The sequence below is a fragment of the Halichoerus grypus genome, chromosome 2 (genome assembly GCF_964656455.1).
Source record: "Halichoerus grypus chromosome 2, mHalGry1.hap1.1, whole genome shotgun sequence".
Taxonomy (NCBI): domain Eukaryota; kingdom Metazoa; phylum Chordata; class Mammalia; order Carnivora; family Phocidae; genus Halichoerus; species Halichoerus grypus.
Window position 1 is genome coordinate 33,642,041 of NC_135713.1, and position 56,121 is coordinate 33,698,161.

Here is a 56,121-nt window from a genome sequence, read left to right on the forward strand (position 1 = left end):
TTTGTGATGTGAAAGAGGTTACAAGGGTGGTGACCCAATTCTTAAAATGGACTTTGACTTCCCCAGTGTTGCATTCTCCTGATAATTGCTCAACCCAAAAGACTTCAGACTGTGTTTGGACCAGTGTTACCCCCCAGAAGCTCCAGAAAGGGACTGCTTGGGTGAAGGGGAAGTTCCACCCCTTTCTAGATGAGTGACCCTCAGCAGATAATCTCACCTCTCTAGGTCTCCCTTTGTCATCTCTGAAATGGGGAGCAAATCACCTCTCATTACAAGGTAGCATTCATGAATTTAATTTGTTGCATTATTGTGATTTATCATTCTCAATATTCTCATGGATAGAATTATAATCTTAATGAGAACAAATGTTAAATACTGCCTTTTGGGGGAGTTTCCTTTCTCTAAATGAATTATTATTTTTTTCCCTTAGTATATCATTATGGTGTCTTGCATAGTAATACATCTCTCTTCGTCTATGTCAAACAACCTATTGACAAAAGCATCCATGGATACCTTATGAATTTCCTCAGCTAGATATTCATCTAGTTATCCCCAATACTTAGGAAGCACATTTTGATATCCTCCCATGTTCCAGGTGCTTTACCGGCAGCCCACACAACACAGAGATGAAGAAACTGCCTATAGGGGCGCCTGGGTGGCTCAGTCATTGAGCGTCTGCCTTTGGCTCAGGTCATGATCTCGGGGTCCTGGGATCGAGCCCCACATCGGGCTCCCCGCTCTGCAGGAAGCCTGCTTCTCCCTCTCCCACTCCCCCTGCTTGTGTTCCCTCTCTCGCTGTGTCTCTCTCTGTCAAATAGATAAATAAAATCTTAAAAAAAAAAACTGCCTATAGCTTTCAGACCTTACATCCTAGGGAGAGAGGAAAGACACAGTCAAGAGACCATTCAGAACACAGCCAATGTTGTGAGCATTGCCAGAGATGATTTAATGACCAGAAAGAAATATTCTAAACATGATACCTCCCTTCAAAGCCAGATTTTTATTGTTTGCTTAACTGCAGGGGAAAAAATAGACTACAGCAGAAGTAATAAATGAGAAATAACAAAATAGGAAAATTGAACAATAGTAAAGATGGCAGATGATTGAAAGCTCTAGCTAGTTGAAAGGTTCATGGTAGCAATTTCGGATTCTCACAGCTGAGTTGAAGATTGGAATAAGATACGCAAACGGAAGAGCCCTGCCTGGGTTGTTAAAAGGGTGAGGCCACCAGGAGCCGCCAGTTGATTTCTTTAAATCAGGATTCAGAGAAGATCCACACATTGCATATGGTTGATTTGCCTCATAGTTTTTTTATTTGTAGCAATTTACCAAGGCCCTTTTTCTTGCAGTCATTGGATTTGACTGATCGCTTCCTGTGTGCTGTTTGTTTTATTACTCATAGCTTTGTGAACATAAGATCTTGATGTTTGTTAGATTTAGTTTGGATTTTATAGACAAAAATACTTCATAAGTGATGCTGTGTCTCCCTGTCAATTAAAAAGCACATAATATAGTGAGATTAAGAATTGTAACTGGATTTAGGTGATATAGGTTTGATCCCTCTGTTACAGATGCTCCCATTAATGTGTTAATTAATGGCATTAGCATCTGTTAATGATTATTACCTGGATCCATTATATCATGGGGGTTGCAAAATGATGGTTACTTCATCCTACCATTCATCTTCATTTATTATTGGATGTCTACTATAAATATGTACTTTCAGTAATTATTTTCTTAGACTACAGTGCAATTCATATGGCAATGACTGAATAAATGTTTAATTCTTGCCCTTTATCGGTTTGCAGAGAAAAGGTATGCCCTAGCAACATCCAATGCTGATTATTAAAGGTTTTGTTAGTTTTAAGTATCAGTATGAACACTTGGTTTTTTGGTATATTTGGTTTGTTTGGTACTAACTGTTCAGTTCCCCGTTGAATAAAAGGACTTGATGCCCAGCTATGGGGAGCCTAGTTATCAGACAACCTCCAGCTCTCAGCTTCAGCAAAGCCTGACTCAGCTTTTGAGTACACCCAGCTATATTTGGAAGGAAATCATCAGGTCCAGCCCACACTCAACAGAAGGAGATTACAAGAGAGACATGAATACTAGATCACTGGGGGCCGTCTTACAGGCTACCTGCCCACTGGGCAAGGTTCTGGGCCCAAGTGGTATGAAAAGAACATCCATTCATGGAGAACAATAGGGTGTGAAGTCCACTGGGCTGGGAGAGACTGGGAATGCCATGAAGACTGGGCATACTGAGAATCAGGATATGTCTCACAAATAGTGGTGTTTATAGTCTCTGAGACACTGTGGCTTCCATATCGTGCAGCGTTGTTTTTAGGCTCAGTATTGTGTTCCATTGGTCTGTTGGTCATCCCTCTCCATTTACAATACTGAATCTATCCATTTCCATGATAATGGACTCAGGTGTATCTGTGAGAGGCAGAGAGGAATGAAGAGAACAAGGGAGAATATGGGCTCATTTTAAATACACCTGTATTTATGCCACAATCCTTTAAGGCTGCATGAGTCTTGGTTCTAGACTTGGAAAAGATGATGGCACAGAGGCTTAGAGCTATCAGAGCAGGTGAATCCAGGGAGAAAAATAAGGTGAAAGAAAGGAAAGAAGAGAGAGAAGGAAACTGACCAGGGCGCAGGGGTGCAAGAGCACCTGGCTCTGGGGGTCCCAAACAGACCAGGTGTGGCCACTCTCCGCTGACAAAATCCAAGGTAGAGAGACCAGCAGTGGTAAAACAAGAAAGGAATATTATTTCAGTGAGGCCAACACTGGGAAGACTGTGGACATTGATAACATCACAAAGACTGTCCAAAGTGCTGAAAATATTTCTAGGTTTATATAAAGAAAATGTGAGACAAAGGTCGGCAGGCAGTAAAGGTCAGGCCGATCATTGTCTTGGGGTCAATCACCTAGGGTCCTGCTGGCTCAGGGCAGTCCTTATTGCTTGGGGAAGGGGGTAACCTGTTCCCATCACAGGATGCTTTGCCCACAGAGTCTTTTGCCTGAGTTAAGAGATAAGCTGGAAAGAAGAACTTAATCAATTAGAAAGTACAGACTGAGGTCAAAATGGGGGTAGAGGAAATCCTCTTTCTTTTTTTTTTTTTTTAAAGATTTTATTTATTTATTTGACAGAGACACAGCGAGAGAGAACACAAGCAGGGGAAGTGGGAGAGGGAGAAGCAGGCTCCCCATTGAGCAGGGAGTCTGATGCGGGGCTCGATCCCAGGACCCTGGGATCATGACCTGAGCCGAAGGCAGACGCTTAACGACTGAGCCACCCAGGCGCCCCGAGGAAATCCTCTTTCAAAACCTTGGGTTGGGAGGCAAAAAACAGAAAACAAAACACCCAAAACTAAAACAACAAAAACACCTGTAGAATTGAGAGACGAATTAAACTGTGATGGACATGTCACCTTTTGTCCACTAGAGACACCCGTCCCCCCTGCAAACCAAGGGTCACCTAAATTCATTTTAAAAAGGGGGGAGGCACCTGGGTGGCTTAGTCAGTTAAGCGTCTGCTTTCGGCTCAGATCATGATCCCGGAGTCCTGGGATTGAGCCCCGATTGGGGCTCCCTGCTCAGCCGGGAATCTGCTTCTCTCTCTGCCCCTCACCCCGCTTGTGCTCTCCCTCTCTCTCTCAAATGGATAAATAAATTAAAAAAAAAATTAAAAAAAAAAAAAGACAATTTGGCCCTGGGTCGCTGGGGAGTGATCCACTCTGTCCTCTCTTCCCGTCGTGTTCATTGTGCATCCACAAGCAGGGGAATGGCATTGACTAGGAAAGTGCTCAAATCCTGCACCTCAGCTGAGGGACCACATCTCAGCCCGCCCTCCCAGTGCAGGGCCTGACGATTCCTCCTGCCTCCTCCATTATTTCCGGAGGCTTGAAGGGAGGTCGATGGACTGTGTGTGGCTGGTTTCAATAGACCAGCCAATTTCAGCGTTTGATAACCTCCCGCTGGAAGTTTTGGACCCCCTCAGCCTGGGAGAAAAGCTGTGAGGCCTGTGCTTGCTCACTCACCACTAGGGGGCAGCGGCACGCCGGGCTTCCGCAGGACCTTGCGGTTTCATAGGCGAGCCTGGAACTTGAAGGGGCCTAATGGGGCACACCGTCCTGAGGATTGATCAACGTTGCCATTCTAGATACAGCCACTAGGAGGCGATGCTGCCTTCCCCCAAAAAGTGAAATTTGAAAACTCCTTTTGTTCTTGTTTTTTTCCAGCTTTATTGAGCTGTAATTGATACATAACATTGTGTGAGTTTTAGGTGTACAAGGTACTGATTTGATTTATTTATTGCAAAATGATTACTACCATAGCTTTAGTTAACACTCCCATTACCTCATATAATTACCATTTCTTTTTTGTGGTGAGAACTTTTAAGATTTACTCTCTTGGCAACTTTCAGTATACAATACAGTATTGTTAACTATAGTCACCATGCTGTACATTAGATCCCCAGAACTTTTTTGTTTCTAACTGGAAGTTTGTGCCTTTTGACTGACATCTCTGTATTTCTCCCAGGCCCCCCAGCCCCTGGCAAACATCATTCTACTCTGTTTCTATCTTTTTTAGATTCTACATGTATGAGCATACACTATTTATCTTTCTCCACCTGACTTATTTCATCTAATATAATTCCCTCAAGTTCCACCCGTGTTGTTACAAATGTCAGGATTTCCTTCTCTTTCATGACTGAATAGTAGTCATACATAATACACACACCCTATCTTCTTTATCCACTCATCTGTTGATGGACACTTCGGTTATTTCCATATGTTGGCTATTGTGAATAATGCTGCATTGAACATGGGGTGCAGATATCTCTTTGAGGTCCTGATTTCATTTCCTTTGGTTATATACTCAGAAGTGAGATTAATAAAATATGAGTTCTAGTTTTAATTTTTTGAGGAATCTCCATCCCGTTTTCTGTAGTGGCTGTACCAATTTATATTCCCACCAAGAGTGCACATCCAAATCCTCACCAACACTTAACCTCTTGTTGTTTGATGATAGCAATTCTAACAGGTGTGAGGTGATATCTCATTGTGGTTTTGGTTTGCATTTCCCTGATGATTAGCAGTGGAGTATCTTTTCATGCACCTATTGGCCATTTGTATGTCTTCTTTAGAAAAATATCTATTCAGTTCCTCTGACCATTTTTTAAAGGGATTTTTTTTTTTTTTTTTTACTGTGTTGTATGAGTTCTTTATGTATTTGGATATTATCAATCTCACTTCTGGGTATATATACAAAGGAAATGGAAACAACCGAAGTGTCCATCAACAGATGAGTGGATAAAGAAGATATGGTGTGTGTATAAGATGTATAATTTGTGAATATTCTCTTATATTCTGTAGGTTACCTTTCATTTTGTTGTTTCCTTTGCTATGCAGAAGGAAACTATATTTTATATAGTCCTACTTGTTAGTTTTTGCTTTTGTTACTTGTCCTTTTGGTGTCATATCCAAAAAAATCACTGGCAAGACCAATGTTAAGGAGCTTTTCCCCTATATCTTTTCCTATCTTTTCCAGGAATTTTAAGGTTTCAGGTCTTTTGTTTAGTCTTTCATCCACTTTGAGTTAATTTTTGTGAGTGGCTTAAGAGGGAGATCCAATTTCATTCTTCTGAATGTGGTTATCCAGTTTTCCCAACACCATTTATGAAAGAGACTATCCTTTCCCCATTAAGAATTCTTGACAGCTTTGTCAAATATTAGTTGGCTGTATATGCTTGAGTTTATTTCTGGGCTCTCAGTTCTGTTCCACTGGTCCATTTTTGTGCCAGTACCATAATGTTTTGGTTACTTTATCTTTGTAGTATAGTTTGGAACCAGGAAGTGTGATACCTCTTTTTTTTTTTCTTTCTCAGGATTGCTTTGGTTATTTGGGGTCTTTGGTAGTTTCATATCTTTAAAAATAAAATCAGCTCTCAGTCTTACACAATTCACAGCACTCAGCATACACCCTCCCCAGTGTCCATCACCCAGCCCCCCCCACCCCCCACCACTCCAGCAACCCTGTTTGTTTCCTGAGATTAAGAGTCTCTTATGGTTTGTGAATTGTGCAAGACTGATGAATCACAGACCTGTACCTCTGAAACAAATAATACATTATATGTTAAAAAAAAAAAAAAAGTAGGAAGGGAAAAATGAAGGGGGGAAATCGGAGGGGGAGACAAACCACTAGAGACTGTGGACTCTGAGAAACAAACTGAGGGTTTTAAAGGGGAGGGGGGTGGGGGGATGGCTTAGCCCAGTGGCAGGTATTAAGGAGGGCACGTATTGCATGGAGCACTGGGTGTTAAACAATGAATCATGGAACACTACATCAAAAAAAATAATAATAAAATTAAATTAAAATAAAATAAAATCAGCTCTCAATTTCATTGATCCTGTTTGTTATTTTCCTGGTCTCTATTTCATTCCTTCTGCTCTTTGTTATTTCCTTCCTTTGCTAGCGTGAGCCTAGTTTGTTCTTCTTCTAGTTCCTTAAGGTGTGAACGCCTTAACATAGGCATTTTTCACTATAAACTGTTTTTGCTGCACCCTACAAGTTTTGATATGCTGTGTTTCATTTTTGTTTCAAGAATTTTTTTAAATTTCCCTTTGAATTTTAATTTTTTTTAAATTTCCCTTTTAATTTCTTCTTTGATCCATTGGTTGTTCAGTTGTGTAATGTTTAATTTCCACATATTTGTTAATTTTCCAGCTTTCATCCTGTTATTGATTTCTAGTTTCATACCATTGTGGTTGGGAAAGATATTTAGTATGATTTCAATCTTCTTAAATTTGCTAAGATTTGTTTTGTGATGTATCATATGATCTATCCTGAAAAACATGCCACATGTGCTTGAGAAGAATGTGTTGGATAGAATGTTCTATATATATCTATAAGGTTCATTTGGTCTAAAATATAGTTCAAGTCTCATGTTTCCTTAGTCATTTTCTGTCTGGATGATCTGTCCATTGTTGAAAGTGGAGTATTAAAGTCCCCTACTATCACTGAATTGTTGTCTGTTTCTATCTTCAGATCTGTTAGTATTTGATTAATATATTTAGGTGTTTGATGTTTGATATATATATAATTGTTATATCTTCATGATGAATTGATCCCTTTATGATTATATACTGCCCCTCTTTGTCTTGTTACCATTTAGCTTAAAATCTATTTTGTCTGATGTAAGTATAGCTAGTCCTTCTCTCTTTTGATTTCCACTTGCACAGAATATCTTTTTCCATCCTTCACTTTGAGCTTATGTGTGTCTTTAAAGCTGATGTGAGTCTCTGGTAGGCAGCATATAGTTGGGCCTTGTTTTTTTAATCTATCCAACCTCTCTATACCTTTTGATTGGAGAATTTAATTCATTTACATGAGTAATTATTGATAGGTAAGGACTTACTAATGCAATCTTACTGTTTTCTGGCTTTTTTATACTTCCTTTGTTCCCATCTTTCTCTCTTACTGCCTTCCTCTGTGAATTGATGATTTTCTGTAGTGGTATGCTTTGACTCCCTTCTCTTTATCTTTTGCGAATCTACTATAGATTTTTGCTTTCTGGTTACCATGAGGCTTTTGTAAATATCTTTTACCTATGACCACATTTTATGCTGGTAACAAGTCTTATTCACATACAGAAACTCTACCCATTTACTCCCCATTTTATGTTTTTGATGTCACAATTGACCTCCTTTTATACAGTATATTCATTAACAGATTACAGCCATACCTCATTTTGTTGCACTCCACTTTATTGTGCTTCACAGATACTGTGTTTTCTACAAATTGAAGATTTGTGGCAACCCTACCTTGAGCAAGTCTATTGGTGCCATTTTTCCAACAGCCTTTGCCCACTTCACATCTCTGTGTCATATTTTGGTGATCTTCACAGTATCTCAAGCTTTCTCATTATTATTATATTTTTATGGTGATCTATGATCTTGCTAAAAGCTCAGATGATGGTCAGCATTTTTAGCAATATTTTTAAGTTATGTACATTTTTTTTATTTTATTTTTTTATTTTAATTTTCTTTTATTATGTTATGTTAATCACCGTACATCACATCATTAGTTTTTTTTTTAAGATTTTTTTTTTTTTTAATGTGAGAGAGAGAATGAGAGAGAGAGAGCATGAGAGGGGGGAGGGTCAGAGGGAGAAGCAGACTCCCTGCTGAGCAGGGAGCCCGATGCGGGACTTGATTCCGGCACTCCAGGATCATGACCTGAGCCGACGGCAGTCGCTTAACCAACTGAGCCACCCAGGCGCCCTATGTACATTTTTTTTAGATACAATGCTATTGCACACTTAATAGACTACAGTAAAGTATAAACATAATCTTTATATGCACTGGGAAACCAAAAAATTCATTTGACTCACTTTCTTGTAATATTTGCTTTATTGCCTTGGTCTGGACCTGAACCTGCAACATCTCTGAGGCATGCCTGTATTGTAGCTATCGTTATTTTTAATATGTTCAACCTTTATACTAGAGTTAAGAGGTTAGCACACCATCATATTAGTTTTAGAGTATTCTGAATTTGACCATGTATGCGTGTGTGTATTTTCATATGTTTTCATGCTACTCATTAGTGCCCTTTCATTTGAGCTTGAAGAACTCCTTTCAGCATTTCTGGTAAGGCAGGTCAAGTGGCGATGCTCTCTCTCAGCTTTTGTTTATCTGGGAATACCTTTATCTCTCATTTCTGAAGGATAACTTTACCAGATGGAGTATTCTTGATTGGCAGCTTTTTCTTTCAGAACTTTGAACATATCATCCCGCTCTCTCCTAACCTATAATGGTTCTGCTGAGAAATCTACTGATAGTCTATGTGGGTTCTCTTGTAAGTAAGGTTTCTTTTTCTTTTACTGCTTTTAAGATTCTCTCTCTTTGATTTTTGACACCTTTATTCTAATGCATCTTGGAGAACATCTTTTTAGGTTGAATTTGTTTGGGGTCCTATGAGCTTCCTGAACTTGGATTGACAGATCCCTCCACCAGATTTGGGAGTTCTCAGCCATTATTTCTTTAAATAAACTTTCTGGCCCCTCTGGTTCTCCAATAATTTGCAGATTGCTTCTCTTCTATCAAGAGAAAGCTTTCTTCACACTTTTATTCTTCTGCCTTTGTCCTCCTCTGAATTTCTCCTTTCTTTTTTCCTGCTTGATTCATTCTGCTGTTGGTGCTCTCTGTTGCCTTTTTCATTTTATTCACTGCATTCTTTATCTCAAGAATTTCTGTTTGGTCCTGTTTTATGTTTTCTATCTCTTTATTACACTTCTCATTTGGTCACACACTGTTTTTCTGATTTCCTTGAATTATCTTTCTGTGTTTTCTTGTAGCTCACTGAGCTTCCTTAAAATAGCTGTTTTGAATTCTTAATCAGGTAAATCACAGATCTGTCTGTCTATGGGGTTAGTTACTGAAAGATTATTGTGCTCCTTTGGTGGTATCATGTTTTCTTGATTTTTCATGTTCTTTACAGTTTTGCATTGCTATCTTCTCATCTGAAATGAGTCACCTTTCTCCAGTCTTTACTAGCTGCTCTTGGGAGAGAAATGCCTTGTTAGCTCTGCTAGAGATTCTGAAGCTCTCTCAACCTTCTAAGGGTACACCTGCTTCATGCTTCTTGCTCCCTCTTGTGGCAGAAGTCTTAAGTTTGTATGCTTTCTCTGGATCCTGCAGTGAACCTGGCCTAGCCCTGACGGCTTCTCCTTTGTTTTCCCAAAAGGTGGCACTAAAGCTCAAGTTTATGGTTTCTGGCTTGCAGGTTCGAGCTGGCTTTGTGTGTATGCTCAGTAGCCATCTGCCAAAGCTTGTTCTTGCTCCCCAGTAGGGAGAGAGCCTCCTTGTTGGCATCCTGCACAGCTGGGGAGTGCTAACTACGTCACTCTCGCTCCCCATTCCCACTCCAGAGAAATCACATGCCAAGATCTGGGCCCCAAGCTGTGCTCTCCTAGGGGAGGGATGGTGAAGGTAAAGTCAAGCTGTTTTCTTACTCTCTCTAGTGCATCCAAATTTGTTTGTTTTCCTCCAACGTCGTGCTAGAACTTCTTCAGAAACCTGGACTTCCACAAAGGCTCTTTTTGTCTGTTGGGGATTATCTAAGACAGTGTTTTCCAGGGGCTCCAGGACCATAGCTGAGAGGGGTGGAGCTGGCTCATGGACCATTGCAGGGTCCACAGTCAGGACCCAGGAATATATATGCCTATTACCTGACATAAAGGTGAGCAAGACTTCTCCTGGGTCCCTTAGTGTATGGTGCTGCATCTCACAGCTCCCACAAGGCACTTTTGTCTGTGGATGGCTGTTAAATTAACGTCGTTGAGGGGGCAGACAAAAATGAGGGAAAATCTTATTCCACCATGATGCTGATGTCACTTCTCTGAAAATTCATTTTGGACCAGTCTGCCTAACAGTGTCTGCTGGAGAAGGTAAAAGGAAAGAGGAGAGAGCAAATCTTTGTAATGTCGGGGGAAAAAAAAATCAAGAGCCAGAAACAACTTCTGAAGGCATGGCCACTGATGACCATTTCAGCCACAGGTGATCTAAAGGAAAGGATGAATAATATATTAAAATAAGATAAACCCAGGAAGAGGAAGAAATGGAATTTTAATAATTTAATCCTTTTCATATGATTTTTTACATGATAAAGATTCATTCAACAAATATTTATTAAGCACCTACTATACTTAAGACACTGTTCTGGGAACTTCAAATACATAAGTAAACAAAAAAATGTATGTCTCCATGGAGCTCACATTTAATGATAACACATGGTTAGTGTAAAACATTTAGAAAATACTGAACATTGTAAGGAAGAAAAGAAAAATATTCTCTCACTCCACCATCAAAAGACAGCCAGAGTTGATATTTTGTTGCATTTTCTTTTTGCTCACTTTTGTTATCCCTATACTCACACATCTATACAATTTAAAAATTGGAGATTTTATTGTACCCCTGACTTACATAATACTATACAACTTGTGAAAGGATATGAACTGTCAAACTTTCTTTATAAAAATGGCCAAACATCTTTCCAGAAATACTGTTAGTCAGTTGTCTGAAAGTTATTAGACTTTAAAATCAACAGGACTTGGGGGGCACTTGGCTGGCTCAGTCAGTACAGCATATGACTCTTGCTCTTGGGGTTGTAGGTTCGAGCCCCATGTTGGATGTAGAGATTAAAAAGAAAATCTTTAAAAAAAAAATCAACAGGACTTGGTAATATATCAGTTAGATTTTTGTGTGTGAGAGAGAGAAAAGTGGAGGAAAAAGTTTCAGGTTTATGAGTTGTTCTACTAATGGGTAGATGTAGGTATCAATAACCAAGATTATAATTTCAGTGAGGGGAATAAAACCAATGTACAGATGTGGTTTTGAGGTACCCTAGGAGCATCCCAACAGAGACACCAGCCTGGAGCTGAATATCAATGCCTAAGCTGGAGATACAGGTGTGGATTGTGTATTAAGAAAGACCAAGAGTGAGATCACCTACCTCAAGTGTGTGGAATAAGAAGAGGATAGAAGCTGAGTTCCGGGGAATTCCCACTATCCCAAAGACTTGGTCTGGGTCTTCCCAGTCTAGGGGAGCCTGGGATGGCTAAGATGGATCTAGGATGTTCCAGAGTTTTCACCTGCTTTAGCATGCACCTAAGATGGCTCTATAATTCTCTGATTGGGTCATCCCTTGGGTTTATCCCTAATAAAATGGGTTCACAGAGTCAAAAGCTGAGGCATGGATTTCCCGTTTATTTGTTCCCCACTCCCTTCCTCATTATATGCACATTCTTTGAATTCAGCTTAGATTTTTCTGTATGAGAATTTTTAATCATGCTAGGAAAGCCTGAGGGAGAGTCATGCACTGGCAGTTTAGTGAAAGCACTGCAAAGTCTCAAAATTATGTGTAGAATGGAACTTTAAGAGTCATAATAGAAAACTCATATTCTGGTACCTTGACTTTCAGAAGCCAAGTGAATCATTCTCAAAAGAGTTTAGTTTAAAAACAAATGTCAACATACATTTGTTGACTGCTCTGAACCAACCACTGTCCTAGGCTCGAGAATTGGTGCCAGAGGAGGCGGGAGGCCCCTCTGAAGCAAAGCTTCATATACCTGAGAGGTCTCACCCATAGAGCTGCAGTGACAGGAAGGGAAGATGGTAATTCTACAACTTTACATTTTTGTCCCTTCTTGCACTATAAATTAATATCTTCTTTTTTTCTTTTCATTTTTATTTTTTTTGGTTTTTTTTTAAAGATTTTATTTATTTGTCAGAGAGAGAGCACAAGCAGGGGGAAGAGGCAGAGGAAGAAGCAGGCTCCCCCCGTTGAGCAGGGAGCCCGATGCCGGACTCAATCCCAGGACCCTGGGATCATGACCTGAGCCGAAGGCAGACGTTTAACTAACTGAGCCACCCAGGCGTCCCCCTTTTTTTTTTCTTTGAGCGGGAGAGAGGTGGGAAGAGGGGCAGAAGGAGAGGGAGAGAGAGAATCTTAAGCAGGCTCCATGCCCAATGCAGAGCCTAATGCGGGGCTCGATCTCACAACCCTGAGATCATGACCTGAGCCAAAATCAAGAGAGAAACACTTAACCAACTGAGCCACCCAGGTGTCCCTTAATATATTCTTTACAAAAAGTCCTATCATTTATCTTTTGAAAAGCATAACTATTGCATTATATTTTAATTTGTGAAAAAGCAGAAATTTATTAAATATTTTAAATTTTAGAAATTTTAAATTTTTAGAAACTTGTTTTGGGATTTCTTGATTTTTTTTAACATACCAGGAACCTCCAAAAACGTAAGTGGCCATGCCCTGTTGATTTCTGAGAGACCACAGGTAAGACATATTATCAATCCTCAAGAAAATTCCAATCTCAGGGAGAGAGAGACATATTAATAGACCATTTCAGTAGTATGTGAACCCTATGCACAAATAGGGTTCTTTATTTTTTTTTAAGATTTATTTATTTGACAGAGAGTGAGAGAGCACAAGCAGGGGGAGCAGCAGAAGAAGAGGGAGAAGCAGTCTCCATGCTGAACAGGGAGCCGATGCGGGGCTCAATCCCAGGACCCTGGGATCAGGACCTGAGCCAAAGGCAGACGCTTAATCAACTGAGCCACCCAGGTGCCCCAATGGGGTTCTTTCTTAAGCCCTATGTACAAATCTTTCAAGAAAAACCAATGGCAACAACAACAATAATGGTTAGATCAGAAACAGATCTTAAATTGCAGTGCTGAGTTCTGGTCACCAACTTTTTTTTTTTTAAGATTTATTTATGAGGGAGAGAGAAAGAGAGATAGAGGGAGGGAGGGAGGGAGAGCACATGAGTGCATGAGCCAGGGGAGGAGCAGAGGGAGAAGGAGAGAGAGCTCCACTGAGCACGGAGCCCAACACAGGGCTGGATCTTATGACCCAGAGATCAGACCTGAGCCCAAATCAAGAGTCAGACACTCAGTGGACTGAGCCACCCAGGTGCCCCTGGTCACCAACTTCTATTAATCCTGTCGATGCTACTGTGATGTTACTATGTCCAAGATCCATTTCAAATCTTTTCCATTTTGTTCTGTGATAGGCAGCTTCTAAGATTGCTCCCAATGATCATTCCTCCCAGCATGTACCTTCTTCTGGCTGTGGGCTACACCTGGTGACTTGCTTCTAACAAACAAGAGACAGCAACAGTTGTGGAATGTCACTTCTGAGATTAGGTTACAAAATGACTTTGGCTTCTGTCTTGCTCACTTTCTCTTGCTCTCTCTGATGGAATCTGTCAGTAACCTATGGTGAGCCCCACATGGAGGGAGGCCTTGCAAAGAAAACTGAAGTCTTCAGTTTAATAGCCCAGGAGGAACTAATTCTGTCAACAACCATCTGCCCCAAGTGACCTTGGAAGCAGATCTTCCCCCAGCCAACCCCTGAGATCATAGCAGCCCCAGCTGACTTCTTGATTAGAACCTTGTGAGACACCCTGAAAACCCAGCTAAGTAACATCCACACTCTTGACTCACAGAAACCGTGAAATAATAATATTGTTTTAAGCCACAACATTTGGGGGCAATTTGTTACACAGCCTTAAATAACTAATACAGCTTCCAATCTCAAACTTCTCCTCCCCAACACACACACACACACACACACACACACACACTTCTCCTAATTTTGGCTTTTAGTGGATAAACTGGCCACCTATTTCATGGAGAAAATACAGGTTTTCAGTTATGTAGGAATATCAACTTTTGATAGCAAATCTATACTCCTAAGAGCATCTAATCTATTAATCCTTCCACTGATAATAGAAGAGATGTCCTTCCATCTAAGGCTGATTCATTCACATATCTTCTCAACTTCATTTTTTTCTAGTCTCTTCCTCTCTTTTCCTTCTGTATTTTTATCATCTTTCTCTACTGGATCCTTCCCCAACAGCATTTAAATTGCTTAAGTATCTCCCATCCCAAAATACAAAATACAAAATACAAAACTTAAAACTGGCTTGACATATCACCCTCTATAGGTACTCCTTTCTCTCCTCCCTCATTTTTTAATGCAAGTTCTATCATTATTATCTCATTTTATTTTCCTAATTATTCCTTAACCTACTTGGATATAGACTTCTCACCACCACCACTACCTTCCACAGAACTTAACTAAAAACTGTTCTTGCTAAGGTCTTCTACCAAAGACATCCATGATGCCAAATCTAATGGACCAACCATTCCTAATCTTTATTTAGCTTGTCCACTTGGCAGCATATGGCACTGCTGATCATAACCTCTCTTTTAAAACATTGACCTCCTTGATGTCATACTCATCTGGTTTTCCTCCTTTCTCCAGCAGCCATGCTGTCCTTTCAGGTTCTTCCCTTGTACTCAACCCATAAACACTGATACTTCTCAGGGATAAAGTTCTACGCTCTCTTCCATCCTGATGCTGTGCACCAAGAGTCCAAACTCAAATGGTTTAGAAACAAGGCAAGTAAAAATGAATGATGTGATTCAGATCTAAGACATTAGAAAGTGATGAAAACTATGAACTAGATAGCTCAAATTTCATACAGAGAGGGCAGTCTCCCTTTGGCCTAACCCAATTGTTGTTGTATCGGAAAGTAGTCCTATATACTGGAATTTCCAAAAAGCCTATTTCTATGTGCAATTTCTTCATCTTAAAAAACAGTGTGGGAATAATGATGATAATGTTAAAACACCAGTAGTCCAATTCAAACTATAAGCTGTTGTCTATCATCCTTGCAGATTCTCCTTAAACAATCTCATCTGGGGACTTCTAAAGAGGATGGCAGAGTAGGAGGACCTTAAATTCATCTTGTCCCATGGATACAACTAGATAACACTTGCACCAGAGCAAACAACACAGAAAAGGACCCAAAGATTGGCTGAACAAACTCCACAACTAAATGTAGAGAAGAAGCCACATCGAAGAGGTTAGGAAGGGCCAGGACTTTGTGGTAACCTAAACCCTGTGGGTCTGACCACTGGAGGGAGGGAACCTCAGGCATTGAGGCAGGTAAGAAACAGACTAGCATATTGGGAAACCTACAAAGGGAAGAGAAATCTCCATAGCATTTGGCTTTGAAAATTAGAGGGGCCAAATTTCATGAGTGCTTACAACAAGTGGGACTCAAACCCTGGAGCTTTAAAAATCAGTAGGGCTTGGCTCTGAGAGAACCCAGAGGGCAATAGGAAGCTGAGACCCTGCCCTTAAAGAAACAGCACAGCAAACAGCCTGTGGAGAAGCAGCAGTTTGAAAGAGACCTGAGGTTTATGGGAGGAAGAGTTAATTACTAATCTCAGAGTTCGTTTATTTTTTATTATTTTTTTTTAAGTAGGCTCTATGCGCAGCTTGGGGCTTGAACTCATTACCCTGAGATCAAGAGTTGCATGTTCTACTGACTGAGCAGGGACTTCTCTAGGAATAAAGGAATTTCCCTCCCCCACCCCTCATCATAAACAGAGCCACCTGCAGGAACCAGCACGGTGCTGGCACTCACTACCGAACTTGCTTACACTGCACCGTCCGCCTTCCCCCTACCCCCCAAGCCAGACCCGCCTCAGTCCTGGTGCTGTGGAGCCCCTCCCCAGAAGACCCCTGCAAACTGTGTCTCTTGACCACCCGAGGAGGATGTGCCCATGAAAGGAAGTGGCATGATATATTCTAAGTGCTGAAAGGGAAAAATCTACAGCCAATAATACTCCATCCAGCAAGGCTATCATTCAGAATAGGAGAGAGAAAGAGTTTCTCAGACAAACAAAAACTAAAGGAGTCAGATGACCACTAAACCAGCCCTACAAGAAATACGAAAGGGGACTCTGTGAGTGGAAAGGAAAGATGAGTGAGAGTATGAAAAGAAGGAAACACAAAAGCAGTAAAAATACGTATTTCTGTAAAACATCAGTCAAGGATTCACAAAAGGGTGAGAATATGACAAATACCTAAAATGTTGGGGGGAGAGGAGTAAAGAATGTGTCAAACTTAAGTGACCATCAACTTAATATAGACTGCCATATGCAGATGTTATACACAAACCTAATGGTAACCACAAATCGAAAAACTCCTAATAGATATGCAAAGAATAAAGAGAAAGGAATCAACGTTTATCACTAAAGAAAACCAGCAAACCATGAAAGAAAGAGAAGAAAGGATCAGAGAAAAACTACAAAAACAAGTAACAGAATAGCAATAAATATATATCAGTAATTACTTTGAATGTAAATGGACTAAATGTTCCAATCAAAACACACAGGATGACAAAGTGGATAAAAAAACGAGACCCATCTGTATGCTGCCTACAAGAGACTCATTTCAAACCTAAAGACACCTGTAGATTGAGGGGATGGAGAAACATTTATCATGCAAAAGATAGCCAGAGTAGCAATACTTCTATGAGACAAAATAGATTTTAAAACAAAGACTGTAAAAAGAGACAAAGAAGGACACTGTATAATAATAAAGGTGACAATCCAACAAGAAAATATAACAATTGTAAATATTTATTCACCCAAAATGGGAGCACCCAACATAAAACAGTTAATAAGAAACATAAAGGAACTAATTGATAGTAATACAATAATAGTAGGGGATTTTAACACCCCAATTTCATCAATGGACAGATCATCCAAACAGAAAACCAACAAGGAAACAGTGGCTTTGAATGATGCACTGGACCAGATGGATTTAAAAGATATTCGGAGCATTTGATTCTAAAACAGCAAAATACACATTCTGTTCAAGTGCACATGGAACATTCTCCAGAATAGATCACATATTAGGCCACAAAACAAGTCTCAACAGATTGAAAAAGATCAAAGTCATACCATGCATTTTTTTCTGACCACAACACTATGAAACTAAGGATCAACCACAAGAAAAAATCTGGAAAGACCACAAATACATGGAGGTTAAATAACATGCTACTGAACAATGAATGGGTCAACCAGAAATAAAAAAGTACATGGAAACAAATGAAAATGAAAACACAATGGTCCCAAACCTCTGGGATGCAGCGAAAGCGGTTCTAAGAGGGAAGTATATAGCATACAGGCCTACTTCAAGAAGCAAGAAAAATCTCAAATAAACAACCTAACCTTACACCTAAAGGAGCTAGGAAAAGAACAACAAACAAAACCCAAAACCAGCAGAAGGAAGGAAATAATAAAGATTAGAGCAGAAATAAATGATATAGAAACTAAAAAAAACAATAGACCAGATCAAAGAAACCAGGAGCTCGTTCTTTGAAAAGATCAGCAAAACTGATAAACTTCTAGCCAGACTCATTGAGGGGGGGTGGGGGGAGGGCTCAAATAAACAAAATCACAAATAAAAGAGGAGAAATAACAACCAACACCACAGAAATACAAACAAGTGTAAGAGAATATTATGAAAACCTATATGCCAACAAACTGGACAACCTAGAAGAAATGGATCAATTCCTAGAAACTTATAAACTACCAAAACTGAGGCAGGAAGAAATAGAAAATTTGAACATACTGATAACTAGCAAGGAAGATTGGATTAGTAATCAAAACACTCCCAACAAACAAAAGTCCAGGACCAGATGGCTTCACAGGCGAATTCCACCAAACATTTAAAAAAGAGTTAATACCTATTCTCAAACTGTTCCAAAAAACAGAATGAAAACTTCCAAATTCATTTTATGAGGCCAGTATCATCCTGATAACCAAAACCAGATAAAGATACACCAAGAAAACTACAGGCTAATTTCTCTGATGAACATAGATGTAAAAATCCTCACCAAAATACTAGCAAACTGAATCCAACAATACATTTAAAAACATCATTTACCATGATCAAGTGGGATTTATTTCCAGGTTGCAAGCGTGGTTTAAGATTTGCAAACTAATCAACATAATACATCACATCAATAGAAAAAGGATAAAAAACATATGATCATTTTGATACAGAAGAAGCATTCAGCAAAAAACAATACCCATTCATGATAAATGCCTTCAACAAAGTAGGTTTAGAGGGAGAACATACCTCAACATAATAAAGGCCATCTATGAAAAACCCACAGCAAATATCATACTCAAAGGGGGAAAAACTGAGAGCTTTTCCCCTAAGGTCAGGGACAAGATAAGGATGTCCACTTTCACCACTTTTATTCAACATAGTACTGGAAGTCCTAGCCAGAGCAATCAGACAACAAAAAGAGATAAAAGGAATCCAAATCAGTAAGGAAGAAGTAAAACCATCACTATTTGCTGATGACATGATACTCTATATAGAAAAACCAAAAGACTCCACCAAAAAAATACTAGAACTGATAAATGAATTCAGTAAAGTTGCAGGATACAAAATCAATGGGCAGAAATCTGTTGCATTTCTATACACTAATAATGAAGCAGCAGAGAGATTAAGAAAACAATCCCATTTACAATTATACCAAAAATAATAAGATACCTTGGAATAAACCTATTAAAGAGGTAAACAACCTGTATCCTGAAAACTATAAAACACTGATGAAAGAAATTGAAAACAACACAAATAAATGGAAAGACATACCATGCTCAAGTATTAATTGGGAGAACAAATATTGTTTAAATGCCTATACTACCCAAAGCAATCTACAGATTTAATGCAATCCCTGTCAAAATACCAACAGCATTTCTCACAGAACTAGAACAAACAATCCTCAAATTTATGTGGAACCACAAAAGACCCGACAGCCAAGGAATTTTGAAAAGGAAAGTTGGAGGCATCACGATTCCGGACTTCAAGTTATATTACAAAGCTGTAATAATCAAAACAGTATGGTACTGGCACAAAAATAGACATATAGTTCAATAGAACAGAATAGAAAACCCAATCATATGGTCAATTAATCTCGACAAAGCAGGGAAGAATATCCAATGGGAAAAAGACAGTCTTTTCCACAATTGGTGTTGGGAAAACTGGTCAGAAACATGTAAAAGAATAAAACTGGACTACTTTTTCACACCATACACAAAAATAGACTCAAAATGGATGAAAGACCTAACTGTGAGACCTGAAACCATAAAAATCCTAGAAGAGAGCATAGGCAGTACCAGAGACTCACCTCAGCTTTAGAGACACACAGTGGCTATAGCAACATTTATCTAGATATGTCTCCTGCGGCAAGGGAAGAAGAAGCAAAAATAAGCTATTGGGACTACGTCAAAATAAAAGCTTCTGCACAGCGAAGGAAACAACAAAACTAAAAGGAAATTTACTGAATAGAGAAGATATTTGTAAATAACATACTCAATAGAGTTAGTATCCATAGAAAGAACTTCATACAACTCAACACCAAAAAATCCAAATAATCCAATTGAAAAATGGGCAGAAGACATGGACAGTTCTCCAGACATTTCTACATAGATGGCCAACAGACACATGAAAAGATGTTCAATATCAGCCATTATCAGGGAAGTGCAAATTAAAACCACATAGAGATATCACCTAACATCTGTCAGAATGGCTAAAATCAAAAACACAAGGAACAGGTGTTGGCGAGAGTGTGGAGAAAAAGGAACCCTCTTGCACTGTTGGTAGAAATGCAAACTGGTGCAGGCACTCTGAAAAACACTACAGAGGTTCCTCAAAAAGTTAAAAATAGAACTATGCTACAATTCAGGAATCACACCATTGGGTATTTACCCAAAGAATACAAAAACACTAATTCAAAGGGATACATGCACCCCTATGTTTATAGCAGCATTATTTACAATAGCCAAATTATGGAAGTAACCCAAGTGTCCATCAATAGATAAATGGATAAAGAAGTGGTATATGTATATACAATGGCCTATTATTCAGCCATTTAAAAAAATGAAATCTTGTCATTTGCAAGGACATGGATAGAGCTTGAGAGTATAACGCTAAGTGAAATAAGTCTGTCAGAGAAAGACAAATACCATATAATTTCACTCATATGTGGAATTTAATAAGCAAAGGGAAAAAGAGACAAACCAAGAAAAAGATTCTTAACTCTAACTATAGAAAACAAACTGATGGTTACCAGAGGGAAGGTGGGTGGGGGGATGGGTGAAATAGATGATGGGGATTAAGGAGTGTACTTTTCATCATGAGCACTGGCTGATGTATGGAATTACTGAATCACTATATTGTACACCTGAAACTAATAGAACACTGTATGTTAACTATATTGGGATTAAAATCTAAATTAATTAATCAATTAATTAATTTTGCATTAGGATGGATGAAAAAAATATCTGTTTCCGAGGCTTCAATACCCACTTTATGCTAAAACTTTCCAAATCCCTAATACTAGCTCTCTCCCCTAAATGCTATACAGGTCCATATATAAAACGACTTGTTGACATCATCTGCATTTAGTTGTCTCCTTAAAATGATCTCTTCCCTCCCCATTTCCTCCACTTATATTCTCCATTTTGGTAAAATTGTTCCAACAATCCATTCAAGCCAGAAATCTAGGAGCCATTCTTGAGTGTTCTTTTCTCTCACCATGAATACATCCAACATGTATTTAGTACCCATGACATGCTTTCCAGCCAATGTTGATCCTATTTCTGGATTCCATCCAATTCTCTAATCCCATTTGCCACCATGATTTCATCTACATTACTAATAGCCTCCCACTGGTCTCTACTCCTTGCATCTTCTCCCATTTAGTCTATCGTCCATACTGGGGCTAGAATTCTCTCTTTAAAAAAGTAAATCTCAAAATGTCACTATCCTGCTCAACCTTCAAGGTTTCCCTTTGCGATTAAAAGAAAATCTATCATCTTTACAAGGCCCCTGTGGGGCTGTCTCACCAGCATTCTTTTAGTTCTCAAAATGCTATAATCTTGCTGCCTCTGAATGTGCTGTACACTTGGTTAAGAACACTCAGACTTCATATTGCTTCTTACAGGTCACTAGCTTTCCTTGACTCTCCCACCCCCACCCCAGATTACCTTGTTTTTTACATCTCGTAACACTCAGAACTCTGCACCCAGGCAATTAACTATACAAAATATCTATCTACTCTATTAGACTAAGATTAGGAAGGCAGAAACCACATACCCCTTGTTCACCACTTGATTTCTCAGTCCCTTAAACAGTGCCTAGCACAGCGTTGGCTCTAAATAAGTGTCTGTTGAAATAATGATTACACTCACTCCTGCATATAGCCAGCTATTTGAGTCTTCCCCTAATTCCCCACTCTGTTTTCTTCTGAGAAAAAAGGAAATCTCAACCGGTTATCCTCCGAAAGCATTTTTTTTCCCAGATGAATGAGTGAATGACCCATCCAAGTGAGGCTGATTGTAAGTCACCGGCCTCTTTAAGCGCGGGGCTTGGGAGTGGAGAGCTGTAGTAATAGCATCATGTGTAAATAATCGGAGTAGATCCAGGTTCTGAGCCCAGCAAACACGTGCTGCCTGCCGAGCGTGGAGAGGGCGGGCACCCGGGAGGAAGGTCCCAGGCGGCCGGAACGTGCTCGCGCCCGTGGCCGCCGCCCGCGGCGCGGCCGCCCGGGTCCCGGAGCGAGTGCACGTGCGCCGGCCAGACCCAGTGGAGGCAGTGTCCGGGCACTCGCGAGGAAATGGAGGGCGAGGCGCTGTTTAGGGGTAGGAAACAGTGTGGGTTGAGTTTCGCCCCGAGAGGGGAGAGCGAGGAAGGAGAGGCTCTGAGGGCCAGAGAGGAGACAGGGAGCATCACGAGCTAGGTAAGGCTGGCCGACCTAAAGCTTGGGAGGAAAGGGGGCGGGGCTGGAGGAGTCGCCGAATAAAAGCGCACCCGGATCGCGTTGCGCGCTTATTCCGAAGTCCGGGTCGGAAGCACTCACACTTGGATCCCCGCGGTAGGGGGTGGGTGGAGAGGCGGTGATTTAGGATCCCCGCCCCGGGTACGGCCTGGCTCAGAGCTGGCCCAGCTCCCCCTTTGCCGGATTTTCTCCTCCTCGCGGTAGCGGCCGCGGCCTCACCATCGCCCATGTCAAACCCCTCGGTAGACTCCGCCCGCCACTAGTGGGGGCGGGTGGGGTTGTGGCCCGTTTTCTCAGTGGTCGACGCTTGGTCGGCGTCAGCCGGAGCCCAGCGCGGTGACGCGGCACGTCGACGTAAGTGACGCGCAGGCTCGGGCCGCTCCTCCTTCCCTGAGTGAGTGCCGGCCCGGTCGGGGCGGGGGAGAAGAGGGAGGGCGGGGGAGGGAGAGGCGACCCGGGAGTCGTTGTGGGCCGCGGGCCGGACCGGGTCCCGGGGCGGCGGGAGCCAGGGCCTGGCAGAAGGGCTTGGCGGGCCGTTAGAGGGCCGCCACGGCTGTCGGGTCCCTTCCTCTGCCGGACTTGCGCGCCCCGGCGCCCGGAGCCACCGGCGCTCTGCCCACCCCGCTTCAGCTCGCGTCTCCCGACTCCAATTAGGTCAGGCTCGGAGTCCCGCGGCCGCGGCTCCGGCCCCCAACGCGCGGCGGCCACCCGGCTCGCCTTTCTTTCTTCCCTAGCCTTCCTCTCCTCTTGCCTCACCCTCCCCCCTTCTTTTCACGTAGCTGGGGTTTTGTTTTTTGTTGTTTTAAGCTTTAGGGGTTTTGTGCCTCAGCCCGAGCTCATGGGTGTACATTATCATGCTCCTCTTTTGTAGAGCAACCCGACGGCCATGGAGGCCGAAGAGACGATGGAATGCCTTCAGGAGTTCCCGGAACATCATAAAATGATCCTGGACCGATTGAATGAACAGCGGGAGCAGGATCGGTTTACTGACATCACCCTGATTGTCGACGGTGGGTAGGGTGGTGGGTAGAGCAGCGAATTTGTGGCTTCCGTTCTTATCTCCCCTTCCCCCACCCGCCTTTTATACCCACCCTCTATGGCTTGTGCCTTTTGAGTGTGCGCTGGGACCTGGGTGGGGGACTTGTCAGTGTCCACTCACGTAGACCATGTTGCAGAAGGCTAGTTGGCTAGTCACGCTTTCAACATAATCATCGCATCTTAACTTTTTTGCAGCCTTTTTTAAGTTTTCCCATTGCACACTGGAGTGCAAGATGATGGTTTTGGAGATAGGGAGGATATCTCTAAATGTTTGGATAATAGCCTTCTATTCATAAGCTGCTTTGAGGAGCCTTTCACAGCAATCATTTGGGAAGTGTTGATTCTTTCTAGTTTCCCAGATGGTCTTGGAGGGAGAATGTGAGATTCCTTTGCAGCACTGGTACCCTCTTTGGGAAGCCAAATCAAATGGGGTCTTTACCAGTATTAGGAGTTGTCATTATAATGGAGGCAAACGCAGCTTGGGTAACTTTTCTATTTAGTGAAAATAGGCATCTCAAGGCAGGCTATTCTTTATTATAGATTTGCTGCATTGTAGGTCTGCTGCTTCCAAATATTAGGCATGTTAACATGTTTTCCATAGCAGATACATCCAACTTTATGCTTATTCTATGGCGTTTTCTTCTCTCTTTCCAAATGATGTATGTAACATTTTGGGTTGTGTTTATATTTAGCAGTTTTAAATGAATAGGATATACCTTTGACTCTTTAAGTGGTAAGAAGCTCTGTACCTCTTCTAGTTTTGTAAACTGGCTTTTATAAAACTGACTTAATAAGGTCTTTGAGGTAAAGATCTGGCTTTGTGTCTAATTAAGATTGAAATTTGTCAAGATAGCCGCTAAGAACATTCTAACTTTAGTTCAGTAATTTATATAGTCTTATGATTATATTATGGAGAAAGGTCTACTTTATATAATTTCCTACTTTGTTTTTTGGTTTTACTTTTGATTTTTGAATATATGTGATACTCTTTTTTTTTTTTCTTTTTTTTTCTTTTTAATCTAGGACACCATTTTAAGGCCCACAAGGCTGTTTTGGCTGCTTGCAGTAAGTTCTTCTACAAATTCTTTCAGGAGTTTACTCAGGAACCTTTGGTGGAGATAGAAGGTAAATGCTTGTTTTAAATACAATACTTAGCGAACATTTTAATTGATGAAGAAGTGTTAGTTAATTTAGCAAGATACCATGGGAAATAGGCATCAGTGGTTCCTATTAGGTGACTGGATAAATTGTTCTTTTGACACTTGAGAATTCTTACTTTCAGTAAAGTGCTTCGTAAAATGATCTGTCAGGAAAAACTCTTACATTAGATGGTAGCTGTTGGTCTCTTAAAGGAGTCTCTTCCACTTCTAAAACCAGTGGTCACTGTCTTTTGAAAACATGTATTAAAAGTGAATTCCCATCTTTGTTCAGTGGGCTAAAGTTTCAGACTGATGGGTTACAGTGGAAGCTGCAGGTTACAGTAGAAGGTTCTTTACTAGCAGAGGTACATATGACATGCACAAAATGAAGTGGGCTGCCACAATACGGAAAAGGCTAGGAAAGATGAACTGAAGTAGCATTCAGAAGTTCTAGCGGATAGAGTCTGGGATGGAAGGAATCATTCAATAGATGCTGCCTTAAAGTAGAAAGCGATTTTTGTACTTGCTTGACTTTTATAATAATAGCTTCCCAAGTGCCAGCTATAGTGCTATGCAGTTTGTGTGCCTTTTCTGGGATTTACAGCAATCGTTTGAAGTAAGTGGTATTATTTCCAATTTACACATCAGGGAACAGGCTGTAAATGGTTACATGCTCAGTGTTGTCCAGCTAGCAAGGGATTCATTTTGTACTATTAATTACTATGCTTTTGTCTTATACTGCTACATTACCTACACCTCCCTGTCATCCAAAACTATAGGAAATAAATAAGCTTGCCTAAGTAAATACAGAATTTTAGTTCTTTCAGTGTTCTTGAGTTTTGGTTTTGTATCTTTTTCATGGTGTATGTATTCTTTGTTATGAATGAGTTTCCTAGAAACGCTATTCCCTTGGGGAAATTTGGTGCCCTGGGGAGTAAAGAAAATGAAAAAGTTAAGCATGTTCCTTTTTTGGGGGGGGGGGTCATTCTAGTTTATCTAGCATTCTGGCTGATATATCCGTAGATAATCTTTTCATTATCTGTGATGGACAGAGCCACAGGTATAATGGAAATCCACAAAGCTTACTAAAGTGAGAATCTAGCTGTCTATACGGTATTGGTTTCTATTACAGGGCAAGATTTCATCCATTCATTTACCTGAGGTACTGTGTGACACCAGGCAGGTAACTTTACTTCAGTTGCATATTTGCCTCCTCATCTGAAGAGTCCTCATTACTTTATAAGCTTGTAATGATTAATTGAAATAACATATGCAGAGTGCTGAGCATAGTGTTTGGTGCATTGTCAAAGCTTAATAAATTGGGGCTATTTGTCAAATTTTGAATACCTGTTACATGTTGTGTACTATACTAGACCCAGGAAATGAAGAATTGGTGAATAAGACAGCCCTTAAAGAATTTGCAAATTTAATCACAGATTAGCAACAGATATAGAAAGGAGTGCAAAAAGTGTTACAGAGACTTTTATTGTGGAATGGTATAGCTGAGGGGAGAGAATGAGTAGTTTAGTCCACCTTAGAGAGGGAAGATTTCAAAGAGGAGTTGACTTCTGCTTTTTAAGCAGAATCTTAAACAGTCAATAAGTGGCACAGGCTAGAATATGCTTTGCTTTTGGAGCAAGGAGTATACCTGGAGAAGTAGGGTCTTCTAAAGACTAACCACCTTGAGATTGTTTCTTGTGCCTTTTAATACCTCTGACCTACTGTCTCCATTATAGTATAGCACATACAAACCTTTAGTATTTAATATAGACAAATGAGAAAACAGAATGTAAGAACATTTCTGTTTTTGTTATTTGCCAGATTCAGGTTTAAAAAATCAATGTGGTTCAGTGTTTTCTTAAGCCATTAACTTTGGGATCACTGTACAACCTGTCTAGGTCACCTGGCTATTGAGAAAGCCCTGGGCATGTAATTCGAAAACCTGAGTTTTCTTTACTGTTGTCAGTTGTATAAGCTTGAACATGTTGGCTTCCTTTTTTTTTTCTTTTAAATCTGTAAGATACGTCAAGTAATTTTGTATTATGTCATGAGCATTTTGAATATAATGACAGTCTGTGTTAAAGTCCTTTGTTTTGTTGATTTTGGTTTGTTTTGTTTCTAGCAGGCAGTCAACCTGCTTTAGGTTCAGACTGCCTTATGTGGATTGTGGATGCAATTCCAATTTAGTTTTCAAAACTTTTGTTGTGGTGTTCAGGTCCCAGGTGTGCCGAGCTGGGTGGTAGACCGCATCATAGTGCGGTACTCAAACCCTTTGCTGTGCTACCTCAGCTCAGTTCTTCACATGTGTAAGTTGGTGGCTAGAGCAAGACTTCATTCACAGAGGACCTTCTTCTAGTTCCCTCTTCTGACTTCTGCACTTTAGCTCCTAGGAGCAACTTTCCCTGATCGTCTGGCTAGAAAACTGGGGTTTTAGCGTCCCTGTGCTGTCCTATGCTTCCCACAGTGGGATCTGTTTCCTAGACAAAGCGATGAGAGGAAAAAAATAAGATTTCTCTCCATGCTCTTCAGATCATCGTCTATTTCCTAGTTCTCTGTCAGAAAGAAAAACTTTCTCTCAGAATTTAGTGCCTGCTTGGTGGCCACCAGCACAGGTGTGCAGCATCAGAACTGGAACTTGCTTTGAGGCAGGGCTGAGAGGAGTAATAACCAAGGATTTCCCGCCCCACTCATACTCTACATTCCCTTTCCTGGTTCTCTAGCCAGAAAGAGTTTCTTAGGCTTTTTTGTCTGTTCCTCCTACCCAGAAATGGGATTTGGGCTGTCTTCAAGTCTAAGCTGGGATATATTTGAGGAAAAATAAAAACGCAGGAAACTCACTGCTGTTCTTTGAGTTTTGATTTCTCTCCCCAGCATGCTTGCTTCTGTTTATCTTTCAGAATCCTTATATATTTGCTTTATGTATTCTTCCCAGGATTTATGATTGTAAGCGGTGGACAAGATGGAGTATGGAGTGGTAGAGTGTGCTTTCTTCGTCTTAGCCAGAATTGGAAACCCCATCTGTAAAATATGAATAATGACCTCACTCTGTATATCTAGAATGCTGCCCTCTTTTGCTTCTTCCTAAGTGAAAAAAAGAAGATGCAGGTTAAGGTGTTCATATTAACGGTTTCTTTAGATACTCAGAAAAATTGTGTTCTCCTGCACACTTCTGTTATGAAAGGAGCAAGGGATTAATTAGAAAGTGGGCTGAGATTTGAAAGTTACCAGACTAGTCCTCATGGAGAATAATGTTTTTGCAACTGTGTATCATCTGTCACCACATCGCTTACCTGGTTAGGTGGTATCAGTTTGGTTCATGTTAGTTAATTAGGTCAGTGATTTATTCCTAGGACTAGTGCTGGACTGGCGACTTAAGAAGCACCCAAGATGCTTATAAAAAAAAGGTTCCCTATCCCAGTTTTGATTCTGGAGATCAGAGACCCATGCTTTTATTAAGTTTACAATGATTCTAATTAACCAAAATTGGGAACTAAGTCTACAGTTCCTTATTCAAATCCTTGGAGGCCAGATGTTTCTTGAAATTACAAATTTTCTAAGATAATGCAGTCTGTGTATTACATTACTCCCAAAGGGGTCTTAGGGTGACATCCTGTAACCAGATAATATTTTGGAAGAGTAGCATATTAATATTTACTCTAAATGGGATAAATAGTCCCATGTCAGTTCAAACCAAATTTTGCTGCCAAATTTATGGGAAAACTCCTGGTCTTAAGAGATTGGGGGACTTTGGGATTATGAATAAGAGATTGTGGGCCTGCAGTGAATGAAGTCATAGGTATTCAAACTCTTCCAAGCTGGAATGTTTCCTGCCATCATCTTACGTAAAAATCTTTATTTTGGACTTATGAGTTGGGCCATCTAGGGTTGATTCTAGTTTTCATCACTTAAGTAACTTGCCAAAGTCACGGTTATTAATTTTTCTGTGCCTCAGTTTTCCTATCTGTAAAATGGAGATTACAATAAAGTTCTCCATAGGATTGTTATGTTAATACTTGTGAGGTGTTTGGAGTCATGCTTGATATTTGCAGTATTACATGTGTGTGTTTGATTAAAAATCAAAATCTTATTCAAGAAAAATTTACATGTTTTTAGAAAGGACTTTTGTTGCACTTTTAAATATTTGGTTAAAAACTCCTTAAAAAATTTTTTTAGTTACTCTCATATAATAAAGAATAACATGGTCAAAAGATAACCAGGAGAATAAAGATTTAGGGGACTCAAAGTAACCTTCAAAGAATCCAGTTATTTTTAGTTTGCTTATGCAGGTGTATAAAGTGCCTAGGAAGAACATAAAAGCATTTTTGTATTTGCAGTTGTGTATATTGTGTGCAGTTTGGACATGGGCATTTCTTAGTGTAAAAATTCTATGTTAAAAATAGTTTTCTTCTGGGGTGCCTGTCTGCCTCAGTCGGTGCAGCAGGGTTGTGGGTTCAAACCCCAAGTTGGGTGTAGAGAGTACTTAAAAATCTTTTAAAAATAAATAAAGTAGTTTTTCTTTGTTTCAGTAGATTTTTGTAGCCTTGCATTAGCAGATTGAAATAATATATAGCATTGAAGAGCACAAAGAAATAGAGTATCTTTTGGGCCAAAATTTAAACATAAAACTTGTAAAGAAAAGTTGGAATTGTGGAAGCTTAATTTTGAAAGTGACTTTAGCTCTTATTCATTCCTATTTTGTGTGTCTGCATCTTAGGGAGCATTGTGTTAGATACTGTGAGGTGAGTGTACAGAAACAATCATTTCCCTCAAGTAGCTTAGAGTCAAGAGATGCCCATGAGTTGTAATTGTCAGAACAAGTACAGAGTTCAGCCGGGGGGGTGGGGAGGAGCATTAAAGAAAGTCTCATTAAGTATGTGGCATTAGAATTGGGCCTTCAAGGGTGCTGGGATTTGTACAGAGATAAAGTGATTAAGCATTCAGGAAGGAGGGTAAATATTAATAAAGGCAAGGAAGCTTTAGAAGTGAAGGGTTTGAAGATCAGTATATAGTATGGGATTAATAGAGTTCAAAATTTGGAAGGGAAAAATAGTGGTAAATAGAAAAATAATGTGAAGTACCTTGAAATAAAGGCAGAGTGGTATGGAACTTTATTTGCTGAGCTGTGGAAAGCCCTTGAAGATTTGGAGCTGAGTTGATGCAGAGATCCCTGGCAGGAAAGTAGCCTGTCTGACCTGTAACAACCCATTCGTATGTTTGAGTGGTAGGTTTTACTGTCATAAGGGCCTTAGAAATTTTTGGGAAAGATCTTAAAATAGTTTGGTAGTTACTGCTGGAACTTGGTACAGTCTTACTGTACCGTTAATGAGAATTCCACCAGGAAATAATTTTCCAAAATTCAGATACTAATCAGGTTTCAAACACTGAGCTTTTTTTTCTTTACTAATGTTAGAAGATTGGGAATCAACATGCATATTTGCTAATGCACATCTTTTTTTACAGGTGTTAGTAAAATGGCCTTCCGTCATTTAATTGAGTTCACATATACAGCAAAATTAATGATACAAGGAGAAGAAGAAGCCAATGATGTATGGAAAGCAGCAGAGTTTCTACAAATGCTAGAAGCTATCAAAGCCCTTGAAGTCAGGTAATTACTTGCCCAGCGACACACAGATAGTTATATTCAGTCACGTACACCTTGTTAGTCAAGATTTTATTATATGTGTTATGCCATAAAGAACTGACATTTTAAAATTAAGAATATTTAAGGATCTATAAAATTCTGGATACTGATTGCTCTTTCTCCCACACTTGATTTCTTTTCTTCTTTTTTTTTTTTTTTAAGATTTTATTTATGTATTTGACAGAGACACAGCGAGAGAGGGAACACAAGCAGGGGGAGTGGGAGAGGGAGAAGCAGGCTTCCCGCCGAGGAGGGTGCCCAATGTGGGGCTCGATCCCAGGACCCTGGGATTATGACCTGAGCCGAAGGCAGACGCTTAACAACTGAGCCACCCAGGCACCCCACCCACACTTGATTTCTTGTTCTTATGTTAAAAACTGCTAAGGATAACTAAAGTAGTATGTTTTGTACCTGGTAAAATAAGGAGGACTAGGCAGCATTTAAAGGAGTTGTTTGTGTCCCCGTAAACTGTTTTGTTGGATTTGAGTTGTTAATTGCACCAAGCCATACTCTAAAAAGGGTTTGGCTTACCAAGATTAACCTAGTACTGTTTAAAAGTAAGTGAGGAAATGGATGAAGATTAATAGACCAGATGGGGGCGATGATCAGTGAAGTTAGAAATATGGTAGCCAGTATGCATGCCATTTAAGTCTGTATACTTGCTAGATGAGCTAAATCTAGCTCTGAACTCTGAAGCACCTAGTGCAAAGAAAAAGGAAAGAAAAATCCTAAGTTACATTATTCATGGTTATGAGAACAAACCCGTTGCTTAGGAGCCGTTCTTGGTATTAAGACACAAAATTTCTCATAGAAAGTATTAAGAAAACATTAAATGATATAACAAATAAAGACTTCCAACATCTTGCGTAAAGAATAGTGGTACTGTAATATAGTGACTGAGAACAAGAGCTCTGGAGTCTGTTTGCCTGGATAATATCCTAGCTCTACCACTGTGTGGCCTTTATGAAGTTACTCGACCTGTCAGCAGCTTGGCTTCCTCATCCGTCAAATGGGGATAATGGTACTTTCTACATAGGATTGCTTGTGAGGGTTGAATGAATTAATGCATCTAAAGTATTTAGCATGGTGTCTGGCATATAGTACTCTAAATGTGAACTGGTCTTATAATTATCTCCTGGCTCTGTTTCTTTCTTTTTTTTTTCTTTAAAGATTTTATTTATTTGACAGAGAGACACAGCGAGAGAGGGAACACAGCAGGGGGAGTGGGAGAGGGAGAAGCAGGCTTCCTGCTGAGCGGGGAGCCCGATGCGGGGCTTGATCCCAGGACCCTGGGATCATGACCTGAGCCGAAGGCAGACGCTTAACGACTGAGCCACCCAGGTGCCCCAACCTGGCTCTGTTTCCTATCATGGCCTTAGTATAGGTCATTGCTGTAACACTAAAGTGCAGTTTGGTAAAATCAGTTGCAAATGGAGCAACATAATTTAGTCCAACTCATGGTGTGGTTCAGTCAGAAGATATAATTTAGAATAATTCTAAGAAATAATTGAACTATAATCATCCAAAAGTACCATTTCTCCATTTTAATTAGTTTGATGACAGAATTCGGGATTAAACCAAGAGCTTGATGTGTACGTATTCTCTAATGCCTAGTGCCTGGCACATAGTAAGTGTGTGGTACACATTTGTGAATGGATGGATGGGTGCATGCTGATGAAAACCAGGTCAGTACTCTCCTGTAGAGAGAGCTGAGACATGGGCAACAAAATCGAGGTGTGTTGAGGTTATATTATTATCTGATGATGTCATACCTTTTCAAAATGGAGGTAAAGAAAATACAGTATGGATGGGGCAACATCAGATTTGTGGTTAAATCCTGGATGAGAACCTTCTGGAAAAATGTTCTATCTGTGTGGTCCCCTTGCTGCTCGTAGTAGTGAGTAGTATATCACTATGGGGAGAGTCCTTGGCAGCAGAACAGTGGAACTTCTTCTGACAATACCCTAGGTTGGATTTGGGAGGGTTAGGAATTGAGTTCATGTGTATAGTCATTGGGAGATGAAGGTAAGAACAACTGGGCACAGCTGTTTTCCCAAGCCTATTTATTTAGAACCTTTTAGAAGATTTATTATTATAACACAGTAATTACAACCATAAGTGAGTGCTTTTTAGAGTAATGTGTTGAATTGTTTCTTGAACCAGTTAGGCATGCACTATACTCTGAAGAGTTCTTTACAAACAGGAAGACAGCAACATTATGTATTGGCTGTTTATAATGCAATTTAGGAATAAAAATTAATTTAGTTGTGGTTAAATTGGTTAAGGCAATTCTGTATTGAGATTATTATATAATATTTTGCAGATACAAAAGGTGAATTAGGTGCTCTTCTCACATTCGCAGTATGCAAGTATTTTTGGAATATAGTGTCAACTTTTTGAATGACACTGAGGAAAGTATGAGGACTTTATTTTGCTTTGCTGGAGTTCCATTATTGTTTATTCGAAACTGTAGGAGAGGGTTCTTGATATTTGATCGGAAGCAACAGTTGCCTTATAGATCTTTCCTCTCCAACCTGTTGAGGTGTAATTTACATGTAAAACAATTCACCAGATTAATACTGAGTTTGAATTTTGGCAGTTGTATACAGTGGTGTAATCACCACCATAATCAAGATAAGGGAACATTTCCATCATCCTGAGTTTTCTCATGACTCTAGTCAACCCTGATCCCCAGCCTCAGTTATCCATTGATTTGATCTTTATCACTATAGTTGTATTTTATTTAGGATGTCATATAAATGCACTCCTACAGTGTAGTCTTTGTGTTTGACGTTTTGCATTTAGCATTTTGTTTTAGAGATTTGTCAGTGTTGTTGTGGGTATTACTATTTCGTTCCCTTTTATTACCAAGTAGTATTTCATTGTATGGCTGTACCACCTGTTGATGGTGTTTCCACCTATTACGAATAAAGTGGCTGTTCTTTCATTTCTCAGTAAATACCTAGGAGTGGAATAGCTGGGTTGTATAGTAGGTGTGTTTAATTTTTTTTAAGAAACTGCTAAACTGTTTTCCAAATTGTGCCATTTTACGTTCCAACTTGCAGTGTATGAGAGTTCCCATTGCTCCACAGCCTTGCTAATTCTTGGTATGATCAGGCCTTTTTATTTTAGCTGTGCTAGTAGGTATATAGTGGTTTTAATTTGCATTTCCCTTACAGCTAATGGTGAGTATTATTTCATGTGCTTTTTTGCCATGTGTTTATCTTCTTTGGCAAGGTGTCTAGATTTTTTGCCCATTTTTAAATTGGGTTATTGTCAAGAACTGTGAAGGGTCTGAGATTTTATCCTATTTGCAAGCTGTAAGTTGGCCTGCCAGTTTTTTTGGATGCTGGCAGAAGACAGGAGGAGACTCCTGAGTCAGAGAGAAGGGACTTCATTTCTTTCACAGCATAAGGAGCAGCATGAGCTCCATGTTCATATCAATTTTTCTTTCCCTCCTCAGCCCCCACCCAAATCCCTCAGGGGTGACAACAGTGGCCTAGGTGTGTGCTGTACTCACAGTGGTTTGCATCACATTTGAGGAAACAAGTTTTTTTATAATGAGCTGCAAGCAAACCTGGCCGGAGGGGCCATTATCTTTATTATACTGGGTAATAAATGAACCTATCCTCCACTTGAGAAGACAAGCATTCTCTTCTAAGGCTATTTGCTATGCAGACAACCTTGAAAAGATCCAGAACAAAGGTATCTTTGTTTATAAGACCTATAGAAACATGAGGGATCCGTGGAGAGTTATCTTCCAACAGTATCCTTGTTTCTACATTATTTTAGCTTCTGGTAAATTTTTCCACGAGTATACTACTCTATGACCACTCTCATTAATCTGATCAATAGGGACTGGGTCCTAATCCATTCAGTTTTTTTTCACACTGGATTTAATTAAGGCAACTATAAACAGAACTTGAAGCAGGAGGATGTGGCCACCCTGCAGTGCTGAGTTTAACCATCCACTCACTCCCCTAAGGTCCTGGACTCAACCAACTGAATAAATTCCTAGAAAGCCAGGTAGTTTTTATCTTTAGTCTCTGTGTTGACTTTTCCACTTAGCTTTAAGCATTAATCCAAGTATAGCAAGATCTTTTAGCACTTGCACAGTCTCTGCATTGGCCCACTGGGAGGAAGTCTAGGGCAAGTCTATCATCCATAATAACCCTAACCAGTGATTTGAGGCTGACATGAATGACTTCCAGGACCCAAGTGGTATCATTGATCACATAGGCTTAAGTGAGGCACAAATTTTGTATCACCTTTTTAATTTGGATGATTCCCATTGTAGGGAAAACTACCCATGGAGCACACATAAATAACAAGTCAGTTATTTTTCTAGGAAACTCCCCCAAGTACCCAAAAGTTGCCTTGTTTTGGAGAGAGCATCACTCCAGTCATCTGAGAACTAAACTGATCTATTTGTGGTGTTTCCTTAAAAACTAGATGATCTCTTCTACCCACCCATGAAGTGCAAGTCATCATACTTTTAGGGAGGGAAGTTAGTACCTGGCTCTCATACGAGAAGTATGGTCCCTGGGGCATATAGGTGGGTCGGAAAGAAAGTGTTGTTCACAATTGTGTGTACCCTAGAGTAGGACCTTCATCATTCAGGGGCACAAGCCTCAAATGTGGCTTCCCCCTTTCCCTGATTGAAGCTGGTCCTTGTTTTTTGGAGGGATTGTCTGAGGGCAGTCAGCTCAAACTATTCTGTTTGTCATGCGCACCTGAATGCCAGTTGAGTGGTAAATATCCACCTCATGAACTGAGCCTCAGCTTTGGGAACAGTAGTGGGGCAGATATGGAACATGTAGGAGCTTGGCCATCCCCTGCTGTTTCCAAAAGACTTCTTGGTATAGTTAAGGGAAATGATCATCAAATCATGGTCAGAGTCATTGGGCAGGGGAGGACAGATCCAGCAGTTGATTTAAAGTTGCTTGTAACAGTTTGGGAGAGCTGCATCAGAGCATTTTCCTACAGAGGAAGGCTATAGGGGCAGTTCTAAAGGACAAAGACCATTAATCCCTTCCTCCCCCATACCTCCTGGAGTCTTAAGATTTTTTTTCTTTTCAGGTGTCAGGGTTGTTGCTCTCCCTTCACCTCCATAGAATCAAAGGCATTTTCATGAAACTTAGAGACCCATTGTATCTCCCACTTTGACTCACAAGGGCCACTTTTTTTTTTTTTTTTTTTAAGATTTTTATTTATTTATTTAGAGAAAGCCAAGCAAGCATGAGCTGGGAGAGGTGCTGAGGGGGAGGGAGAGGGATAAGCAGACTCTGCGCTGGATCTCAGGACCCTGAGATCATGACCTGAGCCAAAACCAAGAGCCAGACACTAAACCGAATGAGCCACCCAGGCGCCCCACAAGGGCCACTCTTAAGTGTACCTGGCAAGCAGTATATTCAACCAAGTGGTCATTATTTTTAGGATCTAAGATGATGTCAGTTCAATAAGAAAGTCCAGATGACTGAACTGGAATTAAGTTTGAATCTGCTAAGCCCACTTGAGACTGGGCTGTCACCTGGAAGAGACACCAGCCAGGCTGTGCCAGGGTTGCCATTGCAAGGGAAGGAAAAGGATTGTGTCTGAGAATGGTTAGGGCAGAATTCAAACTTTCCAATTTGGTTTCTATAACTTCCCACCCATTTTGTCTTGATCATTATCCAGGAAGCAGAGAAGAGATGGTTCTTTTCTGGGGACAGCTGAATTCGATGACCAAACTGCCTTACTCAGATTTTTGGACAAAGAGGAGATAAGAGAAGTAGAGTCAGAAATCTTCCTAAGTCAGTATTGAAGGAGGCTTTTGCAGTGCTCTACATTATCTATATCTGTGCATGGTAGGGAGCTTGCAGGGTTCGTCAATACCTTGGCTGTCAGCCAATTATCGAGTAGCTTTAGGCACAGAAAGATCAGACTGCAGATGATTCAGACAGCTAAACATATGACACAGATTAGTCTCAAGGGCACAGTGGTGTGGCCAGAACCAGCAGATCAGTCTGAAACAGCGGCACTGCATCCTTAAAAAGTGTCAGCAGTGGTGAGACAGTATGGATAGCCCTGGGATGGCGTCAAAGGTCCAGTGTAGTCAGTCTTTAGGAACAGTCAGAGACAATGCGCAGTGTAGCCTCCTTCACCACGAGACAAATAGGCCAGCTTTTTTTTTTTTTTTTTTTTTAAAGATTTTATTTATTTATTCATTAGAGACAGAGAGAGAGAAGCAGAGGGAGAAGCAGGCTCCCAAGGAGCAGGGAGCCCGATGTGGGACTCGATCCCAGGACCCTGAGATCATGACCTGAGCCGAAGGCAGACGCTTAACCATCTGAGCCACCCAGGCGCCCCAAATAGGCCAGCTTTTGGCAGGTGTCACATGTCTAGCATCCAGTGGCAATTTGTATATCAGAAGCATAAGGTCCTTTACTTTATGCTGTCTGTGATGGTGGATATGTCAGCATGTTCAGAATAACACTGGATCTAGGGGTCAGTGATGGAAGTCTAGGCAATGCAGGCTTGATCAGCAGCTTCATTCTGGTTAGTATCATTAGAGAACAGGCCCTAACCATGGGCATCTGAATCAGTGATCCAAATAGTTTGATCAGCAACTGCTATTTGTTTCCACAGTTGTGGTCCTGAGAATAGATGTCTTTAATCTGCCAAGATTTCCAGCTCTTCCAAACAGCTGGGTCATTGGCAGCAGCCCAGGAGTCAATAAAATATAATATGGTTCATTGTGTAGAATGTCATCCAGGGCTATGAAGAAAACTTCTGAGTTCTGCCCTCTGAGCACAGGGACCACATCCACTTCTGGTTTTGTGTAGTTGGTGCTAAAGCTGAGCATTTGCAGCAGCCCAGGGAACAACATCAGTCTTGAGTTTAGCCAAACCATCGGTGAATCAAAGACCTCATTGATCTAGTGGCTTTCTTTGGGCAACAGAGTTGGGGGAGCTACCATTTTTTTCATGGTAAAGCCAAGAGGTCAACTGCTTTCTTGAGTGTCTTTTTTTTTTTTTTAAGATTTATTTTAGAGCAAGCGAGGGAGTGGGGGGAAGGGGCAGAGGGAGGAGGAGAGAGAATCTTAAGGAGACTCCCTGCTGAGTACGGAGCCCGACTCGGGGCTCCATCCCACGACCGTGAGATCATGACCTGTGCTGAAACCAAGAGTCAGACTTTCAACTGACTGAGCCACCCATGTATGTGCTCCTTGAGTGTTTTATTTCTATTTGAGAAGTGAGACTTGGTGGGCATGTTTTACCTTGCTAGTTGTGAAGTCTTAGTTGATGCACTCCCAAATGGCAATATCAGGCTACAGAGCCTCAAAACCTCAATGGATCAGGCATCAGTTTTAACAAGAGCCCAACAGCAAGCTAATCCTTTCTTCTCAAAGGGAGTGTACCTTGTAGATGTGTCAAGGGAATTGACAGGTACAAAACCCAAGGTGTACCTTGTGGGTGGAGCCTGACTCCTTTTGCCACAAGCTTTAATCTGCAAAAGCATCAGTCTCAAAGACTTCTAGTTCAAAGGGGCCATTAAGAGTTGTAGGGCCCCCAAAATAGAGAATGTGCCACAACTTGATGGGCAACTTCCAGTGCAACTTTTTGGTTGGAGCCGCACTTAAAAGATCTGGATTTTCAGATTAGCTGATATAAAGAAGAAAATAGAATGCCCAAGTAGGTACATGCTGTTTCCAGTACCCAAAAAGGTTCAATAAGATGCCGACCTCATCTTCATTAGGGAGAGGGAGGAGGTAAAGCAACATAGTTTTTCTTTTACTGCTGGAGGGACTGAGTGTTGTGAATCCACCGTACTTAGTCCCAAGAAACTTCACTTGATGAGCAGGCCTCTGAATTTTGTTGAGGGTTCATCAACACCTGCTCATGGAGATGTGCTAACATTGAGGTCAGGGCCTTTGAGACAGACTTCTAGCTTGCCATTCAGCAGGACATCAATATAGTGTAAACTTTAGACATCACAAGATAGAGACACTCGTGCTAAACCCTGACCAGCTGCTGGTGGCATCTGTCAGGGGGTTTCTTCCAGTAGCTCTTCTCTACCTGTGGCTCTTTCCATTTGGGACAGTCCATATCTGATATTTACAGAAGAGGGCAGTGTAAATGCCATACCAGTTCCTGCTGTACATTCAGATGTCAAAGCAACAATAGTATGTAGAATCAGCTGCACCCACAGGGTTAAGACAGCCTCCCTTTCCTGCTGTGAACCTTGCCCAAACCCCATTAGTTGAATGTGCCTCCTCTGCCCATGGTAGGGTGGTGAGTTGGACACCTGAATCTAACAGAGCCATGAAAGTTTGAGTTGCTCCCATTCCTGAGTTTCCCTCCGCATCCTTGGATGGGTATATGGTGTCTTCACTATACCCCTGGGGACTGGGAGGCCTTGGCTCCACCCCTAGTTATCTTCCTCCAAGCAGGTATGGGGGGAAGGAAGGTAGAAGGGGAAAAGATATGGAGGGAGAAAGTGACTCCATGCCGCTGAGCAAGGCATATTTACTTTTGGTTTCAAGCAGATGAAAGCTGCGTGTGGCTTGACTAAACATATCTCAGGTGTTTTCGGCCCATCAAAAGCCCTCTATCAGCCAGCAAGGTCATCATTACTGACACCATTTATTTCCGTTTTGGGGACCCCTTGATTCAGCTGCCTTGTCCACATTGCTTTTCAATTGGGGCTGTAAGATTTTTTTAAAGATTTATTTATTTATTTATTTATTTATTATTTATTTATTATTTAAGAGAAGGAGGGCAAGCACACAAGCAAGGGGAGGGGCAGAGGGAGAGGGAGAGAATCTTGAGCAGAGTCCCTGCTGAGCGCAGAGCCCAACATGGGGCTCAATCTCAGGACCCTGAGATGATAACCTGAGTGGAAATCCAAGAGTTGGATGCTTAACCCGCTAGGCCTCCCAGGGACCCCAGGGCCATAAGATTTATATGCCTTTTGGCTGACTCAGATGACTTGCACATTGGTGGCTTTGTAAAAAAGGGTGTACATTAATCCTGGACATTTGCTGCCCTGTTGTCATGATAACAACTCTTATGTTTTTACCTGATTTAACATAAAAGTTAGGGGGATTTTCAGGAGGCCTGACGATAAGAGTTTATATTGTTTTGGATTCTTTTCTCATTCTCCAGTGACTCATCTTCATCAGCATTATAAACCCAATTGGTGGGAAGATTTACTAGTCAGCCCCAAGAGCACCATAGCATCCTTATGGCAGCCAGGACATACTGCAGAAAAAAAACCCTGAGACCTTTTACAGTCCTCTCCACATGGATCTAAGGTGGACAAGGCAACACTGCAGGAGAGGCTGAGCCCTGTGATGGCCCAGGTGTTACCATTCTTCTTGATGAGCATCATGTTGCCCCCCTCATCTTTCTTTTCTTTTTTTTTAAAGATTTTATTTGACAGCACAAGCAGGCAGAGCGGCAGGGAGAGGGAGAAACAGGCTCCCCGCTGAGCAGGGAGCCTGATGCGGGGCTCGATCCCAGAACCCTGGGATCATGATCTGAGCCGAAGGCAGATGCTTAACAGACTGAGCCACCCTCATCTTTCACATGGACTAGCCAAAGTTCTAATGACTCCTTTCTGTTAGTAGCAGTTGCACATTATCCTCCTGTCACCCTTGGTTTAGGTAACTTGTCTGTAATGGGGCAAGACCATCTGTCTCTACCCCTGTCCCCACCATGAATCTTCGTTGTTTTGATGGGTTAAACTTAAGGCTGACCACGAGGTTGGCAGGGAAGTCCTCCCCCAACCCTGGGAGAGTTTGCAACACAAGGAAACCTTTAGCAGCTGTCCTTGAACTTACTGCCCAGTACTCATCCTACAACTTCCCAGTTTTTCCTCATTATAGGTGTTTCAGTTTTCTGAGGCTGCCATAACAAAGTACCACAAACTAGGTCCAACAGAAATTTATTGTCTCACAGTTCTGGAAGCTGGAAATCCTAAATCACAGTGTTGGCTGGGCCTTGCTCCCTCAGAAGGCTCTAGGGGAGGATCCTTCCCTTGCCTCTTCTAGCTTCTGCCAGCCCCAGGGGTTCCTTGGCTTGTGGCAGCATGACTCCAATTTTTGCCTCCCTCTTCATTCGTGTTGCTGTCTTCTGTCTCGTGTGTGCACGTGTCCAAATGTACCTCTCCTTATAAAGACAGTTATATTAGAGTAGGGTCCACTCTAATGACCTCATCTTAACTTGGTTACATCTTTGAAGACTGATTTCCAAATAAGGTTACATTCACAGGTATCAGGGGTCAGGCCTTCAACATATCTTTGAGGGACACAATTTAACTCATACAGTAGGCAATTAAATGGAAGACCATGCATTGCCCAGGTCAGCATTTTTGCTGCCAGCTCCAGTGGACTTCCTCACATCCCATTATTTGCTCCTTGGGGCCTCATTCTTTGTGTTCCAGAAAACCCTGTCTTTTTTTGGCATCCTTTCCTTGTTGCCAAAACCTGGCAAGAAGTGTGATGGAACTGAGATTTTACCCTATTTGCAAGCCAGCAAGTTATCCTACATAGTTTCATGGATGCTGATAGAAGATATGAGACTGTTAAGTCAGAAAGAGTTTACTTTTTGCACAGCAAGCAGCATGGGTTTTATATTTGTGCCAGTTTTCCCTTCTCCTCCAGAGGGGTGACATAGAGTGGCCCAGGTGAATGCTGTGCATCTAGTTGGTTTACATCACAGCTGAAGCATCTCCAGCTTATTAGGAAGCCCACATCTTAGGTAATGGGCTGGAAGCAAACCTGCCCAACCATCGCTCCAGAGGGAGCCATACTCTGTCTTTCCAGATTGCTGGCTGTACTGCAGATAGCCTTGAAGAGAGTCCAGAAGAAAAGCTGTCAGGACAGGAGACGTGCAGAAACATGAGACTCCCAACTATTGGGATAATTGTCTCCCAATAGTTGTCTTCTCTTATTGAGGGTATTGGATTGTGAGAAAACGTTTTATACTGTCTATATGGACCTTTGGCAGATATATTTGTGCACATGTTTTGTCCTGGTCTGTGGCGTGCCTTTTTGTTCTCTTTTATTTTGTTTGTGGCTTGCCTTTTTGTTAACTATTTCAAAGGGCAAAAGTTTTTTATTTTGATGAAATCTATCAATTTTTGCTATTGAGTTTTCTTCTTTTTGCATGCTATTTAAGAAATCTTTTAGTAACCCAATTTTACAAAGATTTTCTCCTACCTTTTTCTTGAAGTTAAATAGTTTTAGTTCTTATGTTAAAGTTTGTGGTCCATTTTGAAATAATTTTTGAGTGTATGATTGAAGAGTGGTGGTTGAGGTTTATTTTCTCCATATAAAGACCAGTTGTTCCATCACCACTCTTAAAAGTTCTTTCCTCCATTAAATTATCTTGGAACCTTTTTTTCAAAAATCAATTAAAAAAGTGGGTCTGTTTCTGGACTTTACTCTGTTCCATTAATCTTCATGTCTGTCACCAATACAGCTTTACAGTAAGTCTTCTGATCTTGGTTTTTGCTTTCCCATATAAATTTTACTATGAACTTATCAATTTCTTCCCAAAAGGATTTCCATTGGCTTTATAGATTTTTAAATCCATACGTTATGTATTTCAGGAACAAAGAAAACTCAGCTCCACTAGAGGAAAATACCACAGGAAAAAGTGAGGCAAAAAAAAGAAAGATTGCAGAAACTTCAAATGTTATCACTGAGTCATTGCCCTCTGCAGAATCAGAACCTGTTGAAATTGAGGTGGAGATTGCCGAAGGCACAATTGAAGTGGAAGATGAAGGCATCGAAACGTTGGAGGAAGTGGCTTCTGCCAAGCAGTCCATAAAGTACATTCAAAGCACAGGTTCCTCTGATGAATCCGCCCTGGCACTGTTGGCAGATATTACCAGCAAGTACCGTCAAGGTGATAGAAAAGGGCAGATAAAAGAAGAAGATGGTTGTGCATCTGACCCCACAAGCAAACAGGTAGAAGGTATTGAAATTGTGGAACTTCAGCTGTCACATGTGAAGGACTTGTTCCATTGTGAGAAATGTAACCGTTCATTTAAATTGTTTTACCATTTTAAGGAACACATGAAATCACACTCCACTGAGAGTTTCAAGTGTGAAATATGCAATAAAAGGTATCTTCGGGAGAGCGCATGGAAACAGCACCTCAACTGTTACCACCTCGAAGAAGGTGGAGTCAGTAAGAAGCAAAGAACTGGGAAAAAAATTCACATATGTCAATACTGTGAGAAACAGTTTGACCACTTTGGACATTTTAAAGAGCATCTTCGAAAACATACAGGTAATTAGCAAATCTTTTATGTTAAAAGTATATTTTTCCACATTCACTGCAAATCTGAGTGTCTAATCCTTTCTTTAAATGAGTTACCACAGAAGCCATCCCCCTGTATTTTCTAATATGCAGGCTGAGCTCACATTGTTCTCATGATACTAGTTTATTGAAATATTGATGCTTTAAAAGCAAAATCATATCAGTTTTGAAAGTAGTTGTTACTCTTACACCTTGCCAATTTTTGTGTTTTTAAAAGACATACACAAAACACAGTTTGTGATTATTTACTAAGGATCATAAATTATGAAATCCTAATTATAGAGAAACTTCACTGTTACTATTTTTATATTTCCTGTCTCTCGTTTATACATTACATAGATGTGTACATTTATGAACAATCACTGGCGTGTTTATACCTTTGCATACATTTGGTCACCTGTTTTAATCTGGTAGCTAGGTAGGCATATATGTTCATCTTCCCACACCTCTTCAAGAGCACACAGTGTCAGGACTGATGGACAGCCAGGAGATGAGAAAGCTAAAGCCTTTTACTGCCCTCCTCCTGGGAGCCCCTCTCAGGCATTCAGGAGACGTCCCAGGGAGTCTCACTTTGGGCCTCTGGTCCTTAGAGGCCTGCATCCATCCCCTATGCCTGTTTTTCCCCTGTCAGATTCTCTGTTTTTCCACTTCCCAAGCATTCTTTGCTAAGTCTCCTGTGTCACACACACGAGTTACCAGCTGTGACTTGAATCTTGTGTGTGGGGAGAGCAGTGGATACGGTGTGCTAAGTGTCAGACTCTGGACACTTGTTCCCAAGTTCTTCTGTGTGGTGGCTAAAGCTGTTTAAACTGTTTAATACAGTGAATACAACATAGATATTCCATACTATTTGGAGTCTTTGTCTTTGCTGGAGTTTGGAGAATTTCTAAGAAATTTTTTCATAGATCCTTTGCTGTCCTGAGCTGCTTGCTGCATACTGCTTGAAATTGAGGAAATGGGTAGATTCAGATAAATGGGGTATCCCTCACTTTTAAATGTTTGGTATCAATACTCAGGGACTGAATAAATGCTTGGTATCAATATTTAGTGGTTACATGAAAGAGAATCTCATACTTAAGTCTCCGTATGGATTTGAAAAGCTTTAGGGTACTAGTTTGGGTAACTAATAGGCGTTTATGAAATCTTTTGGGAAAATGCTTTCTGATTTTCAAACATATAGGAATATACCTATTGTATATTTAGAAACTGCGTATAGTAATAGTTTTTGGTCCTTAAATATTCATCTGTTTTAATGTAGATTAGTTTCGCAAAACACTTGCTATATCAGCAGCACATTAAATTAGTAAATAAATATTACTTGGTAACTAGTGTGCTTTGATAAGGGTTTCCAGTATCCTGACAGATAATCAGTCACTTCTATCTTCTAGTAATGTAAAAGTAGAAGCAATTGTCTTCCTTTTTTTTTTTTTTTTTTTTTACATTACCTGGTGACTTACCTGTTGAAAAACAGGCAACACAGACTATTTTAGAAGTTTTAAAATGTGCTTTCCACATCCTATCTTTTGTATTTTGGATTAAACAGCAGAATATAGAGCTAAAGTGTATTGTTGTATGTCTTTATAATTACGTGAGATAATTAAGCAGTTGCTACAAATTATAGAACTAGATGTCCATTGGAAAAACAGTTTAACACATAAAGCAAGCTGAACTTTTGTTGGCATTTAACCTCAATTAACCATACTAGTAATTAGTAACAAGATAGTTGCAGATGTGATAAGTGACTTGGTGAATTCAAGAGGAGCATAAGTAAGTAGTTTTAAATTGTGCTTATGTTAATAAAGAATGGATCATTTCTTGCTTATAACAAACTCAGGGTAAACATAAGGAAACAATCCCATTCCTGTTTCCTATTCTCAAAATTTTGCATACTTTTATTAGTTTAGCGGTTTGGTTTCTTCAGTGTTCTTAAAACATGCACTATAGTCTATGGCTTGATTTGCAAAATTTTGGTTGTTGTCCTCTGAATTATTTTGTTTCCATTTGGAAAATAGTAATGCCAACCTGCTGGGTCATGGAGATAAATGTTAAGAGTCCCTGCCTTCATGGAGCTTACCCTTGTGTTGGGGGAGACAAGCAGGCACAGTCACATGTGATGGGCTAAGGGCTGGTAGATGTCAGCACACAGTCTTATGGGAATGCCTGCCTGGGCTGTTTATTTATGATAGAAGAGACAGGGATGGTTTCCTGGAGCATTCACCCTATAATGACTCCCAAAGGAAAAGGAGTTAGCCAGGACATGGGCATTCCAGGTACAAGAAATGAAGCATGCACAGGCATAGAGGAAAGAGAGACAGACATGTTTGGAGCACTGCTGGTTACTATGGCTGGAGGATTGGGTCCAAGTAGAGGAATGACAGGAGATGTAGCTGGAAGAGTTAGGAAGGCTACCAAGTGGCACGCACTTAGGCATCATGGACAAGGGCAAGGGAGAGAAAGTGCTGGAAGATGAAGCCAAGATCACGTAGTTATTTTCATAAATGTTGTACATGAATTTGGATTTTATCTTGAAAGACTGAGTCATTTAAAGATGTTTAAACCAGGATCAGATTTATGTTTTAGAGGGATGACTGGCAGGATAGATTGGAGTGGGGTGAAACCTCTGAAGTCTAATTAGGAAGCTGTTGGAACAGTCTAAGCAAGAATGAAGAGTTGAGTAAAGGCAGTGATAGTGGAAGAGGGTTAGAGATGTGAATAAAGTAGGTAGAATCATCAGGATTTGGTGACCAGTGAAATATGGGAGTAAGTCTCAGCATTCTGGCTTGGGTGCCTACAGGATTGGAAGTTTATTAACTTATAGAAGGGTAAGCACTTTAGGGGTGGGAGGAGATATCAGACATATTGACAGATTTACCTATGGGACACCTAGTATGAGAGAGAACCTAAAGGTGATCTTTAACCATAACCATGTCTTCAAATGTTACCTGTTTCCCAGAGAGGAGGTATGGAATTAGAAAGAATGTGGGTCTGGAAATCAGAATTAGATTCCAGCTCCAGTTCTGTCATTTGCCAGTATGATGAACTTGACTGGTCACTTTATCTTCAGGCCTCTTTCCTCATCTGTGTAAAAATGGGTAATGATAACCTACTGTATAGGGTTGTGACAAATAAGAGAAAACAGTAAAATGAAGACTGTGCTGTCTACACATCTAAAGTAGAATTAACCTGTTGCTATTTCTAGATTTTATTGGACTTAACTAAGCTAATTTTTTAAATAGCAAAAGCTCAAATGACATAAAAGCTGAAATGACATACAATGATCAGTAGAGAGATTCAGTAGATCTCTCCAGAAGCAACTACTGCCATCATTTTCTTTATTTATCCTTCCCTATCTGTTCTTTGCATTTTTGAGTCACCACAGATGGACACACAGTTTTTTTGGGGAAAAAAACAATGGAGGCATGCAGTACAATGTCATGCCATTTCTCTTAAACTCTTTAAATATGTGAAAATTCAGGAATCTATACTTCCCTCCCCCTCCCCCCCACTGTGGCTGCATGGTGTTTCGGTGTATGGGTATGCCATAATTTACATATATATATATGTGTATATATATATATATATTTTATATATATATATATATTTTTTTTTTTTTTTTTAAGATTTTATTTATTCATTTGAGACAGAGAGAGAAAGAGCGTGCATGAGCAGGGGGAGAGGCAGAGGCAGAGGCAGAGGGAGAAGCAGGCTCCCCGCCGAGCCAGGAGCCTGATGTGGGGCTTGATCCCAGGACCCTGGGATCATGACCTGAGCCGAAGGCAGACGCTTAACCATCTGAGCCACCCAGGTGCCCCCATAATTTACCTATATTGATACACATTTAGGTTGTTGCTAGTCTTTTGCTATTACAGACTATGCTGTAATAAGCATACTTGTGCATATATCTTTGTGTATGTGTTCAAGAGCAGAATTGCCAAGTCAAACAATATGTACATTTTAAATCTTGGTATATATCATGAAATTACCATTTAAAGAAGCTATACCAATTTATAGTGAAAAAAATATGCACTACTAAAACCACAAAACTTTTTTATTTAGCAGTATCTCCCAATATTTGAGTTGAAAAGGAGTTTCTGTACCAACAGTAATTCTAGATCATAAGGTCTAATTTTTTCATCTCATGAACATTATACAAAAAATAAATTATTTTTTTTGTCAGGGAAAAAACACAGGGACACCTGGGTGGCTCAGTCGGTTGAACGTCTGCCTTTGGCTCAGTTCATGATCCCAGGGTCCTGGGATCGAGTCCCACATCGTGCTCCTTGCTCAGTGGGGAGCCTGCTTCTCCCTGTGCCTGCCGCTCCCTCTGCTTGTGCATGTACTCTCTCTCTGACAAATAAATAAAATCTTAAAAAAAGAAAAAACACAACTCAAAGTTAATTAACTAGTATGGGGGGTCACAACTAGGACCTCATCACTGGGGCCTGTTCTCTGCAAGCATCATGCTCTCCCTTGAATCCTCTCTCTCCTTCCTTTACTCTGACTCTACGTCAGTTAGCCTGCTAGTACTTCCATCCCTCTCCACCTAGCTTATTGCCCCATTTCTGACTTCTCTATCTTATCTTGTCCTCCTTGTATACAGCTTGAATCACTTTTTTTTGCATGCTAAGCATATTCCCTTGGCTTTTGAGCCCACTTGCTCTAAAAAAACCCTTTAAAAAATCCTGGAATTATTGTAGTCATTTGCCTCTCTGTACTCCCTACTGAGGACTTTTGAGGAAAAAATCATATCAGACCTTAAATTAGGCCTTTTGGTGTCTGATTTATATCTCTTTGCCAAAATTGCTATTCTAGACTACTTCAGTCCAATACTCAAGACCCTGCCCACACCCCACCCCAGCAGATGGTATATGTATCATCTGTCAAAACCCTCCATCCTCTTTACTTCCATGCCTTTTTGGAAGAATTTCTGTACTGTTTTCATTGACTTGCCTCTCATCCCCCATAGTCTGGCTTCTAACCCCACCACCATATCACTCACACTGTTCTCACTAGAATTAGTACAGTCTCCTGTTGTTGTCCTACCTGACATCTCTGTTCAGTTTGGCACTGTTTACTGCCCTCATCTTCCTGAAGTTTCTTGATTTCCCTCTCTTCTGCTTCTGGCTGTTTTGATTCTGTTGTCTTTGCTGCCTCGTTTACCTGGTGTTTTAACTTGCTGTTTCATTGAGTTCTGTCCTTGATTCTGTTATCACATAACATATTTAGAGTTTTAACCACATCAGAGGTTTTTATTACCACCTAAAGTAACTCCTAATCTGTGTATCAGTCCACCCTCTATTTGGCTTCAGATTAGTCCATATAGCTGTTTACCAGACTTTTCCACTTTGAGTACCTTCGAATCAACAGGTACATAACTAAATTTATAATCTTTCCTAACACACTTTCCGCTCCAAACCTACTTGGATTTCTGTGTTATTTATTCCGGTTGATATTCTAAGTCAGAGATCTGGGAGTCATTACTGATACCTTCCCTCCTTACTCCTCACCCACCATGTTGTTTTATACTTCTGTGCCTCTGCCTAGAATAAACTTCCCTCTTTCCTTCTCTTACTCCATTCCAGGCAGAATACTCTCCTCCTCCCGTGCTGCTGGAGTACATTTTCCATTGCCCTTTATTCTGAAACAGGCCTTCTACGGTACATTGCAGGTGCTCATTTCTATGTATTTCACCTTTGTAAAATACTCTGGCCTGTGGAGTTTTTTAAAAAGGACAGTTTATTCATCATCATCACCTAGCACATGGTCTGGCACGTAGTAAGTGCTCAAAAAATGCTTCTGGATGCATTTCCCCAAAATAGAGATTGATCTTGATTTTTACCTAAGGGAAAATAAACAGCTTTTTAAGAATAGCGAAAACATGAAACAGAACGCAGATCCAAATTTTATTTCTTCCTCAAAGCACAAATACAATTATAATAATTACTGAAAACTTATTATTTCCACCTTTAGGAGAGTCTTTTGGATGTGGTGGAAACGTCTGAATTATAAATTCAGATCTTCCTTTCAAGAAGGTGCTATTAGAATTAACCAAAAAGAAAAAACCTTACTTGCTTTTTCTGTTTTTCTTGATTTGTCAATATAATTTTTTTCTATTGTAATAGGTGAAAAACCTTTTGAATGTCCAAATTGTCATGAACGATTTGCTAGAAATAGCACCCTCAAATGTCACCTGACTGCGTGCCAAACTGGAATAGGGGCAAAAAAGGGAAGAAAGAAGCTTTATGAATGTCAGGTATGTGTGGGTGTATTCTGTCTTTAGCAAAGGAGTGGTCTGTGTTGGAAATCATTAAAAGTGAAGGGTAGCAGAGTATAGAGTAAAAGTATAGAGCTGATAGTTTGGAAATGAGAGTAAAGAACATCACGGTCTTGATTTTAGAAGGAAGATTAGAATAGGGTGTTTTTTTACTCAACCCTAGATGACACCAATTTCAATAAAATTATGTCCTAAATAATAGATAATATGAAACTGTGGTTATTCTTAACCACTGAGCAATTACTAGAATTCAGGAGTGAGGCAGTGGGGGGCTGGCTGACTAGCTGTGATCAGCTCTTCTTCCATGATTAGTGTGTATATAACCCAAATAATGTAATTGTTCTAAATGGTAATGATACTATGGGAGAAATTATAATATTGGTACTTTATATTTTTTGAATTTATGTGACATTTAAACAATGAAGCCAGTGTTAAAATGTTTCCCAGGATGTATTTGTTAGCTACATCAGCTAAAAGATCAAATAAAAGAATTATGAAATCTTAGACCATATTATAAATATCATACATTTTTCAGAAAACTTCAAATTTTTCCTTAAAGAGAATAAATGTATTCATATTTTCTTCAGTTTAAATATTAGTATTGTTAAAACCATATGTTTGGTTATTTCAGGTCTGTAACAGTGTGTTTAACAGCTGGGACCAGTTCAAAGATCATTTGGTAATACACACTGGAGATAAACCCAACCATTGTACTTTATGTGACTTGTGGTTTATGCAAGGAAATGAATTAAGGAGGCATCTCAGTGATACTCACAATATTTCAGAGCGTCTAGTAACCGAAGAAGTTCTTTCGGTAGAAACACGTGTGCAGACTGAACCTGTGACGTCAATGACTATTATAGAACAAGTTGGGAAGGTGCATGTGTTACCATTGCTTCAGGTTCAGGTGGATTCAGCACAAGTGACTGTGGAACAGGTCCATCCAGATCTGCTCCAGGACAGCCAAGTGCATGATTCACACATGAGTGAGCTTCCAGAGCAGGTCCAGGTGAGTTATCTAGAAGTGGGTCGAATTCAGACTGAAGAAGGTACTGAAGTACACGTGGAGGAGCTGCATGTCGAACGGGTAAATCAGATGCCAGTGGAAGTACAGACTGAACTTCTAGAAGCCGACTTGGAACAAGTGACCCCTGAAATCATGAACCAGGAGGAGAGAGAGCCCCCCCAAGCAGATGCTGCTGAGGCTGCCAGGGAAGATCACCAAGATGCTGATGGTTTAGAGACCAAATCAACAGTGGATTCCCAAGCAGGGAATGAGAACAGAACACCTATGCCTGTTTTAGATTGAAATAACAGATGAATATATTTTTAAATTTATGTGTTGGATTTTTGAACTGATGATGGGCAGTGTGACTGTCCTTAGGCTAACAGACAAGTGGACCAAAGTTAAAGTCTTTACTGTTGTGAACTGTTTCTGTTGAAACAAACTGATTTCCCCCCACTTAATGCCACAGAGGAGGGATCTTTCCCATAAGTGAATGGGAAGCTTTGAGAAGTATTATTTCTGGAAACTTAAATGGATTATATTCTTATTATATAGTTGGGTACGAATGTATCTATTTTCATTGTGATAAGGGTTCTCCCTTCTCTCTTTCCCAGGTCATGTCCTTTCTCAGATTTTTTCCATGTTGTAAAATCAAACATAAAATCATTAGAATACAAACTTAATGTATTCTAATGCATGTTAGAAAATTGAATATATAGGAAACACAAGGCTGCATGAAGAAAAGTACATTGTTAAATGTGCAGTTAAATTTTGGCTTCTGGCTTTCTTTAGTTTGAACAACCTTCTTGTCTATACTGATAGTCACAGATGTCATCTCTGCAACAGAAACAGAGTGGTGGTGGCAAAATTTCTAGAATGTAAAAAAAAAAAAAACCCACACCCATGTGCCTTTTCAAAACCAACTAAACTTCTTTAAAGTGTCTCTGGTTCTTTCAAAGTTTGTGTTGTAAGGAGCAATGTAGGTGATGCTATAGTATTTTATGTTTTTGCTTATAATGGCAACTACCAATTCTTTTTCTTGGTAAGTTAGGTTGAGAAATTTCATTTAATGGCAACTGAAGGGCCATTTCCAATTGGGAAAATTCATTTATATCTGTGGTAAACTTTTTTTTTTAATGAAAAGTTGCACTAGTATTTTACCACCAGATGAAAAAAAGGTGAGCATCATTTAAAAATTAATGTATTTAAAATAAAGTACAGAGAAAAACATGTATATAATATATCAGGCTTTGTTTTGAATGAATCTTTTCCCCCCGATCCTTAATGTAAAGATCTTGTGCTATAACTTTTAAAGCCATACAAATAAGAGTGCTAAACTGTGGACTTAAAAGTAGGTGTGTAAATATTTTTAATCAGTATTACTTGGAAAATAAAATATAACAACCACATAAAATAAACCAATATGCTATTTTCTTTACCTGTTAAATATTGGGAGATACTTACATTTTTAAAGTAAAGTTTAAAATTATGTGTTCATGACTCTTTTTTTTTTTTTTTCTTTTTGATTACTAGTGTAGAAGTTGGTTTGTGGTCAGATCTTATTTGTATTAACATGACTGATAAATGAATTAAGATCTACAATTCTCAGTATGCACCTCTAATCCCCAAAAATCAGTTCCAAAGAATGGAAGGAGGGAGAGGTTGGCATTTGCAGTTCTTCCATGGTAGGGCACAAAAGCCAATGGAATTTTTAAAATAGAGCCTATTTTTATATACTTTCTCCACTTACTACTAGTATGTTAAATTTAAAAGATCAATTCAGCTTATCCTCATTTGGTAATCCTAATATTAACTGTTTATGAACTGCTCGAACGAGAATGGCTCCCCACAACTGGAGAGGTCATGGATTTAGAGATAACAGGAATAAGAAGTTGAGTTTTTAAGATCAAAAAATTGTATGCAATTGTATGTTCTGCTTGGCCATTGGGTACTTACTACAAAACTTACATATATAGATACACAGATATACTTTCCCCCCTTTGGAGTCAGAGAATACTGATGATAGAGTTAAATTATATTACATGGAATTTTCAGTTTGCCATAAGATGTCCATGTTCCTGAGTTAGTTGTAGTTTAAAAAGAAAAAAAAAATCCCTGACAGATAGTGGTTTCAAGTATGTAAATTACTAGTTAGTATCTAGTGAATTTTGAATGCTGAAAATAGCTCATGATGTGCGCCTTAAGCCAAGGTATGAAGCGAGGTTTATTTTTAAACATAACCTTTCAAGAACTCTGACACAAGGTAGAGATCAGGGACAAAGGCACAAGGAGGTGTTAAAATTAACACTTGAGTTTTCAGATTTGGCAAGGCCTTTCAAAACAGGTTTGAGGGGCAGGTATAGTTTATTTTACTTTCCCCAAAAGGTACAAGGGCACTATCCGTGTACCCTGAATGCCAGTAAATTTGATTGCAGGAGAGGAAAGCTTCCCACTGGTGATAAACCTTATGTTGATTAGCACTTAGCAAAACATTCTACATATAATAAAAACAACTATGAAAAACCACGATGTATATTTAAGTACTGAACTGAATATTTTATTCCTCCCATTTTACTCCAATGGGGTTTTTAGGTCTACAGTGACAGCTGGGCCTTAGAGTGCCAGACACTGGTCATCACAGGAATCCCAAGTGCACTGCAGAACAACAGGAGAGCCTCTTCTGTCTTCCCTACTCCACTGTTCTAACAAACAGCGGTACTTCTATTCTCCACCACCACCTGGGTGTCCAACAAGTCACTTCGGACACCAGCCAGTGTTAGCATAGTCTCTGTAAGTTAAGTGATCAGTACCACAAGACAATAGCCAAAAATGAGGTATCCAGGATACCTGCACTTCTGCCCTGCCAACTACAAATGAGGGGTTCCCACCCTTGTAACGTTCAATACACTAGAACAACTCAGAGGTGAGGGGAGCACTAGTATAGTTTTATTATAAAGGATACAACCCAGGAGCGCCTGGCTGGCTCAGTCAGTAAAGCATGCAACTCTTGATCTCTGGGTTGTAAGTTCCAGCCCCACGTTGGGTGTAGGGATTACATTAAAATCATCTCTTAAAAAAAAAAAAAAAAACACCCAGGAACAGCCAAATGGAAGAGATGTCCAGGGCAAAGAGAGTGGGCAGAGCTTCCATGACCTCTTGATGCTCCACCCTCCTGCACATGGATGTGTTCACCAACCTGGAAGCTCTCTTAACCCCTTACTTAACCTTGTTTACTAAAGTTTCATTACCTAGATGTGATTGATGACATCATTGGCCATTAATTATTGAACTCACTCTCCAGCCGTTCCTTCCCTGGATATCTTGGGGTGTGGCTGATCGTTCTAGCCCTCTAATCATGTGGTTGGTTCCTCTGGTGACCAGTGCCAAGATCACCTCATGAGCATAAACTCGGGTACGGACAAAAAGCCTATGACAAAAGACATCACTCAGGAAATTCCAAGGATTTTAAGAGCTCTGTGCCAAGAACCAGGGGCAAGACTGAATACATATTTTTTTTATTATACCACACCTACAATCAGATTCAAAGGAGAACTAAACTGAGCCCTAAGAGGAATACACTTAAAACCCAGAAGTCTTTTGAATATGTATGAAAACAGAAGGCTCTTACAGTCTTACTAGTTTAAAAAGGCTGCCCTCAGGGTCCCTTGGGTCAGTCTGTTAAGTGTCTGCCTTTGGTTCAGGTCATGATCCCAGGGTTCTGGCATTGAGCCCCGCATCGGGCTCTCCGCTTGGAGGAAAGCCTGCTTCTCCCTCTCCCTCTGCCACTCCCCCACGAGCTTGCTCTCTGTCAAATAAATAAAATATTTAAAAAATAAAAAGGCTGCCATCCTCATACACTACTGAAAGTGGGAATATTTTTGTGGAAACAGAAATGCTTGTTTCTGCTACATTCAACTTGAAATTAATCACTTTGTAACTGGAACAAGCCAAAAGTACTGACTGAGGCCTAAATGTAGATAAAGTCTATACCAGAAAATCAAGCCCGTTTTAATGTACATCTTCAATTTAACATGGATTATTTTAAACCCATGACCAGATGGTCATTAACATGTTCACATGGAAACTGTTTTATAACTATGCCATGCAAAATTATAAGGAAATGCCTGACCTTAAAAGCTTAGCCTGATTCTGTTGGAGAAAACTTACTAGCTTCGCATTCATTAGGTTACCACTGTTAGTTACATTAGGAGAGGGGGGAACCTAAGCTCAGAGTTTTTAAGATGTAACGCACTGAGTTGTGTTATGGCTCTTACACGGTTTGTCATAAAAGATTTAAATGAGAAGCAGCAGGAATTAAAACTTAAACCCTCACCACCACCACCAATTAATAGGATCCTTTGTAGTTGGAGGCCTAGAACTGTACTGCTATAAAATGCTAAACACAGAGGCTGCCATTATAAATGTATCCTGACCTTGTGGGGATATCTTAAAATTCCTGTGTTGTATAAACATTACTTCATTAATCCTGTCGACATGATAAATAGGAAGGCAGGCTGTGAATTCAATATTTTTTTCTTCTCACCTTTCCTAAAACCTAATATCACGTAATTATTCACCTGAAGCAATGCCCACCTTGTTGGGCATTGTACCAAAACACAGCCTAGGATAGAAAAATCTCGTGACATAAATAGCATCATTTATGAATCACTTATCATATGCTGAACATTTAACATTTTAATCATCTCAATGACCTCCTGAGGTAAATATAAATGGGGGAAAGTAAGGGATGGAGGAGATGAGAAACCACTGGTAAAGAATGGAGCCAGTATTTGAAACCAGGGAACTGGACTCCACAGACTACAGCCTTGATCACTGAAATACAGTTAACCTTTGTATGAGATCTCTTTGTGGTTGACAACATTGGATTGCACAGAGCAAAAGCTAAACATCTGTTTTCTTTTCGGAATCCACATCAGCCCTTGATGGGGTTTGGGGTGCAGGGAACAGGAGATCAGAAAAGCTGGCAAGATACATGCAGCAAATTGTCTTTTGATGTCTCCTTGCCATCTCCTGGCCCTAAGACACACCATCTAGGCAATCGTTCTCCAACTTAGTGTGCATCAGGATCTTGTTAAAACACACATTGCTAGACTCCCCCTCCCCCACTCTGAGTTGCTGATTCAACTGGCCTGGACTAGGGCCCCCAAAAGTTCATGTTTAATAAGTTCCCAGCTAATACTAACACCCTTAGTCCTGGAACCAGGGTCAATTGGGGAACGAGGGGGATAGGGCACTTCAAAGAAGCACTGACGAGTAGCCAATGGAGTGGACCTTTCTGGTGGTCTCTTTTTTATAGTGTAGCCAGGTGCTACTCTAAAAACATCCTGTTACCTATTGTTCATGTTTATCATTCAAGTAATGGACTGGGCTAAGGCAGCTGTCTTAGGTTTTTTAATTTCAAGCTAGAACATTCTGCTTATTCTCAGTAAATAATTGCTTTTCTGCTTCTAAAATGAAAATGCCACAAAGACAAATGTTAGAGAATAATAAGAAATTAAACACCAGAAAATCAGGGGCGCCTGGGTGGCTCAGGTCGTGATCCCGGGGTCCTGGGATCAAGCCCCACATCAGGCTCCCTGCTCAGCAGGGAGCCTGCTTCTCCCTCTCCCTCTGCCTCTCCCCCTGCTGCTTGTGCTCTCTCTCTCTCTCAAATAAATAAAATCTTAAAAAAATAAAATCTTAAAAAAAAATCAGAATAGTTGACTAGGAATAGTTATGCTTCTTCTGAGTAACCCAAATATACTTTAGACACAAAATGTTAGCTAATATCTGCTGAGAAGTAAATGCCAATATATGAATTCACTTAAGAGACTAGCTGATCATTAGCTATGGTGTTGCAGTCTGGTAGACTGTCTATATTAGGACAGAAACTTGCCTGTGAAATAATAGTTATCTATTAGATACAACTGTGAAATACTATGGAAGGAATACTATGGGTTCAGAACCCTCGTCCAATTAAAATGGTGCCCATTAAAAACTAAGATTCAAACAAACGTAATGTGTCAAGTTTTATTTTTATAAATTTTCATAAGAGATAATTTTTGCTTAAGTATCAGTGGGCCCAAGGCTCTTAAGCTGTTCTTCATTGCCCAGTTGTAAATAATACACAAAGGCCGGGGCGCCTGGGTGGCTCAGTCGTTAAGCGTCTGCCTTCAGCTCAGGTCATGATCCCAGGGTCCTGGGATTGAGTCCCGCATTGGGCTCCCTGCTCGGTAGGGAGCCTGCTTCTCCCTCTCCCTCTGCCTGCCTCTCTGCCTACTTGTGCTCTCTATCTCTGTCAAATAAATAAATAAAAGTCTTTAAAAAATAAATAAATAATACACAAAGGCCAATTATAAGAACATGTTACACTAATTGCTATACGTGGCTGGCTACATAGTCAAGAAAAGTTTGGAGTATAGTTGCTACTATAGTGAGAGTCTCAGGGGCTCAAATTTTATAATGAAA

General features: G+C 40.3%; 1 protein-coding gene across 8 annotated transcripts; it reads left to right on the forward strand.

Annotated features, from left to right (window-relative positions):
- Nucleotides 1-21,959: 21,959 nt before the first annotated feature.
- Nucleotides 21,960-51,071, forward strand: ZNF131 (zinc finger protein 131). 8 transcript variants are annotated; one of them, XM_078066696.1, is made up of 8 exons: nucleotides 21,960-22,205; nucleotides 23,116-23,254; nucleotides 24,306-24,407; nucleotides 29,882-30,026; nucleotides 41,658-42,018; nucleotides 42,121-42,343; nucleotides 48,496-48,626; nucleotides 49,279-51,071. In XM_078066696.1, exons 2-8 carry the CDS (start codon nucleotides 23,131-23,133, stop codon nucleotides 49,954-49,956), a joined length of 1,764 nt encoding a protein of 587 aa, XP_077922822.1. In that variant the 5' UTR covers nucleotides 21,960-22,205; nucleotides 23,116-23,130; the 3' UTR covers nucleotides 49,957-51,071. The 8 variants fall into 8 exon arrangements, with proteins under 8 accessions (XP_077922822.1, XP_035923115.1, XP_035923117.1 ...); XM_036067222.2 differs by having other exon boundaries at nucleotides 41,658-42,343; XM_036067224.2 differs by lacking the exon at nucleotides 21,960-22,205 and adding an exon at nucleotides 22,298-22,598 and having other exon boundaries at nucleotides 41,658-42,343.
- The last annotated feature ends 5,050 nt before the right edge of the window (nucleotides 51,072-56,121 follow it).

Excerpts from the sequence above, each read along its gene's own strand:
- ZNF131 (XM_036067222.2), top strand. The coding sequence starts at position 23,131 with ATGGAGGCCGAAGAGACGATGGAATGCCTTCAGGAGTTCCCGGAACAT. Across the intron at positions 23,255-24,305 it reads CATCACCCTGATTGTCGACG|GACACCATTTTAAGGCCCAC; the intron begins GTGGGTAGGGTG and ends TTTTTAATCTAG. Across the intron at positions 48,627-49,278 it reads AGAAGCTTTATGAATGTCAG|GTCTGTAACAGTGTGTTTAA; the intron begins GTATGTGTGGGT and ends TGGTTATTTCAG.